This window comes from Equus asinus, chromosome 24 (genome assembly GCF_041296235.1).
Source record: "Equus asinus isolate D_3611 breed Donkey chromosome 24, EquAss-T2T_v2, whole genome shotgun sequence".
In the NCBI taxonomy this organism is placed as follows: Eukaryota; Metazoa; Chordata; class Mammalia; order Perissodactyla; family Equidae; genus Equus; species Equus asinus.
The window spans coordinates 65059205-65131293 of record NC_091813.1 but is presented as its reverse complement, the minus strand read 5'-3'; the positions used below and the strand labels follow the sequence as shown (position 1 = coordinate 65131293).

At 39.5% G+C, this 72089-nt stretch overlaps 1 long non-coding RNA gene across 10 annotated transcripts; it reads left to right on the top strand.

The window, feature by feature from the left end:
• The first annotated feature begins 31107 nt into the window (after window positions 1-31107).
• On the top strand, window positions 31108-56372 carry LOC106840573 (uncharacterized). Of its 10 annotated transcripts, none has more exons than XR_001400426.3 (4): window positions 31108-31241; window positions 37762-37892; window positions 38657-38794; window positions 41528-45081. It is a non-coding gene; the product is annotated as an uncharacterized lncRNA (long non-coding RNA). The 10 variants fall into 10 exon arrangements; XR_011497707.1 differs by having other exon boundaries at window positions 31154-31241; window positions 37627-37892; window positions 41528-45080; XR_011497706.1 differs by having other exon boundaries at window positions 31227-31241; window positions 37550-37892; window positions 41528-45080.
• The last annotated feature ends 15717 nt before the right edge of the window (window positions 56373-72089 follow it).

The following is a 72089-nucleotide window of genomic DNA, read 5'->3' as shown; positions in this document are numbered from 1 at the left end:
TTGATGAACCTACACGGACACATCATCATCACTCGAAGCCCGTACTCTACATTAGGGTCGCTCTTGGTGTTGTACAATCCATGGGTTTGGACAAATATATCCATCATGATAGTATCATACAAAATAGCTTCACTGTCCTCAAAATCCTCTGTGCTCCTCCTTTCCATCCCTGTCTGCCCCCTAATTCCTGAAAACCACTGATCTTTTCATTGGCTCCATAGTGTTGTCGTGTAGTTGGAATCATACAGTATGAAGCCTTTTGAGATTGGCTTCTTTCGCTTAATAGTATGCATTTAAGGTCCCTCATGTCTCTTCATAGCTTGATAGCTCATTTCTCTTTAGCTCTGAAGAATATTCCATTGTCTGGATGGACCACAGTTTATTTATTCATTCGTCTGCTGAAGGATATCTTGGTTGCTTCCAAGTTTTTGGCAATTATGAATAAAGCTGCTATAAACATCCATATGGACGTTCTTTTGTAGACATAAATTTTCAGCTCATTTGGGTAAATACCAAGCAGTGCAATTACTGGATAATATGGTAAGAGTATGTTTAGTTCTGCAGAAACTTCCAAACTGTCTTCCAAAGTGGCTGTAGTTTGCTCCTAATTTTAAGAATAATTTGTTTGTTGTAGTGAAGTTCTTAAGGACAAAATAAAACTAAAGAATATTTAAATTACCTATAACTACACTAGCATAGCACACCTCCGTTCATCTGTTGACTTCCTACCTCCACATGTCTCTCTCACTCAGTCACTCAGTATAGACATTTGCTGAATTTCTGATTGTCTCCTTAGGAAAGTTGTCATCTCTGTGTGGAGATGATTCCAAGATTTAGAAACCAGCCCTGAGTTCCAAACTCACATATGAAACTTCCCCCGTCACAACTTCAGGCATTTCAAAGTCTTAGCCGGCATCTCAAAGTCAGTGGGGCCAGAGTGGTAACTAACTCCGCTTTCCGCTTCCCCTTCACAGCCCCTGCTGAAACCTCCCTGCCAAGTGTTCCCATCTTATAAAATGACCCCCAAATGGGCCCCGTTGCTTAGCTCCATAACCCAAGAGTCATTCTGAGTGTCTCTCCTTGCACCTCGCTACGTCCAGTTCCTGTCAGCACGGCTCCAAAACACGTCCTGCAAAACGGCCTGCCCCTCTCCCTGGGCCGCCACAGCCCTAGTCTGAGCCCCAGCTCCTCTTCTCTACACTGCTTCTAGCCTCTTCTCGAGAATTTCCTACAAACATGCTCCACAACACGAGTCCTTTTGACTCATAATGACTTGAAAATGTCAATCTTCTCACTTAGACTGAGATCTAAAATTTTTAACATGGCATCTAAAGGTGGTGCCCACCCCTTTATCTCTTTCCATTTTTCAGGACTATGCTGGTGAGTGTTTAAAAAGTGGGAGTAGTAAAAGCCCTGTTTGGTAGCATTTGCTGACTTCTCTGCTGATTTCAAGCTACTGGTGTGGTGTCACTGAACGCGGGGTTGCCTTCAGCCGCCGAGAGGCGATCTCAGGGGGCTTCAGCTCACAGCTGGACCCCGCGCACAGGTCTTCTTTTTGTGTCTGAGCACCTCTCACTCTTTCCCACATTAGAGCCTTTGCATCTGCTCTGCCAGGACCGCACGCAGCTGGTTACATCTTGTGGTTAACTTGTCAACTGGAATATCATCTCTGATGACTAATTTGATGTGTCAGCTTGGTGGGACTATAGTGCCCAGGTGTTTGGCCAAATACCAATCTAGATGTTTCTGTGAAGATGTTTTTTAGATGTGATTAACATTTGAATCAATAGACCTTGAGTAAAGCACATTAAATTTGATAATACGGGTGGGCCTCATCTAATTAGTGGAAGGTCTTAAAAGAAAAGACTGAGGTCTCTGGAAGAGGAAGGAATTCTTCTTCCAGACTGCCTTTGGATTCAGGACTGCGACATTTACTCTTCCCTGGGTTTTCAGTCTGCTGAGCTTCCCTGCAGATTTCAGACTGACTGGGCTCACAATTATATCAGCCAATTCCTTAAAAACTCTGTGCGTATGTGTGTGGGGGTGGGTGGGTGTGTATATTCAATATATATATGCAACCCTATTGGCCCTTTTTCTCTGGAGAACACTGACCAATACAGCACCTCTTCAATGAGGATTCCCTGACAACCCCCTGGTCTTTCTCTAACATTTTACTCCAGTTTATTTTCTTCACCCTATGTATCACTTCCTATAATATCTTGTTTATTTATCTATTTATGTACATGCTTATTGTCTGTTCTCCCCCTGGTCCCTCTAGGATGTAAGTCCCCTGAGAGCAAGTACCTGGCCTGCCTTGTTAATTGCTCTACTGCCACCTCCTAGAAAAATGTCTGGGACAAAGTAGGCACTTAAATAGGTTTGTTCAGTGAGTAATTCTTAGAAGTGTAACTAGGGATCAAAGAAGATATTTTTTAAGAATTTAAAAGTCTTAGTTCTTTAAATGCCTTGTAGAAAGCCTGTATCAACTAAAGCTCTGATCCACCTCAGTGTCAGAGTGACTCTCCACATCCCTTCCTTTCCATCGTATATTACTATTTTGGAAAAGCTCTGCTCATGCGACCTACCCCTTCGCCATCCATTATAGCTTACAAGTCCATTACTGAAAACGGAATCTTCAGGTTAGACAAACTAACATACACACGTGGCCCGTGGAGCGATACAAAACACCTCTGTGCTTTTCTTCCAAGCGCCCAGCTGGGCCTACTGGAGCTACTGCACGTGGGGTTCAGGGAGTTCTTCTCCCTCTTCCACTGCCTCAGTTTTATTTTTTTCTCTCCATCCTAGTCCGGGGATCAGGAAAGGGTCTCCTGCAAAGAGACACCATTCTGTTAAAAAAGGTCGGGATCAAGAAAAACGGTCCCTCCAGGTGCCGCCTCGCAGTGAAACATCAACATGGAAGCAGCCTGCCCCGTCGCATCACTCTGCGCTCCGTGTCTTTCTCCTGCTTGACCAATCCTTCTATCGCTCTTAATGACTGGGGTCTCAGAAGGATGGGGGTGTGAGGAGGCGCCACTAGGAAGGGATGGGCTGGGGGCTGGGGTAGGGAATGAGTGAAATCCCATTGTACCTGCCCTTCCCCACCCCACTTCGGAGGGTCAAAGTGCTATGTTATTTTAAGTTGACGCGTCCTTATTTGGTAGTGAGGGCAAACAGGTTTTATTATGTCTGTTAGTCATGTATCTATTCCTTGTCAGTGAACTCTAGTTACAAACCCTTGGCCCATTTTCTGATTGGCAAACCTACTGACTGGTGTGAGCTCTTTTTAATGACATAACCCCTTGCCATTTTTCTGAAAATACTTTTCCACATTTATTGCTGATTCCTTAATTTTGCTTCTGATAGTTTTTGATATATCATGGTTTGGATTTTTTATGCACTCAAATATACTGATTTTTTTTCTCCCTTAGTGATTACTTCCTCTTTATCTAAAATCTGGGCTCAGATTACTATTTATATAAATTATTTCTTTTTTGTAGTTTTGTTTTTTGACATCAATTTTTAATGTTTCTGAACTGATTTGGTTGTAATATCAGGATCCAGTTTATGTAACCTACTGTCACATCACCATGTGTCAAATTTCTTTCTGTGCGATTTAGTAGATTTTTAAATTTTAGTTTTAATAAATGATTTCATTTGCTTTGTTAGATTTTTAATTATCTTTTGCTTATTCTTTTTGTGGTGGTAATTGTGCAATGTAGAAAATGCTTACAATTATTAAAGTTTGTTTCTAGATTTCTTTTTCTGTTTCTTTGATCTGCCTTTTGATTATTGACATTATAGTTATTATTATAGTTATGATTTATGTTTGTAATAACCAATAAGCAAGTCCCCCAGGATTCTTCTTTTTCTAAAATTTCTTTGATTTCTCACCTTTTTATTCCTCTGGATACTCATGAATTTAAGAAAACCTCACTAGGATTTCCACTATTATAATATCTCTATAACTTAATTGGAGAAAAATTACCATCTTTACGTTAAGGCTCTTATCTATCAACATATAAGATTATTATTCTTTATTAAAACTAAAAATAAGGGCAAAGAGATTAAAAGCTAGGGAAGATTAGGTCAAGACTACAGAGGAAATTTTAGGTAAATGCCTGATTTCTGCATCCAAGGCCAAAATGCCCATCTCCCCATCAGCCGCCCCGCACACTGTATGCGTATTCTTCATGATGAAAAGATTTTATCTTCTTTCAACTCCTGGCTCTGCATGCTTTAGATTCAGGCCACTAATGTAAATTTTTGACTTTGCATCTATAACATAGTGTGCCTGGAAAATTCATTTTAACTTTCATTTGAAGGGCGAAGGAAGCATCGTATATCTTATAACGCAGGAGGGAGCTTGCCAAAGGGAAAAGGAAAATGATCAAATTAAGCTAATCTCATAACTCTCTTCTTTAAACAAAAGGGTAAACTAGAGCTAAGAGCATTCAGATTCAGGAGCCGCTTCTCGTTCTGACCCTGGTGGTTAAAGGTCACTGTTCCTCACAGAAGGGCTGATTCGAGAAGGAAACCACAGTGAATCTATGATGTGAGAGCTCCTATTTCAGGATGTTGCTGCGAGAACCCCTTAGAGTGTTTCCTGTCACCGTGAGCAATCCCTGTAGACGTCATTCACCGGTCACACATGACCATCTGTAATCGTGCATTACAAAGCAAGCAAGTTTTCTTTATCTCCAATTAGATTATAAAACAGCATTTTTTCAAAAACATTTTTAGTGATTCCTTTCCCTGCAGTTTATAGTTATTGCTTTTATTTATGATTATTTATGGAACAACTACAATTCTTAAATTAGGAAGAATTTTTAATGAACTCCCGCTCGTGGCCATTCTGTGGAAGGGCTAGCATAAATACTGGGTTGCTGTTTGATTATTTATAAACGGCCGGACTGTGGGCTCTCAGTTTCCCACTGCATTTTTTCTTTTTTATTTGATGTTTTGGAAATATTGTAACAACAAAAGATAGAGCCTGGAAATCTGGAAAAATGTGGTATCTGATGAAAATATGGGAGTTTTAAATCGTACAAGTTCCCAAATATGAATTTATTGTAACCAATTTCCTTCTAACTTAGGAGAAATTACTTCCTGACCCCTGACAAAAGAGTCAATATTAGGAAATGCCTCACAGGGGCATAAATACTGGAATTGAAAAACGATTCTTTCTCAATTGGGATTAAAACTATATTAATTCAATGGATAACGACAATTCTTTTGTTTCCTCTCCTTTTGCGATAGTGCAATAATTTCAACTCTTTCAGTCTAAGAAATGACAGCATCCCTTTGTTTGATCACGTTTTGTGATTATATCATATAATCTCTCTGCCTCCCTGTTGAGTACAGCATTGAATTAAGACAATGATTTTGAGAAAAGTTGTCTACAGTATTGCTAACTTCCTTTTCAAATATTAGAGCATCTTAGAGGTAATTGCTATCAGCAAGGAATTCTTACATTAGCATATATGTATATCTATAACAATAAACTAAGAACTTCATAAAGCTCCCATAAAGTAAACTGAATATGTGAATTGCACTGTAAAGCCTCTGTTAGTGATACAGGGTCAAATCACGACTGCCCAAAGTGAAAATGGATCTGGTGCAGTCCATCACATCTTGGGCCAGCGTGTCATGGAATTCTGTCATCAGGCTCTGTGCTTTGCCTGAAAGGTTTTCTACAGTCTGGGGCCCAGGGACAGAAGTGGAGGGACCTTGCATCAGAACTGATTAAAGCATTTGAAAAGGTGGCATGTAGAGCACACTCACACTCTACCTCTTTCATCACTGGGGCTTTTAGGGCATCCTTAGAAACAATAAATTTTACCTAAAATATTTAGACAATAGAAAGTATTCAGGAAAAGAATGCACTTTCTGGAAAAATAGTTCAAATCATGTTTAAAGCACCTGTGTTTACTCACAAAGAAAAATAAGATTTAAAACATGAGATAATCAACTGACTTTGTGTTAAATGGTTACATGGTACCTGTAGCAAACGGGAAGAAGGTTACTGTGGTATTTTTAATTTATTTTTTTGTGAGGAAGATTGGCCATGCACCAACATCTGTTGCCAATCTTGCTCTTTTTGCTTGAGGAAGATTATTGCTGAGCTAACCTCTGTGCTAGTCTTCCTCTACTTTATGTGGGACACCACCACAGCGTGCTTTGATGAGCGGTGCTAGGTCCATGCCTGGATCTGAACCTGCAAACCCTGGGCCACCAAAAAGGAGTGTGCGAACTTGATCAGTGTGCTGCCAGGCTGGCCTCTACTGTGGCATTTTTCAAATGAGTAACATATTTTTATAAACATGAAAAAATCCTTGTAACCAATAGCAAGGGGATCTGGTGTACACAGCATCAACTTTCATTCATTTGCACGTTTTTATTGCTAATTTAATATATACCAGATCATGGTAAAAAAATTCACTGGTTCCTATTGTCTACTAGATTTGTGGTCCTCAACTGCGGCTGATCCACCCAGAAAGCTTTTTTTTCCTTTTTAAAGATTGGCACCTGAGCTAACAACTGTTGCCAATCTTCTTTTATTTTTTTCTGCTTTTTCTCCCCAAATCCCCCCAGTACGTAGTTGTATATTTTTAGTTGTGGATCCTTCTAGTTGTACTATGTGGGACACCACCTTAGTGTGGCCTGATGAGCAGTGCCATGTCCGTGCCCAGGATCACGAACCAGCGAAACCCTGGGCTGCTGAAGCAGAGCACGCCAACTTAACCACTAGGCTTGCCCCAGAAAGCTTTTTAGAAATGCTTGTGCTTGAGAGACTTTCCTCACTAATTGGATTCCTCTCTCTGGAAGAGGAGCCAGGTACTGCTGCTTTTATAGAAACTCCCCAGGTGAACCTAATGTGCTGCAAGAGTTGAGAGTAAATGTCAGATGTCTGAATCTGGCATTCAAAGCCGTAGCTGTTTAAGCTTTCGCTCCCATTATTTTCCTATATGAACTTAGGTTCTACTCGGAATGACTTGATAAGTATAATTGCCTTGTATTTTCCGATCTCTCCATACATCTTTCCTAATACTCTTCCCTCTGTGGATTTCCCATATCCTACCAAAGTCTAATCACCTTTGAGGTCCTTATATGAAATGAATAATTATTGAGCACTGACATGTTCAGTCTAAGCATTCTATGGTAGTATTTCCGTTCCATGCAATAATATACTTCATAGCCAAGTGGAGAACATGAGTACCTTAAAAGGCAAGAATAAATGAGGCTATGATAAGAAAGACAGAAGGTTCTAGGAAAGCACATGGTCCAGACTTAGGGGTTCCAGAATGCTTCCAAGAGGCTGAGACCTGAGAGATGAATGGAAGTCAGTAGGGAGGGAAACAGGACGTTCAGAAGAAGCAGCATGTGCCATGTCTTAGAGTTAAGAGAGAGCATGAGCTCTTTCAAGACAGGAGCAGCGAGTGCAAGGTGGCTGTGGTGAGTGAGTCTAGACAGAAAATGAGGGGCCAGCTTATTCAGGGCGTGTCAGTCCATGTTAAGATCTTGGACTTTAATTCAAGAACAACGGTGAGCCAGGGACGGGTTTTGAGATAATATATGCAGTTTAGGAAGATCATGTTTTTGGAGGCAAAATGGATTGGGTGGGGCAGACCGGAGACAGGGAAACCAGTTAGGTTGGTGAGGTAACCCAGATGGGAGGGAGATCATGGTGTCCTGAGCTGGGGCAGTGTCTATGGGTTGGGCTGTGACAATGTCTGGCACACAGTTGGACATGCAGGATTGCTCTTTGTAGGGAACTCTCTAGAAAGCGGATAAAGTTTACAGACTCATCTGATAGAGGTGGGGGTTGGAGCTATGGAAGTAGAAGGGTTTTCTAAGGGAAAAAGTTAAAAGAGGGCTAAGAACAGAACCCCAGGGGGCGCTGACCTTAAGGGAAGGGTCAGGAAGAGGCATGGACTCAAGAGATCAAGAGCAGGCAAAGTACAGAAGGGAAGCAGTGTTGACCAAGGAGCCATTAGTGACGTATTGGCTAAGACCAACTTTCTAGAATTCTCCTTGACAAATGCCTGCTGGTAGCATAGGCATCTTTTCCTGCATTATATTACATATCTGTGAATTCTTCATGAAATTTGTGTATAGATTAACTTAATTTTGCATATCTCATCTTAAACAGGCAGATGTTGAGTTGAGTGTAATTATACTATGAGGTATCATTAGGGAAAGAAGAAACTGAAGACTGGAAATTTTAAAAATAATAATTAAAAAGAGGGGATGCAGAAGGAGATAATGGCAGAAAAAAGTGTAGTCAATGATTGAGATGAGGAACAGTAAACTTATTCTCCAGAATTTTTTAAGATGGCAGCTGTAAAGAAAGAGCTTTGCCTTCCTCCCAGCTGAGACATGATACATGCTCTCCGACGCCGCGTGTTCCCCTTTGTAGTCTATTCAAAGTTGTAATTAAATATAATTATGTGATTAGTTAACTAAAGACGGCCCCCTTCCCAGGCTGGAAGAGAAGCATCTAGAGGTCAAGGACTGAATCTATATCTCCAGTTAGTAGAATAATGTCTGATACGTGAAGCATGCTCATTAAATAGTTATTGACTAAATGAGGAAGGAAACAGATCCATATGAAAAGTGCTGAAGGAGAAAATCCAAGATGAGGGGGGCGGGATTCAGAGAGATAGGATGTGTGGCCCACAATGCAGGAGTCAACAACTGTCAAAACTCCAGAGAGCACGAGTTGGATGGTGGCCGTAGGTCCCGGGTTGCCTAGGACGTTCCTAATTGATACCTGTTATCTTAGTGTGATTGTTAAAAGTCCCCCATTTCATGCTCAAAAGGGTCTCAGTTTGTGTGAAAAATAATATGAACACCTTAACTAGACATTTGGGTGGAACATCAGATAAAGAAAAAAGCTATACATGCATATGTATATATATTAAAATAATAAAACTCTATGTCTTTCCTTCAGGGTGAAAGTTTATGGTAAGTAAAATATGACAAATAGAAATTATCGTAGCATACAAACTGTTTATAAAATTTAATAGATTGTATTTCATTGATAATTTCTTTATTTGGCTACTGACCATCACCATTGTTTTATTCCACAAATATAAATTGCCATAAAGTCCTGATTTTACTTTCCCAAATCCATTTTCCCCATGACACAGCGGAATTTTTAGGAGCCTAACTCTGCTCTCGATGGAGGGCAGCGCCACACCAAACGGCTACTTTAAACAGCTGTGTGTAAACTCCATTCTTGAACATCAACCACCTAAACTTGCAAAGCCTTTGGAATCCTTTGGATCAAAGCATCTTTTAACTGTAGATTTCTATTATTAATTTGGACGTGGACTTAAGTTTGCCTGGTGGGTGGAATTGAATTGCATTGCTGTTTTATTAAGCTGATCAAACTTCACTATCTTGTAGCAGGTCTTTTCTGTCTGCTGTTCGGGATAAGCAGATGCTCAGACTAATCCCAGAAAATACCAGGTAATAACTTTGCATTCCAGTGGGGTCGGGACGGTGCAGGTGAGGGGTCTGACCCGTCGCAGGCTGTGCTGCTGCCCGAAGTGGCCGGCAGTCTTTCTGGAATCCTGGCGTCACTGCTACAGCAGGTGCCCCAGCGTGGCGAATCATTAGGATTTTTCCTGGCCTGGAGATGCTATAAATTTGTCTTATTCATTTTGTATCCACAATACCTGGTCCACAGTAGTTGCTCATCATAAAGTATTAAATAATGATAAATGGACTTACTATTTGGCATTGTTTTCAGTTTTGTTTAGCAGGTTTTTTACGCAATTTAGCAAATTTTATATAATGTGGCACACAGAAAGCATTTGAAAATACTCACTGAACTGATGAGATTGTAGTCCATCTATTTCCTCTGAAAAGGATTTGAGAGGCCCTGTAGAGAAAGTCATTCATCAGTTGTTTTAAGAATTCAGTGAGATTGTATTTTTTGTTTTAGAGGCAGATTAGCCCTGAGCTAGCATCTGCCACCAATCCTCCTCCTTTTGCTGAGGAAGATTGGCCCTGAGCTAACATCCATGCCTATCTTCCTCTATTTTATATGTGGGATGCCTGCCACAGCTTGGCTTGCCAAGCGTGCCACATCCACACCTGGGATCCGAACCTGCAAACCCCAGGCTGCCGAAGCGGAATGTGCGAACTTAACTGTTGCGCCACTGGGCCGGCCCCGATGAGGTTGTATTGTTGAAAATTGTTCCTGGTTTGACAGATTTTAATAATTATCACTATTACCATTGTCATCATCATAGTCATCATTCCAACACTTAAAGATGAAAAGTCACGTGATGAAGGAGTTGTGCAGGGGTCATCGACCAACAGAATAAAGAACTAACTCAGTTCTGTCCTCAAACTGCTTGGCCAGACTTCAGCCCCAGTGTTACCTGGGCTGTTGTTTACTGAGGACAATGCCTTAAACTACTGTGGGTCAAGGTTAACTCGTTTCTCTCCTGGGTCCTATTAACTCACTAGTTGTGTGACCACGGAGAAGTCACTTAACTTGCTGAGTATCATTTTTTTAATCACTAAAATGCTACATTGTCTGCTCCTCTGTGCTTCTGTAAGAATGTTAAGTTCCCTCTGTTATCAGAGCCATGTCCGGGGCTGTCTAAATCTTTTACATTTATTAACACATTTAAACTTCATATAAACTGTGTAAATTTTTCCTATTTCTTCCTTTCCTTCTCTCCTTCTTCCCTCTTTCCCTTTCTTCTTTCCAAAATAAATTTATGCCCTTTTCCAAGTCACTAAGAAAGCAAGCTAGGATTTGAACTCAAGCAATTTGGGGCCAGAATCCAAACTCTAACCACTATTTTCTACCTTATTTTATATTTTATTTCATTTTGATTAAATGGGTACATATCTCTTTTCACCTCTAGAATGAGAGCCTCTTATGGCCAAGGATTGTATTTTATTGATCTTTCTTCTTCCTCGTCCTCAAGTATTTTGTTGGTCCCTGGCACATGGTAGATAATGCCATTAGCATTTGTCAAATGAATGGTTGAATAGTCACCCTGTTATCTAAAAGGAATATAACTACTGTGATTAGGTTATGTTAAGCTGCAAAAGTAGGGGAATTTTGCAGATGAGTGAAGTCCCTTAATTGGTGGACTTTGAGTTAATCAAGAGAGGTTACTTTGGGTGGGCCTGACTTAATCAGGTGAGCCCTTTAAAAGAGACTCAGAGTGGCAGCAGACTAGTTGCTGTTGGCCTTGAAGCAGACTAGTTGCTGTTGGCCTTAAACAGTCATGGTGTAGAGGAACCATGTGACAGGGAACAGCAGGAGGCCTCTAGGAGCTGAGGGCTTCAGTCTCCTGCCACAAGGAACTGAATTCTGCCAACAACCAGTGAGATTGGAAGAGAACCCTGAGCCTTAGACAAAATGGTAGCCGTCACTGACACCTTGATTTGGGCCTGGTGAGACCCTGAGTAGGGGGTCCAGTGAAACCCCCAGCCAGGCTCCTGCCCCATGGAAACTGTGTGATAATAAACGTGCGTTGCTGTTAGCCGCTGAATTTGTCATAATTTGTCTGAACAGAAGGAACTAGTTCAGGGCACTCAAGTTTAACGTTGGAGGTTTGGTTCCATTGGATTCCTAGAGTTTGCACACTATAGTGACTGGAAACACGGAGACAGACAGAAGGCGAAGGGCTGACAGCCATCACTGCAATAAAACCTGCGTGTTGAAAGTCTGTTCGGATTTCTCCTGTACCAACGCGGCTTTGGATGTCAAGTGTGGAATGTAGTTACTCCTACTCCCGGGTACATGGTGCCATCATCACTGTTCCGTTCGAGTTTCCCTCTTGTTTTATTTTTTCGCTCTTCTTTCCAGATCCCAACCCCTATACCCCTTCCCCGCCCCGGCACCCTCTTTAGTGTTTTGATGTATGCCTGTGGGTGTATAATGATGCTTATAAAATTCAGCATTATTGAGCTGCTGTATGTGTCTGCTCTTCCTTTATATAAATGGTATTGTGTAAATACTTCTCATTCTATTTCTAATTTTATTCCCTCAAGTTTATGATTTTAAGATCTAGCCACATTGGTACTGTTAACCTGTTGCTTCTTGCTACTGCTGTGTATGGCTGAAAACACACCTGCCGCTTTTCTATCTCCCTCCAGAGAGCTTCCAGCTCTCTTCTCCTGCCCACAGTACTGCGGCAGATGTCTTCCAACGTGCCCGCGTGTGGACACGAGCTGGAGAAAGACCCCGGAGTGCTACTGCCGGATCACAGGGGAATATGGATCCTACTGGACGCGGTCGGCTTACTCTCCAGCAGGACTAGTTTACATTCCAGCCAGCAGTGCACGAGAGTGCCTGCTACCCAGAATCTTCCCAAAACTTAGTGTTACATGATTCTCTAGTTTTCTCTCATTGGTCAGGTGAGTTTCCCCTTCTGTGACGTGCCAATTCGTTTACTTTGTCTATTTTTCTTTCTTCTTTCTTTCTTTTTTTGTCTTTCTCTCTTTCTTTTCTTCTTTCTTTCTTTCTCTTTCTTTCCTTCCTTTCTTCCTCCATTTCTCTTTCTTTCTCTTTTTTTTCCTTATTTGCAGAAGTTTCTTATGCATCCAGATATTAACTTGTTCTTCTAGGTATCATAATTATCTTCTCTAAACCTGTCACCTAACTGTTTCATCCTTAATTTTGATGTACTGATTTTTTTCTTTTGATTTGGGACTTTAAGGTCTTTTTTTGTAAAGTCTTCCCCACCTCAGTACCACAACAATATTTTGCTTTCACATTTAGTTTTTTATTCTATTTTGAATTTATTTTTGTATATGATGTGAGGAAGACACTTGATTTTATTTTTCTCTCTATAATGAATGAATCTCCCCCAACACATTCAATTAGCAAGCTATTCTTTCCCCACTAGTTTGTGGTACCACGTTTTAATCATATATCAACTACAATTAAGCACAGATTAATTTCTGAGCTATCCATTCTGCTTCATTGTTCTGTTTGTTTCTGTGCTAGTGCCACACCGATTTTTCAAAAAAAAATAACGTTAACTATGTAATATATGTTAAGTCTTCGTCCCTAAGAAGCAGATGCCTAAATGGAGGGCTGGGAGCTGGGAGAGCCATCAGACCTTAATGCCAGTCTGACCTGAAGTGTGGAAGAGGGGGAGGGGGAGGAGAGAGGTTGGGAGGAAGGCTCTTCGGCTGCCGAGCAGTTCTAAGGAGAGTTTGGCAAGGCTGTTTGAGAGGCTTGGAGGCAAAGTTGGCCATCAGAAGTACAATGGGCTTGCCCTCGTGGCCCTACTGTCTTAGTCAGTTCGGGCTGCTATAGCGAATATGGCACTGACTGGGCGGCTTAACCAACAAACATTTATTTCTCACAGTTCCGGAGGCTGGGAAGTTCAAGATCAAGGTGCTGGTTGGTCTGGTGTGTGGGGAGGGCCGGCTGCCTGGTTTGCAGGTGGCCATCTTGTCTTATTTCCTCACCTGGTGGAGAGCAGAGAGAGGAAGGGAGCTCTTTCGAGTCTCTTCTTATAAGAGCACTAATCCCATTCATGAGGGCTCCACCTTCCTGACCTCATCACTTCCCAAAGGCCCGCCTCCAAATGCCATCACATGGGGGATTGGGCTTCTGCCTATGAATTTGGGGAGATACAAACTTTCAGTCTGTGGTAACTGCCGTGCTTAATACTTGACTGGAGCACGCATGTCCTTGGGCACAAACAGCAAAGGATGTCAGAGCTCCGCAGCTGGGGGCTTGGGCAATCACACTTGCTGTTGGAGACCTGAGAGGCACAGCCCTTCACTGCCAACGTGGTGAACCCACACTGGGATGCAAGGCTGAATCTTCTTTTTAGGACTGACTTAGCCATTCTCATATCTGTATTTTTTTTCAAGTAAATTTTAGAATCAATCTTTCAAGTTCTTCAAAATAACCTAGTGGAATTTATATTGAAATTGTATTGAAGTTTTGGATTACTTTGGGGAGAATTTATATCTTTAAAATGGTAAGCTTTCTCACTCACAAACGTGTCATACCATTTTATTTATTTAGTTATTCTTTTAGGTAGTTTAGTAGGTTTTAAAATTTTCTCTATAAAGGCCTTGTGCATTCACTGTGGTTAAATTTTACATAATTTAGAAAATTTATTGATATTGCAAAGACTATTCATCACTTATCTGGTTTATTACTTCTCAACTCATAACTGTTATGCTGTTTTTGTGTATAATACATAAGAAACAATCCATTTTTGGGGGTTCAGACTCTTTCCTTATGGTTTCCATCTCAGCCCTTTATATTGGATGTCTTCTCTTTTTAAAAACAGTGTTATTAATAATAACACCTTCTCTACCTACCTCCAAGTGTTTCTGAATGTGTTAAATGAGCTGAAGTATTTCAAATGTTTTGCACATGGAAAAGTGCTAAGCAGACTAGGTTTTCACGGGGGTTGGGAGAAAGAGGATGTTCAGGAAACGCTTGTGGATGGTAGAAGGAATGGGTATTAGTATCTTATATTTCCAGTGTGTGTCACCCAAACTCTCTAGTCTTTCTTTTCAACTGTGTACTGGACACAGCCACTTGAATTTCTCAGAGCTCAGCACCTATCCTGACGTTCCTGTGAGTAGCACCTCTCCTAACTTCTTTGCCATAGGACTTGGCATTTAATAGGAGCTTCTGTCTACATGAATGAGATCTGCCCCATAGGATGTATCTCAGCTTTGCAAACCAAAGGGTGAAAATATCCTTTTTGTGTAGATGCAAATAAATATCTTTGATAGTATCTTCTAATGGGACTCCAAACCTTATGAGGTCTACCTTCACCTACCTGTCAAAGGTTCAAAGATAATAAAGCTGAGAGTAAACAAGAGTGTCAGACAGAGCTCTGGTCAGTGCAAATCATGACTTTGAGGTACCAAAAATAAATATTCCTTCTAGGTGTAACACAGGGAATATTTTTGTTAAAAAAATCACAGAATTCTACCATTTATAATAATTTCATTAATTTATTAATATGGTTTCCAAATTTATACATTTTGATAAAATTACTTTGAAATATACATAATCACTAAATGACAACAGCTTCCCCCTGTAAGTTCTAATGAAAAAATTGACATTTTCTGGTTCTGTGTATCGTTAATTTTGACATAATGTATCTATCTGTTTTTATCATTGACTTTGGTTGTTTTTGTAAGTTCTGGAAATATTGAATTTTCCTTTCCCCCTTAAATATTTCCCCATGATTTTTAGGCCATCTATTGGCCACTTTCCTTTAGCTCAGTAAAGACTCAAGAACAGTGTCTGCCTAATTCCCTATCACCATATAAATAGGCAATAAAGAATTTACAGCAAGCTCAAATCTTACGGGGAAAATATTTAAAAGATCATTAAAGTAATTATTCCCTGGAAGCTTAGGTAATTGCTTTAAAATCAGATTTCTAGACTCATATGGCTATTGAATGAGAGTAAAGTTCAGAGACTTAAGCACCAAGTACGTCTTTGGCACTGCATTTAGCAATCTTTCAAAAAGATGGCTTAGATTTCACTGTGAGTCAGATGGATGAAATGGCATATATCATGTTCTTGGGTTTACTGTTGGGCTGACGATAGAGGTATAACGTTCTCCTCTGGTTTGCTTGACTTGCTCTGAGTCGTTGGTCAAGTCGACTTTCTGGATGGCTCGGTTTTCTGGTTTATACTATTCTTGTCACCCACTTAAGGAAGCTCTAGGTGAGAAGACGGAACCCAACCTGGTTCATTGGGGCTGTTCAGTAACTGTATACTTCCCACCCAGGCTTTATGTATACAAACTTTTCAGACCGCTCACGTGGGTCCTTGTCAGCCAGGACTTCTGTGACACCACAGATGGTCCCACAGCCGCTCCACCACTGTAAAAAAATCTCTGTGCTACAAATGGGAGGATCCTGGCACAGAAGGACACTAAGCAGCAACATGTCAAGCACTCACTATTTTCTTACCAGGGTAAAGACTTAATGAATAAAAAATATTGAATAATGCACTTATGAACTACAGGAGAATATTTCAGTGCCAAATTATCAGAAAGATTACTTATCAACAAAACATAAATGTGAATACACAGTACCCCAGGATATGACAATTTATGTTTTTATTTCTAACAAAAACATGAACAAAGACTAAGTTTCATTGGAAGAGGTATTCATTTTCTAGTGCTCTCATAACAAATAACCACAAATTTGGTGGCTTAAAACAATACAGATTTATTATTATCTTATAGTTTGGTAGATCAAAAGTCTGAGTGAGCTTGACTGCTTTCTGTGCTCTGGGTCTCATGAGGTCAAAATCAAGATGTCCACCGGCCTGGCTCTTACCTGGAGGCTCTGGAGAAGCCTTCTCCAGACTCGCTCAAGTTGTTTGCAGAATTCAGTTGCGTGCAGTTGTGGAGCTGACGTCCTCGTTTCCTTCAGGGCTGTTGGGGGTCATTCTCAGTGTTGAGAGGCTGCCCACATTCCCGGGTTCAAGGCCTCCTTCATTTTCAAAGCCAGCAACCATGGTTATTCTTCTCCCCTTTCTAATCTCTGTGACCTCCCCTCTGCCTCATCTGCTCTGTCTTCTGCTGGAGAAAGTTTGCTGCTTTTAAGGACTCTGTATGATTAGATTGGGCCCACCTGGATAACTCAGGCTAATCTCTCTCTGTAAGTACATCTGAAAGTCCATTTTGCTATATAACATAACATAGTCACAGGCTCCAGGCATTAGGCTGTGGGCATCTTTGGAGGCCTTGGGGCTGACCAAAGAAGGTAAATTACAAGGGCTAAGTCATTCTCCTGCATCTGGTTTGTGTGCATCCATTTTTCTGCAAGCCTAGGAAGAGGCAACATTCCTGAGGAAGAAATTCACGGTATGTTTCCAAGGGACACCTCATCATCGATGAATCACCTTCCAGTTGAGAGCAAAGTTCAGTAGCTTAGAGTCTGTTTACTCCCAGTGGACCTGTCGGGGATCAAGGTCCTTCAGATATGCAAGTGGATTTTGCAGTTTTTAGTCTCTGAAATGCTTCGGTGTTATGATTCAAAACTCGATATCCCAACCTCTGTCTTTGGTGCCCACACTGTTGTGAAATTATCTCCCTAGAATGGATTTTTATTGATGACTTTTTAAAGGAAAGTAAAAGTTGACAGCTACCCAGGCAGAATTTTTAGCTTACTATGTGAGATAGGTTTAAACACTGCTTCTTGGACTAGCTCTCTTGTTCCCTGTGCCTCCTGGACTCAGAGTTACTGAGAAGCTAATAAAAATTTCCATTATTTAAACGAGCTTGAGAAATAGAAGTCAGGAATTCACTAGAAGGTAAGTTTCCTAAGGACAAAGATGGAGGATTTTATTCACTGCTGTATTCTAACCCCCAGCACAGTCCCGGGCACAGTGTAAGCATTCAGGCAATATTTGTTGAATGAATGAATGAATGCAATATCATATACAAATTAACCTAACCTGGACAAGCTACCATGCTTACCTTTCTGCATTTGTTTGTAAAAAAGTTGATCTGATGTCAAAATAAACACGTCAGGAGATCTCTTTAGTGGAGGTCTCTGCATAGTTTTCTTAATCAAGGCTTATTATGGATGTATTATTATGACATGACAACCTCTGTGACCGTATTGTAAACTGAATTATCTCAATGCATGAACGAAAAAGCGTTCAGCGATGCTCACACTCTGAACTATATGTGCTAACAGGATGAATCTACGCTTACATGATGCCAACACGTCACTGTGCTCATTATTTCAAATTTCCATGTTTAATAAGACTTTTCCCCACAATTATTAAATGTACAAAATTTCTATTTTACAAATGCGTGGAAAAGAGGAATAGAAAATGATATGCTAAAATATTAATGGCGGTAAGACCATGGATGATTATTTTTGTCTATAATTATAAGTAAATACTATGAGCACATGAGCACATTTTACTTTCACAGCCAGAACACGATATCCTCCACAAAGGGGCAAACGACTAGTCTTGGCATCTCCCCTGAGCCCACAGGCACTGTTTCCTAATGACCATTTAGGTGGTACAAGAGGCAAAAAGACAATTTCACAGACATCACAGAACTGAGATGGAAACTGTACAAAGGAATAAATCAAGAATCGATATGCCAATAAAATCTTTTAACAGCTTACATATTCCTTTACATTAATGTTTTATATATTCAAAATTGTGAACTGGATGAAAATAAGTGTAAGATGGAAGGCATTAATTAATGACTTTAAGGACTTGTATGTCTTCACTTCTATGAGTTTGACAGACTCCTACAAAATAGGCCAGGAAAACATCCACGAGGCAGGCGACCAGGCGAGTTTCCGTTCCTGTGCTTTCCTCCTTTGCGTCTGGTAAAGCGGAAAAAAAATGCCTAACATTCTTCAGGGGGAATGCCTGCTTCCCTTTGGGGTATTCCACGATGGCAGTCTGTATGAGTAGAGAATCATTATCAGAAAATCAAAGACATGAAAGTTTACCAAATCTTATACTTCTCATCAATACAGATTAACGTTTGTATCCTTCGAGAGCAAAGAGAGTTCAAGGATTTGAACTGTGAATTAGCTGCAGCCTATAAGTTAGAGTATGTGGCTGGGTTGAATGCGGAATAAATTAGCTGAAGCTGAAGAGGAAGGTGAGATAGTGTCGTCTCCTTCCGGGGACTACTCAGCGTGGGACAGTCGTTGTGTCAACAGGGAAAGTGTCAGCCTCTGAAAGTCACAGCCACTGAGAAAGAGTGTAATCCATACCTTCTTATGTGCAACTGCTTGGAGCTTTTAAAATAATGAAGTGGGCAAGTTATAGGTTACAATTCATTCTGTTTTTAAGGAACTATTCTGGAAATTAACAGCCCCATGGAAAAAAGCACTTATAAAACCATCCAAAAATACAACCCGTATACACTTAATTTGTATATTTGCTTTTCTCATAATCTTTAAGGGATTTAAAACAATGTTTACATCCTAGCTTCTGGGCATATATATTTTTTCAGGAGTCTTCAAACAGAAGGAAATATTCTGAAAAACTGTGAATATAATTTGATATGGGACGCGTTTAACAGCTGGAAGGATTTCACACTTAGAGCCCAATTTACACAACTTTGGAGTTGGCATTGTTTCAACTCTAGTCCTGGAAGTCATAATTTCCCCAAGAGTTTTTTTCTGGATTTGGAAATTGTGTAAGGAACATATATCATTTCAAAAGCCAAGTTATAGCTGAACCTGGCGAAGCATAAACAAGTAACTTCAGAAGAAACTTGTGAAAGCATTATCCACTCCCTCGGCCACTGAAATTGGCTAGCCAGATTCATTTATTACTATCGAAATTGTTTCTTTGCAAGCAAGCAATCTATGCTTTCACATTCCATATCTTTAATTAGGAGGAGAAACTGGCTGCTTGGTTAAAAAGTAAAATGCAGAATTCTAAAATGATAAATAGGGATAATAAAAAATAGAAACACACTCAGTTTTGTTCTAATTGTGTGTGTGTGGTGTTGGTGGTCATGTGGGAGATGGTTAGAATAATAAAGAGAGTGAGATGAAGAGACTCTGAGGGGCTGGAGTGGGTTCAACTTGTAAGAACAAGGAAGGAAAAGAACGAGCCTAATAGCAGGGAAGGAAACAAACCCCATGCTGCCATTGCTGCTATCAGCTGATCTGATCTGTGCTCCCAGAACACTGCAACGCAGACGGACGACGGGAAAAGGGGACACTGTATTCTTCTGTTCACAGACTCTCCAAGACGAGGCCTCCAGATCGGTTTCCTTTTGTGCATTCAGATTCCTCTAGACTCAAGAAAATGGATTAAAGCTTGGAGTCCATTTTCAAATTGTAATTTGATGCAGCACCAAAGAAAAATTTTACAAAATTGCCAGTAATACGGCCATCATCATTGGGCATCAAGTTGTCTCGGCCTTGCCTCTTCTCATTAAAACCTCTCACTTTGGCCCCACAAAGCATTTCCGTAACACTTCTCAAAATTCTATTTTGAACCTTGCATTATGACATAAATTTGGCCTGCTGTCACTTGTTCTAGCAACTATATTCGAGTGCTTTCTTTAAGGGAATTGTGAGGGTTTTAATCTTATGAGAAGTACCCCAATGTGGTAGAAACAGCTGGTGCCTAGGAGTCAGAGAGAATGTTCGTATCCTGGTGCTGTAATTTATTAGCTGTGTGATTTGGAGCAAATTACTATACCACACTGAGATTCAGTTCACTCTTGTAATGCATAGTACTAGATTATGGTAAAGATATAATAATGTACATATATTTCACATATGAGATGTATAGACATGAGATAGCACCTGGAATAATACATAAAAAATGAGAGTTCTACAAATCAGTATTTCTGATGCTATGCCGTGTCAAATGCTGCATCAAGCTTTCAAGTGAGTTTTGTAAAAAGTGCCTGCAGAATTGTAAAAATGATTTTAGAATTTATTGTTAACATTAAAAACATTAGCTGTCCATATTAGTGTATCTCTCAGTCCAAAAGAAATGAGGCAACAGAACTAAGGCAAACATTGACATATGCCAATTGTTCAAAGTATCGATTTATAGAAAGAGTTGTCTAAAAGATAAATTTCTCAAGGAAAACTGAAGAAGGGACCACTGAAGCCCTGTTTGATTGTCAGGGTTTTTTATACCTGAAGTCTGGTTCCATTAATAAATGATGTTGAATGTTGACTATCGTGAAGAGTATGATTATTTTCGATCCTGAATCGTCCTGATGCAACCGGTACAAAGCTGAAGACCTAGAATATTTCAAAAGGTTATTTTCTCTCATTCTGCTACTCAGTTTAAACACATCTTAGGCCACAGGTCTAATTAAATAAATAGAAATATGTTGTGTCCCTACTGGCGTTCTACTTAATTCCTGGCTAGCCACTCTGAGCTAGGCCATGAAAACAAGTCGCACAGTTTCTGCTTGGCTCAGAACGCACAAGATTACAAAATCTGCTTATCCCTGTTTTGTTTTAACACCTGTGAAAAAAAATCCAAGCCTGTCATGTGGCACACAAAAGGCTCAGGTGTCTCCCTGTTTAGAAGCTGGCAGTCCTGCACAGCAAGAGGAAATAAGGTTGTAATATTAATAAACACCTGCCAGCGCTATTATACTCATTGGCTCTATCCCAGTGAAATAGTTAATCAACTAAACCTAACAAAACAATCGTCTAAACCCGAAGGCGGTCTATGTTACCACATGGCTCTGAGTCCACCCTGTGATAAAATACGAGAAGCCCATGTACTGTACTGTTCTGTAACGTAGGAGAGCAGAGTGTATCCCTAAGCATGAAGTTAAAAATAACAACAGTCATAACAGCACAGTTTCTGCATGCCAGGCTCTGTGGTAGGCGGATAGAGAGGGTACAGCCGTGAATGAGAAAATAAAGGTCTCTGCTTCTGTGGAGGTCACATTCCAGCGGAAGAGACGGATGACAAATCGTTATACTAGTGGTTCCCTTCCTGAGATTCTCAGATCACTCTGCTCATTTCCCTCAGTGTTTATCCACAAGATGGAGACTCACAGGGATGGGTGGGGACAGAGGGGCCGAGGCAGGACTAATTTAGAGTAGACAGGAGAGATCTGACTGAAGAAGAGACATTGGAACAGACGTCTGAAAGAGGAGAGGGAGCCAGGCCTGGGTAGACCTGGAGAAGACAGACTTCTCCAAGGCAAACACAGATGCTCTGAGAGCTGACATAGGGAAGCTGGGGGAGGCGCGGCCAAACCTATTTCTGACCAACTATGAAGATGCTATTTCCAAGACACCAGGCAGAATTGCTTATTTGGAGGAAAGAAAATTTGGAGGATGCTATGGACATTCACAATATTATATTTCTTAGCAGTGTGAGCATTTTCATTAGACCTTGAATATGCGGGATCGTATCAGGACCCACTTCTCAGGAAGGCTTCAAAGCACCACAGCGAGTCTGCTTTGAAAACATTCTTCACCGAAACATTTTCCCACTTTATGTTTGCAGGACTTATTGCAAGTTAGGTCTCGTTTCTTGAAATATTCAAGTGTTTGGTATTTAAAGTAGCATGTAACATATAAATCCCATCTGCGCACACAGATCAAATAGTTGAGAGGAAACAAAAGACATCCAATTGTGGGGCAGAAAAAGGATCAGAAAATCCTATTACCAACAAATATATTTTACCAATTCTATTTTAAATTAAATAGAATAGAAAGGAGATATGCATATTATTAGGTATAAGCTGCTTGAGGACAGGCTCTGTGGTCATTTGATTTCTGTTTCCTACTATGTCTTGCACAGTGGAAGACTTCCACCAACATTTGTCTAAAAAGAATGAAAAATGAGTGATAACCAAACAATTGGCCAGCAAATGGATTCTAAGGAAAGAAAACTGTAATAAAATATTTCTACCAAATGGACAAAAAGTACACAAAGAAATGCATTAATATCAAGTAAAGGCACAGAACAATTAAACAAGAGCCTTGCTTTCCCTTAGGAGAAAAAATAGCAAATACTAAATGAAAAAGGCAGATAATAATATCTTGTGCATCAAATAGTTGGGATGTACATTAATTTTGCCTTATTATATGGAATATTTAAGCTCCCCAGTAAAGAGCCCCATCACTTTTGCCCATACGAAGATAGTGGGGATAAAAATAAGATTTTAAAATGTCATTATGTGCCTACCCAAGGCTTTTAGCTAGGAGCAGCTGAAGAGTTAGAAGCTAAGGAAACAGAAAAGAGAGGCTGGAGACCCAAAGTGCAAATCTGGTTTCTCTTCCATTTCCCCACTGGACCATTACAACTGAATGAAGGAACTTTGCTGGATTATTCTGTTGGTCTACGTGAGTCTGACCAGAGGTTCAGAAACAGAAACATGTGCTGGAGGGCATGGGGAACCTCAGAGAGAGGACCCTGGCTTCGCTCACCCGCACCCACACACGCTCACACAGAAACCCACAGACAACTTTCCCATTGGTGAGTAAGAGAGCAACCTCTTCAGACTTCTAAAATTAGGTGAGACACGCATGAGCACGCTGAATCAGAACTACTTCAAGAACACCATAAGAATAAATGAGCCATTTGTCTATTTCAATGATTATTTAAAGGCATCCTTATTTACCATTGTGTAAAGATTAAATAACCTGAACTGGTTATCATGACGACTAATTTATTATTGATGACACTAGTAGTGCACAATTCTATTATCTTAACACACAGTAAAATAGTATCAAAGGAGAGTTATCACTTACTCAAATAACTACTTGAAACACCCAGATCTTAGAAAACTAAATCAGAGTTCTAGGGACCACCTAATCATTGTTAATAAAATGTGCAATCATGCATATGTTAGAAAACTACTAAAAACTGAAGAAGAGAAACTGAGAAGGTATGATTCGTGGTGATAATAAAATGATAACCTGATCAGACGAGTATAGTAAATGTTGATGATAGAATCTAGATGGGGGGACACAGCTGTTCACCATAAAAAGATTTCAACTTTGCTGTAGGTTTGAAAATTTTCTTAATGACATGGGAAAATAAAATTCAGGAAAACATTAAAAAGTGATGACTAAGAGAAATGAGTTAGGATCGCAAAGCCTTTGAATGGTGAGATGTTATGGCCAGCACCGCGGCCCAGGAGGGAGGCAGTACACACGGTAGTCACGAGAACAATCTCTGAAGTTAAATGTTTACATCGAGAATCCAATCTCAGCGCCATTATTTACCAGCTGTGTGACCTTGATGTAATTACTCTGTAAGCCTCTCTTTTGGCATCGGTAAAATGGAAATGATACTGCCTACCTTATAAAAGTATAAACACAGAAAAGTCTTAGAATATCGAACATTATTCACAGTTGCCGTTACTAACAATTATGAAAACAAACAAAACGCCACCAATAGGGGCATAAATTATAAATCAAAAAATATATTAATGAATTAATTGCGTAAATATTAGCCCCTTAAATATAAAGTGTTCATGGTATATCAGTTAAGATTTTTTTGGGTGTAAATAATGAAATACTCAAATAAGGGTCAAGAGAAGTTTTTGTATATCTCACAGAACACGCAGTCAAGTAGATGGTTTCAGGGCTGGTTAAGTCAGCAGCTTAAGAGCAGAGTGCTGGGGGAGAATTTGGTTTCTTCTCATGGTCATAAGTTGGCCATAGCAGCTTCAGTCATAACTTCCTCTCAGTGTAACATCCAAAGGCAAAAATAAGAAGAAAGCTATTCCTTGCACATCCCTCTGGTTATCAGGGAGGAAGTATTTTCCCAGAAATCCTATGACATATTTATTCTCGTGTCTCATTAGCCAGAAATGGGTCACATGTCCGCCCGCAAACGTTCACTGACAAAGCGGAATGAATTGCAACGACTGGCTTCAAGTAGTCGTGGTTTATCCCCTGGATTTGGACAAGGGGCCCATCTGCCCTGAGTGCAGTATTGCCAAATATCTGAAAAAAAAATCAAGGTAGCATTGGTAAGAAAGATGAGGAAAATGGCTAGTGAGTTGGCAACCAACAGTGACATGCTACCTATGGAAAAATAGTAATCGTGTTAATAAAAACAGAAATTATGTGCTGATCACAATAACTATGTGACATAAAGTAACAAGAACCTCTGTGACAAGAAAAATTTTAAAGCTGCTAGGACTATTTCTGCAGATAGTTTCTAGGAAAGTATTCCCTACTGAAGTTGATTACTTGGTGAATCTATGCTGCGTCACCTTTGACTAAAAAGGATGAAAGATTTTCAGGACACAAGAGATCCACTTCTAAACAACAAATTACTCCTCTGTCAACATGTCTCTCTGATAAACCAGAACATACATGAAAGTGCTTTTGCTTTACATTTGTTTCTTCAGGGTGAATGTTAAAATAAATTAATGGGTTGGTCCCTATTATAGAATCAAAGCTTACAAATGCCTGGTGTTATCAAAATATTTTTATTTCAGTGGATGCCTTTATTAGTCATGAATAGTTACATCAAGAAACTGGACAGAAATGGCACAGTTCAGATGAAGCTTTTACCATCAAGATATTCCATATATGGAATGTGATATTCTGGACTGTGTCTGGTTAAAGCAAAAACACCGTTTGCTAATGTTTAAGGGGTTGTTGGAATTGTGTTAGCTGAACCCGAAATTGAGGTAGATGGCTCTGTCACTAGATGCTAGCAAAGTGGGGAGAGGAGAGCAATGTACATATGAAGCTTTTGGATAAACAAAGTTTTACATGAATAGGGGACCAGGCAGCCCCTTGGAAAACATGCCCCAGACTCCCAGCTAATAGTGTTTTGTGAGCCTTGTATTCAGGCCAAAACTCTTTGAAAGTCCTTGGGGAGCTACAGTACCTAAGTTTCAGCTAATTTAGCATCATTTAAATGGGGCCATGCTACATATCTTAGGGTCTGGATTTTTTTATTTCCAATTATTTGATGGATTTATTGAAAAAGAGTTTTATTTTTAAAATCTTATTAAAAAGGCTCATGTGATTTTCTTCTTTTTTACACTGAAAATACATGTTACTGCTTTGCATTAAATTCATTCCAAATCAACAAATATTTACTGATTTCTTACGGTTTGTAAGTCCTGTGTTAAGTGATCTGGAAGAGCAGTGGAGCTAAAACATAACCCTGGACTTCTCAGATTTCAAGTAACCAAGAACTGAGTTGAGTATCCTCAGAAAATCTTTCTCTGACATGTGCTGTCTGTTGTAGACTCTGGCGGGTAATATGCCTCTGGATGAAAGGAAATAAAACAGGTGAAGGCAGGTAGAATAAAAGAGGGGCATTGCAAGGAGACCTCCACTGTTTTTATACACATCTATATGACTCAAAAACTTTAACGATGAGCATGTGTTTCTTTGTAATAAAGTAATAAACATTTGTTTTCACCTGGTGATATTAATCTGTATTTGTCAACATCATAGAAATTATAATATGTGTGTTGTAGGTAGCCTCCCAGATGGCCCCCGATGATCCTCGCCTCCTCGTCCTATTCTTACACCCGTATATTCCCCTCCCACATTGTACCAGACTTGGTCCATATGGCCAACAGAACATGGCAGAAGAGAAGTATGTCCCTTCTGAGATTAGGATATGAAAGACTGAGGCTTCCTATCCACCTATCTATACTCTATCTATCTCTATCTCTCCCTCTCTCTTATTACTTGCTATAGGGGAAGCCAGCTGCCATATCATGAGGACACTTAGGCAGTCCTACAGAGAGGTAGATGTGTATGTGATAAGGCCTGCCAGGCACCATGGAGCTTGAAAGCAGATCCTTCAGCCCCAGCTGAGCATGCAGATGACCCAGTCAACATCTTGTCTGCAAACTCATGGAAGAGCCACCTGAGCCTAAACCACCAGTAAAGCTCAGTGTGTGAGATAATAAATGTTTGTTGTTTCAAGATGCTTAGATTTGGGTAATTTCTTATGCAGCAATAGATAACTAATACAATGTACAATGTCATCCCATAACTGATAACCCATAAAAGGGTCTAGTCCAGTTACTGGAGAGCTAATTCAACAGTTACGCAGCATCTGCTATTTCCTAGGTTAATTTGCTCAAATTTTCTACCTTAAAATTTTTTTCTAAGAAGCCCATTATTCCTCAAAGCCAAAGAAGGATCTTTTGTGTATATCTTTTATCTCAGCTATTAACAAGACCCAAGAGATTATTGAAATAAGTTATTTTAAATACGCAACTTGTAATTTGCTATCCTTCAAATGACTTTTTCTGATTGCTAGATATATGGGTTTGGGATACTTATTTTAACCTATTTTTATCTGTTATATAATTTTGGGTAATACAACAAACTCCCAAATCTCGGTGGCTTAAATCCATCAAACTACCTCTTACTCAGGTAGGTCCGAAGTGGATATCCTGGTAAGTGGGAAGCTTGCTGTTTCTTCAGGTACTCTGGATTCTTCCATTTCGTGGATCCTTGGCTGGTCATTTTCATCGGGCCAGTAGATCTGAGAAGAGAGAATATGGAGGATCAAGTAGGATGTTTTTATGCACCAGACCTCAAGTGGGAGATCACATCAATCACATTCTATTGGTTGGATTTCTTCTCTTTCCAATCCTAGGAATTTTGATCAGGCCTAAGGCTAAGAAAATGGATTCTTTCCTAATCTTTAAGACCAGACTGTTGAGACTTGAACAATACCTTTTCTCATTCACTTGCCAGTTTTAAAAATCAAAAGCAGGCTACCAATTTTTGTCCCTTGTTTTTCTGCTGTAACAAATTGAATCTCTTCATTTTGTTGGTGCTGCTGTTTGTTTATTTTTAAATCCAAATAGCACCCTAAGAGTTTAGCAGAAGAGATGGAAATACTATATTTTTGACACAATTTTAAAATAAATAGGTAAGACCAATACAGTAATAATAAATCCTTTGAAATTTAATTTTCATTCGGTTTCTCTTGGTTTGTATTTAAAGTACAAATGAACTCAGAATACCTAGGTTGAATAGTATAAACAAAAATGAATAATTTTCCTCCATATAGCCATTTACACATAAAGTCAATCACTTCATATGTAAATCTATTCATTTTAAGAACATTTATGTGATTTACACTGATATGTAAGCCATAATTGTATTGTTAGCAGTTACTCACTTATGAGCATTCACGTATATGTCCCTACTGTATGTATTTTCATACTGCTCCCACTCTTACACTGATTCGTGGACCACATGTTTCATGTAGTTCCAACATTATTCTGCTATTCAGTGAAGGGCTACCAGAGTAAAGACCATAGATTATAAAATTTTCATAATTTTTGGCATAAATATTACTGCTACCCAGGAGTATATTAAATTAGTCATTCTACTATAGAAAACCTTCTAAACTTTCCCCCCTTGAAATGAAATATATTTTTTGATGTAAAAGAGGCAGGAAATAATCAAACTTCCCATTTCTGGGCCAACTTTGTAGTTTCATAGTCTTATTTCAAATATACCACAGAGGAAAGGAAAATTGATAAATCATGAAATAGAAAATTACACAGAACCATGAATCTTACCTGTTTTTTCCTTCTCAAGAAATAATTCAAGTGATTTAGAGTGATTATGGTTTACATGAGAAAGGAGGCAGAACAGCCCCCAAATCTGGAGAAGCGTTTAGTAATAATATGAAAGGTGACCTAATTCAGAACTGTAAGATGACACCCAACAGAATATTTATATTAATACAATGAACAAACATATGGCACTGAGAATTTTGTGTTGAAGTAGAACTTTTCAAATCACCCTGAAAAATAACTAGATGAGTTTATTTCTTTCACTGTGAGGACTAGGCTTCATGAAATTCTGAGCAAATTCTTACTCTGGAGGTAATTTATTCTTTTTTCTTTTTGTCCTGGAGATTCGATGGCTGTAATGATCTCCATAATCTAGTAGCCCAAGGGCCAGATAGAAAAGTGTGCAAGAACCCGAGACTCAGTGCTTCCTAGTTTTATGTGTTTTGCTTAAGGTCCTACTGGAAGCAAGTTTATGCCTTTTTTATCCACAAGAAACAAATAGCAGCAACAGCCTGGAAACTCTTCCACCCCAGACACCTAGAAATTCAAGGTAAAATGCAACTTTTCTTTTACATATAGCTGAAATGCATCAAAAAGTAGATTTTCCTGAGTGCTGGGGATAAAATGAGCACTGGCCACCACAGCGGTCAGCTCACGAGCTGATGAAGCTGCTGTAGTCTGGCATTTATAGTTCAAAGTTTCAAAACATCCAGAGATGTAATCCCCCACGACCAAGATTTAAAAGGCATAGTAAACAGCAGATTTAGAAAACCCAATGACGTGAATAAAGCAATCTGACAAAGCATATAAGATAAGTATTTTTAAAATGATTAAAAACATAAAAGGGGGACCAGCCCAGTGGCTTAGTAGTTAAGCTTGTGCTCTCTGCTTTGGCCACCCAGGATTCATGGGTTCAGATCCTGGGCACGGACCCAGCGTGGCTTGTTGAGCCATGCTGTGGCAGCATCCCACCTAAAATAGAATAAGACTGGGGGCCAGCCCAGTGGCGCAGTGGTAGAGTGTACACTTTCTGCTTCAGCAGCCCGGGGTTTGCCAGTTTGGATCCCGGGTGCAGACATGGCACCGATATGGATGCCATGCTGTGGTAGTCTTCCTACATATAAAGTAGAGGAAGATGGTCATGGATGTTAGCTCAGGGCCAGCCTTCCTCAACAAAAAAGAGGAGGATTGGCAGCAGTTAGCTCAGGGCTAATCTTCCTTGAAAAGGAAAAAAATAAAAACAAAATAAAATAGAATAGAATAAGATTGGCACAGATGTTGGCTCAGGGCCAATCTTCCTCACAAAAATAAAAAATAAAAATCAATCAATCAATCAATAAATAAAAGGAAGAGTTAAAACTATACAAGAACCAAAAGACATCACAAAAGAAACCTTGGGAGATTTGAAAAAGAATCAAATAATAGACACTGATAAAATGAAATTCAATAAATGGGAAAAAAGATATATTTATTTTAAAAAAGAGAGAAATAAGAAACTGATCCAAAGATAGCAGAGACAAAGAGTTGGAAAATGTGAATGAGACAAAGAGATGTGGTACATAGAGTGAAAAGATATGACATATTCATAAGTTCCAGACGAAGAGAAAAAAAAGGAGACAGGCAATATTTAAAGATGTAATTTCTGACAATTTTCCTAAATTGGTGAAGACTTGAATTCTCAAATTAAAGAAATATTATGAGTTCCAAGCATGATAAATAAAAATAACTCCAAACCTAAACAAATAGTAGCAAAATTACAGAATATCACAAAGAAAATATCTTTAAGAAAAAAATTCATCACCTACAAAGGACCTAGGATTAGATTAGCAGCGGGTTCCCAGAGCAACGATGGTCAGAAGAAAACAAAATAGCAAGTTCTTTGTAAAAACAATGGGAAACAAATATAAAAAAACTGTTTTCCAAGACAGAGCGTTTAAAGGCATACTGAGACAAAGACTATGAGGGGGTTTATCATTTACAAGATCATCACTGAATAAAACTCCTTAAAAATGCATTTTAAGAAGAAAATTGAACCCAGAAGGAATACATAGAATGCAAGAAGCAACTGTGTGAAATGAAATTGGTCAGCACGTGAATAATTCTAAATAGTACTTGGCTGTGTATTTTTAAAATGTTTAATTTTGGAGTATAAAAATGAGATGGAAGTAAAGTACTGGAAATCTGTTAAATATGAGACGCACTGCAGTAAACGTGTTCTAACAATTTAGTGGCTGGAGGGAAGTTAGATTCTAAGAACCTAAGATTGTGTTAAGAATACTGTTTCTGTTAAATTTTAAGATCCATCTTTAATAAAATAGGAATAGCATAAGTCTTCCAAACTATAATGGGGATAAAAAGGAATAAAGAAAACCTAATCAATGTATTAGAAGGCAGGCAAGGAAGAAAATAGAGAAAAGTAGGTTGAAGAAAATAAGATTTTCTGTAGTTGACTATTTCCAAGAATTAAGTTCAAAATGCTTATCATGGAATAGAAAAAATATGTATATGAGACTATTTAACAATATTTTCTCAAGGTATCATCAAATGGAGAACTAAGCTATATTACTATATTATATTTACAATAATTTAGCTAAGTTTAAAGTATAAGCTTGGAAGAATATTAAATACATAATGTTATTATCACCCAACAATCTAAAAATTAAAATTAAGACGGATTAGGCTCTGAGAGAGTTAGATGGCATTTTGAGAGGTGCTTTGCTGACTTCTTCTCTAACGGAGAATATCTGGCATGATTAAACAAGCACAAAAGGATTTTGGAATGCCCAGTTGCACTTGAACAGATGTGGTGGCTGAGTAAAATAGTTCCTTCTGATGTGGTTTCTACTTCCATCTCCTGACCTGAAAAAGGCTGCTAAAGTGAAGAGTCATCCCGTTACATATTAACAATACAAGAAAATAAGAAGTCAAAGAAAGATATGTTCATGTCATATTCTACAGTTGCTCCAGTTCACTTAGATACCCACACAGACTGGTTCCAGTCAAATTGTGACGTGTGTGTTTTGGTCCCCGTCATCTTGACATCTCATACCCAATTACTCAAGGGCTCTTTCAGTCCCTCCCTTCAGCTGTCCAGAGTGTGACCTAACTCTGCGCTTCTGAGCCAGTGCTATAAACGGCAAGAATCTCCAACAGTCCTCTTACAACAAACGTACCTGTGCTGTGTTCTGTTCCATAGGCAGCCCTCTCTTTCCAGCTTTCCAAGGGAATAGCAATAATGCCATCAAAAATGTAAGTGGGATTGGATTTCTCTGACCCTCTTCTACTTAGGTAATGTGTGAATTTTAACTGTAGCCTTATCATGGAATCTAAGATTGTGTTCAGGGTCAGGGCAGCTCTCTACCCAACTGTGAGACTCATGGGAAACAAATAGCTTGTTGAGCCTTAGTTTCTTCATTTGTAAAATGGGAAGATAGTACCTGAACTGCCTGCCTCAGAGGATTATTGTGAACAGCAAAGGAGATAAAACATGTCAAAGTAATCTGAAATGTGTAAACCTCTATAAGTTACTTTTTTAAAAATCTTATTCCAATGGTTTGGCTTTACTAGAGCCTGTTTCGCCTATGGCGACTGCTCGAGCTCTGAATATTTTCGAGTGGGTACTCCACTCGAGACACGTTAGCTACATAGTCATCTACACTTTCTTTGAATGTTTTGAAAGTCAACTTGAAATTAGATAGTTCTCATTGAGAAATCCAATTACCTCCAAATAACAACATCAATATATACTTCCTGATTTCTAATCACCCAGGTTCAATAAGGCCAAAAAACAAAAGAAATAAAAGGCATCTAGTGAAAATGGGAAATTTAGCCACATTCATTTATTCTGTTCAAGAACTAGTAAGGTCATCCTTTCAACAAGGTTTAGGATACGAAATAGCCTGCAGAACTATTTTATGAACTGACTAAATGATAAGATAATTGAAAACTTAAAAGAATTTTTATTAGCCATTCTGCAAGTCCAGCAAGGGAACCAACTATAGAGGTAAATATAAAGAATTTGGGTCTAATGTAGGAAATGTTCCTCATTTAAAAAAGGAATGAGGGTTGGTCTGGTGGCATAGCCCTTAAGTTTTCACCTTCCACTTCGGTGGCCCCGGCTTTGCCAGTTTGGATCCCGGGTGTGGATCTACACACTGTTTGTCAAGCCATGCTGTGGCAGGTGTCCCACATCTAAAGCAGAGGAAGATGGGCACAAATGTTAGCTCAGGGCCAGTCTTCCTCAGCAAAAAGAGGAGGATTGGCAGCAGATGTTAGCTCAGGGCTAATCTTCCTCAAAAAAAAAAAAAAAAAAGGAATGATTCCCACTTGTTAATTGTAGTGCACTGTAGAGTCAATGACAGATTCTTTTAATGAAAGTGATATTGCTTAACCAGCAAATGTTCTCAGTGCAACTCAAAATGTACCTAAGAAGATTCAATAGATTGAATAACTTGTAGGAGAAAAATAGAGGCAAGGGCAGCCTCAGAATGAGGCTATGCACAAACACACACACATACAGGCTGTTATTCCCTATTACTATCTATTTTTCTCAAATAATGGTAGTTAAAATCTAAGTGGTTTTCATACACATTTAAAAAAATATTCTTTAAGAAGTAATAGAAAAGAAACATGTCAACATCACCTACTAGGACTGGTCAACATAATCAAGAAAGGGAAGCAGTGCAACATTTTCTAGGTATCACACAAGTAGAAACACCTCTCTGTGTGTGCCCTCTCTTCATAAGAAATCCCTGTGCATTCCGTTGGCCAATCGGTAAAATCCACCCTGCAAGTCCTGACCGTACCCACCATGAAAGTACAGAATGGATAGAGCTTCAAGGAGCTCCAGATGGCAGCTCTATTTGCTATAAATTCAATGCAATCAGTGCTTTCTTACTACCTCGTGTGGTCCATGCGCAGGTCTCAGGACAGAGAAAGAGTCTTGCATCCGTGTGCCAATATTTAGTCAAAAAGAACATATATCCAGTCATAGTATTTCTATAAGTCTTTATAACGCACTTAGCTAGTCCACCGGTGGTCTTTTCCATAAAATGGTTTTGAAAATAAATATTTCAAAACATCAGAGGAAGGGCAAAATGTCCTCTTAACAGATGAAAAGTCTCAACGTTGAAACGTATCCTCATTACGTGGGAGACAAATCTTTCAAGCTACGCCTGTGTAATTGAACACTGTATCAACACTGTAGGTAAGTTGCAACATCCCGGTGACTTATATGAGGGACATCGGGTGATTAGTGGCATACCAATGGAAAAAGCAGAAAATTCACCGCCACCGAGCCTTCAGTTGAGATTTATGGAAACAATGCAGAGTGAGAATGAAGTTGGTTCTGTTGGCTTAAGCTGAGCCTCTGATATTTGCACCCAATCCATTGCATTGGTGCTCTCCCATTGTATGTTCCACCTTCCCGTTTTGAAACGCAGCAAACATTTCTAAGTCAGATTTTTCTAGTTGTTTTCTAAAAAGGTTTATGATCACAGCTGCAGTAGTTATGGCTCGGTTTATAGTACATTGCCCACCGATGGTCCCATATGTCCAACAGAGTTTGTTTGGTACCATACCTTCCACAGACCTGGGCCCGTGCTTGAGGTGTGCCCATAACCCTGCCGTTAAATGGGCCAGCTGTGCTCGTAAACTCACGTTCGCAGCCTCAATCCACCCGCCTTACAAAAGTCAGAGGCAATAAATCTATGCTCAGTCTATATATGCACTTTTAAGTATTTTTTTACACTTCTGAAAAGAAAATATAAAATATATCCATGTCTTCTGTGATCCTGGCTGAAATTAGAGCTGGTTTCTTTGGCGTGTATAAACAATGACATTAAAGTCCTCGCTTTCCATTTCTTTGCAAGATGTCCATTCTTCTCCTGGACAGTCTTTTCTCCTCACCTTAAAAAAAGAGGAGCAAATGATAAGCTTTGTTCTTTTTTTCCCCCTGAAATCCTTTGATAAGGACACTGAGGCCTGGGCATGATTCCATCTATAGCAACAGCTTCTTCACTCGGTGTGAACCAGGAGCGAGCAAGTGTGAACACACGGCCTCCAACGATTCAGCTGTGACAGTGTGCTTCTTCAGTGTGGCCACCCTGGACCACAGCCCTAGCACAGAGGGACTTTCATCACTCTCTTCATTTGCCATCAAAGGCTAGTGCTGATTTCCTAGTCCCCTACAGGGAGGGCATATATTTAAATTTTTTTCCTCAAATTATGACACATTTCTGCCAATTTTAATGAGTCAAAGATAAATATTACATTAAAACCAAGTTTGGAAAGAGTTTTAAATTACTCTGAGGTTGTAAATTGACTTTCCAACTGAAGAAAATTTAGAAAGCCTTATGAACATTTTCTTTGCTTGAAAGTTCTCATCTTGAAATGGCTGTGCATCTGAGAAACAGCAGATTTTCAATCAGTTTTGCAAATATAATTAACAATAATTTATTTTAGACAGCATGAATGATCCTTGGTTGAATATATTAGATGCTGTATTACTAAGGTAAGCACTATCTGTGTGGGACAATCCAGTGGTAACTAAATTGGGAATAGCGGTGGAAGCAATAAGTAAAATAGCTCTTAAGATTGAGTAACAGTTATTCAGAAATGGGCTAGGTTCTCTTTCTCTGTCTCTCTCTCTCTTCCCCTAATTTTTTTAAGTAATAAGTAAAGAGGAATTTTTATGTCCACCTCAATTCTTTGTGGCAGGAGGGTAGGCAGTCAGAAACATTTTTCCCTTCCTTCTCTGGCTCAGCGTGAAATATTTCAGTGACCTTGTGAAAGCATTTAACACGATGGTGCCACTCCTTTCTTGTAATATTATTTTCCTTGGTTTCCAGATATACTACTCTCTTACTTTCTGTCTCTTGTGTCTCCTCAAGAAGCCCGTTTTCTTCTACTTGGCCATTAAATGTTGTTTGTGCTCAGTGTTCGGTCACCTGCCCGTTCCTTCTTTCACACTGTATCTCACCCGAGGTAATTTCATTTATACTCACAACTTCAATCATCACCTAAACTCAGATTATCTCCCTAGCTGAGACCTTTCCTTGAGTTACAGGTGGGCATATCCAAGAGCTGACTTTGCGTGTTTACCAACCAGTCTCAAATGTACTACAAATTCAGTAAGTCGAAAACCAAAATCACGATCTTCCCCTCCAGACCTTGACTGTTTCTGTCACAGTGGATGGAACTAACGTGTATTATGTGATGTAAGCCAAGAACCTGAATTCATCCTTGAAATCTATCTTTTCTTCTACAGCCTCCTCGCCATATACAATCTATCACCAAGTTATGCTAATTTATCTCCTAAATAAGCTCTGAAATCTGTTCCTTTCTCTGTATCTTTATTGCCAACTCTGTAGTCCAAGCTACACTGTCTCTTGGCCGGCCTACAAAAAGCCTTCTCTCTGGCCCACCCAGATTCACTTCGGACCCCTCCAAGCCAACTCCACATTCTGTCCAGATGCTCTCTCCCCTTGCCCCTCACCGTCTCTGCTCCCCAGTTAAGATTCTTCCTGGGCTTACGATTGCTCTCAGAATAAAGACAAAATACCCAGTGTGGCTTATAACTTCCTGAAGGGTCTTGTGCCTACCTGCTTTCTCAGCTCCACCTTGCGCTGTGATCCCTTTTGCTCTCTCAGCTTTAGCTTTGCTGGCCATCCCTAGTCCTTCTTAATCATCGTTTTTTCGCTCTTGTTCCAAGTCCTTTGGATCTTGAATATTCTTTGTTTTCAAATTTGCAAAGTTTAAACCTACTTACCTTTCGGTTTTTCGGATCCTGGTATTCTGACTAGAATTCTGACTAGCTCTCTAGCACTGTCTGTATCTTCTTCTCGGTACTATTAGAATCTTAATTTTGCATTTATTTTGTGGCTTTTTTATTGCTATCTTCTGAATAGACTTTAAACTTCATGAGGACATTGTCCAGTCTTACTCAGTGTGTGGCACAGAGTGAGTGGTCAATAGCATTTGCTGCAAGAATGGCTTGATGAATAAGCGTGTCTACAAGGGCAAATTTCAAAGTGGTCATAATGAAAGAGTTCTCTCTGCAAGAAGCAGCGGAGTGCGGGAGGGGAATCACGGATCTTGGAGTCCCACAGACATGGATCTGAAACTACTGTTGTACCACTTAGAAAGCGTATCGCTGGAGCCTCCTGACCATCAGTTTTCTCTTCATCAAAAGTGGTGCTAATGATTCCTTCTTTTAGGGCTGTTATGAGGTAAGGGACACAGAGTAAGCACGTAATGGCTAAATAATTTAACAAATATGTTCGTTCCAGCAGCAATTTTTAAGCATGTCATATGTGTCGGCGTCTCTATCATCATGGTTGCCCCACAGCGTGGATACGCATTTGGTTTAAGTGAGTCTCAGCTGTGTCACCGATTTGACCTCAAGTGCTGTCTTACAGCTAATCTTCTCTGTGTGTACAAACAGATGAGCAGTCAGATATAAGGCACTAAACTTGTTTTTCTCTTAAATGACTCACTTCTTCTTATTGAATATCGCACATAATAAGTGGGCAATAAATATGAGTTGGTTGATTTTTTTAGCAACTTCTTTACACCAAGAGCACAGCTGATCACCAGAAAGGAATGTTTAAAAAAAAAACAACAAAAAAGTCCATATTCTTTGCTCTTATAGAATTTAAAATAAAATTATATGGAGTAAATAAATACCAGCTCACATGAGAAATATTTTAAAGTATAAGTATTACAGTGTATGTCAAGAACTTTATCATCATAATAGGGTTCCAATATATGAAATGTAAACTGAGAACAAATTAGTAGTTCCCATAAACACCTTTAAAAAATTTATGGCTCTAGCTCTTTTTCCTGTCCAAACCGACTTCAAGGAGACACTCTGAAAATTAGAAACATTTCCTCAAATATCATTTACGTGTTTTGTGGGAAGCATAATGGTAGTCAATATGGAAAATATTCTGTTTTATTTTGAAAAAGTCCTCAAAGGAATTTATCCAATGCCAGGGTCAAGCTGGGAGTTTGTACTCAACAGTCTTAGCCGTAATTTAAATGCAGAAAGTTAGGATGGCTTAACACAACTAGAGGCATTTAAAAACGAACTAAAGTCATAATTTCAATTTTTTGTTTATTTAATTTAAAATATCTGTAAATGTCGCTTATCCTTCCGGGAATGAAGTAAAACGCAGACCTTGGTCTTTGGCTCAAGGAAATGGTCTTGCTGAGGAGTCAACATCCTGGGCTATGAATTCATAAAATAAAACTTCTATTTTCCATACATACAATGTCTACTCTTTAAAAATACATCATAAAATTATAGAAATGATGCCAGCTCACGGTAGAAATTTAGGAAACTTTTAAAAACATAGAGAAGGAAAAAAACCCAAGTCTACTTTACGAGTTTATGAAACAACAAAGAGAGTTGTCTGAGCTCAACTCTGAGGGTTATACCAGGCTGGAGTCTCGGGGATTCACCTCAGCTTATTTGCAAGAAGCCTGAGAGAAGATTCCAGCAAAGTGAGCCTGACGTCTAAAAAGACTTAGTCATTGAAGGGGAGTTGCTCTTCCAGATTCTGAAGGCTGCATGGAATCTGATGACAGGATTTGTCTCTCGGGCCAGTTTTTTATTAAAATCATAAGCCTTTAGTGCAGCAGAGAGCCGGGGATCCAGGAAAGCTGTTCCGATAGACCCAGCCCTGGGGAATAAAAGAGGCTGATGCACGACCTCCTCCAGCACGAGGGATCGCAAAGGGAAACAAGCCCCATCTCCCTTTCATCCAAGAATCTCTGAGAAGGTATCCGGGATCTGGTGGTTCTCAGTGTCTCGGCTGAAGCGGGAGACAGTGGTGTCCCGTAAATCCTGAGTGAGAGACAGCTCTGCCAGCCCGACCTACTGCAACAGCAGAAGGGGAGGTGAGTTCTACAACAAACTTGCAAATGCGAGAAAGATATCTTCTGGCATATGAATTTGGCAAGAAATGATGTCTTGTTTTAATTAGCATATCTTTGATTACTAAGGAATTTAAAAACCGATTTATAAATTTGTTGCTGATATAGTTCTTGTGACTTGCCTATTCCTGTCCTTCTTTCCACTGTAATGTTCATTCTTCTCATTTAAAATGAAGTCTTTATAAATTGGAAGATATTCATAATTTCTCTGCAATGCGTTGCACCTGTATTTTATGGTTTGTAATTTGTTCTTTGATTTTATTTATGATGTTTTCCACCCAAAGCTATCTATATTTTCTTTTACGTTTTCAGCCTTTGCACTCCACTCCAAGATCAGCTAGATATTCATCTTTAAGTTGTTATATTTAACTCTATAAACCATACAAATAAAATTTTCTAATATAATAGCTTCTAATTCATTTTTGCATTTTTTAACCAATTACCTGATTACTGTACTTGCCCAGTACATGATTTCCTTGCTGGTTTGAAATCCTGTCTGTATCATTTTCATCTGTATTTGTATTTGATTCATTTGTATCTTATATATGATGTGCAATTATCATCTGTCTAATCTCTTTATGTTTCTAACCATTGTTGTAAATTCTAACGGCATTAGCACACTGTACTAAGGAATATGATTTATAATTTAATACCTCGTAATGTAAGTGGGGCTTATTATTCTTCTTTTAAAATATATCTTGCCTGCTTTTTTCTGTTTATTTTTCCAGGTGAATTTTAGAGTTAATGGTCAAACATCTAAGTAAGAAATTGTGGACGTTGGATTAGAATTTCACTAAATGTAAACATTAATATGTGGGAGAAGTGACAATTGCACGTTGTTGAAAATTCCCATCCTAGAACAAAAGGTACCTCTCCATTTATTATCTTCTATTTTCTTTTTCGGTAAAGCTTTGTAGTTTTGTTTTCATTAGTTTCTGCATTTTTCTTACTAAGTTTATTCCAAATTAGTATATATTTTTGTATATTTTGTATCCCTTGAGAAGGATCTTTTTAATCCATTATATTTTGCTAAATTATCTTCCCCATTGTATAGAAAGATAAATAATCTCTATTTATTTTAACATAAAATTCTTGAAGAATGTCTCCTTATACACAGTGTCTACTCCAAATGCTTCACAGCTGATTGCATTTTAAGTTTCAGGTGAAGAGAAAAACCCACTGACTGTAGCATCAAAGATACCCCCAGTTGCATCTTGCTTGACGCAACTGTTTCCTCATTATGCAAAACTGGAAAGTGACATATTCTCTGAACCTCAGTATCCTCATCTACAAAAAAGGATTGTTTTTTCCCTTGACATGGTCAACATGAGACAAAGTGAAAGAATTTTTGTAAAGCACAGATCCTAAAAATATAGCATACAGTAGGAATGGAAGAAAAATATTAGTTCCTTCCTCCTCATCCTGTTCCTTATAGAAAATGTGACTTGGGAATTTCATCCTTTAGATATATGAACTAGAAAAAAATAAATGTATATAAACACATACATATATCTCCTTTAAATGTATTATTAGATAATTTTTCTCCTGGTCTGGTTACTTGCTGGCAAAATGCACATCTATGCATGTATGCACGTATTTTATGATCAATAGTATTACTTTATTGATGAAATACCATTGACTGTAGTTTCAAAGTTAATGAGTTGAATCATAGAATTGATGGATAGAAGCACAGCCTGTCACACCTGCAAGATTAATGAGCCCTCTGCCACTAATGACAGCCTGCAGTCATGGGCTTCATTCAAAAATTGCCCAAATATTCACTCACTAAACACCAACTGCCAGGCCCAGTGTGAGGACTGAGCATGTGAGGGTGGCAACCTCTGCCCACTGAGATGTGTGATGTTCCTGACTACATCTTAGGAAATCTGTCAGTTGACTCTTGTAAAGCGGTGGTTTCCTCATCTGGATCTTCAGACAATGTATCCGACAACCTAGTTCTTTATCCTGTGCAACTGCTCTCCCTTATCTGACTTTCCTGTCTTTACTAGTTTCATAAAAGGTTTGCAGCCTGAAGCAAACTGTTGGGCATTCCATTTTTATTTCTGAGGTTACTGCCCAAATCTTTATTCCATTTTATGTTGATGCTTCAGGAGCTGACCTAGGATAAATGGAAGCTACCAACTGCCAACTGTGCTGTCAGCTGCGTGGTGGGGTCAGAGGTGCTGGCTGAGCCTGCAGATTCTGACGGTTTGCCAGCAGTGAAGGCATTTGCCTTAGAGGGAAACGGTGCCCCGTACAGACCTCACTGCATGGGGCTGCTGAACGCGCCAATTTCAGGCAATGCCCAATTTGGAGAAAAGAAGTACAAAGAAAGATGTTTCCTTGACCCCCTCAAAATATGTAAAACTGCCTACACCTGCACAGCCCCGGTAGTCGTTGCCCCAGGCACACCCTCATGCATTAACGGTAGAGAAGAAGCCAGTTTCTGTTTCTTCCCAGTGCTGGGACGGGCACGACAGCTGGTCTCCAAGAGCCGAGCGCACATCCAACCCCGCAAAGAACAAGAGCCCGCAACACTCTCTTTATCTGTTAAACTAAAGAGGGTTTTATTACAGGCTTTGTGCGTTCAATGCATTTTCCGCACATTGACTTCTTGTCAACGAAAGGCCGTTCTTGCATTTTTAAAAATTTACCTTTAATCAAATGTGATTTAAATGCCGAATTCCTGATTTTAAAAAAGAAGAGTGGGTAACATGTAGAAAAAGAAAAATCTATTGAGAAAATCGTTCGACAAATGAAGTCAAGCCCGAATCTAGCTGTAGGAATCACTGGCATACCTATGTGAAAGGAGAAATCGTATGAAAAGGATGTTCTTTTTCTCTTGGGAGATGCACCCTCTGACCCACATTGTGACATATGGTGAGGAACTCAGTAACTATAAATGTGAGAGATGACGCTCATCCCTGGTTTAACCCTGGGTTTTTCTAAAATCTTATGTAGCGTCCAAATTATCTGCTGAAGTGTAGCCAAGGGTGCCAAGTGGGCAGTGCAGGAGACGTCAGAAGAGAGTGAAATTTGGAAATGAAATGGCAGCCTTTAAATAGCCTGACTGCGTACATCATATGACTTCAGTAGGTCTCCAGTCATGACAGGCGGCAAGGGAGCACCCCTGGGGAGGGTTTAATCCAGAAGCAAATGCCCTTCTGTTCAGCTACCATCCTATTACCACATATGATTACTATACCATCATTCAAGATTTATTCTTTCTCCCTTTCTTTTCTTCATTTTCTATCTTCCCTCCCTCTAGAAAATTGTCAAAAATTCAGGTTCTGAATGATTTCCCATTTGAATCAGTTTGATCACTGCACTCATTAATTTAGGCATAATTTAGAAATTATCAGTGGAAAAAAAGGACATAAGCATTTTTAGAGATTTTAAGGGTTGAAGATCTCATAAACCAGTTTTCATAGTATTTTTGCTAATAAAATTTTGAGGCACTGGATGAATTAGGATCCATTCGTATGAAAGAATGTGCGTGTAACCGTGGAAAAGGAATGCGCATGTATTATCTTCCTAACATGTGTCAAGCACAATGCTAAGCATTTTACATATGCTTTCTCACTTATTCTCTTTAACAGCCTGAAGAAATATGGATCATTGTCCCCAGTCTACACGGCAGGAAACTGGAAACTCTCAAAGATGAGCTATTCAAGCTTAGAGAGAAACGGCTTTCAAGTGGCAGAACCTGGATTAAAATTCAGCTCTCCTGCATTAAAGTCTAGGTCTGCTGGCCCCGAGCTCTCCCTCTCTTTCATCCCACAGCATCCCCTATATAATAAAAAATTGAAAAGGTAAAAATCACGATTTAAATATGCTTTCCCTCAGCAACAAAAACAATGAAAAAAACCTAAAAAGAATAATCACAATTAGGTACTATTGACATCAGTTTATAAAAATATTTGTTTCATGCAAATATTTAATGAAAACTTGTCATTTGTAATAGTAAATGATCTAAGTGGGAAGTTTGTCTTCATTATTATTAAAACATAGTTTAAATGACGTTAATAATTCTAGCAAAAGTAGATTTATATTAGGCTTATAGCATAAAGACAAAATACATGCAGATTTGCCACATTTAATGTAGAATATACCTTCTTTTGATTTATTTTTCAGTTCTTAGCGGTCAAGAGAAAACAAATATTCTTTCCTCTGTTCTCTCTCAATCTAGTCCCTTGTAATTGATTTAACATCCCCAACTTTCAAATACATTTTGTACTCTTGGTTATGTCTATACTTGAAAAGGAAATACAAAACCATAGTAAAATTCTTTTAAAAAAATGTTTGTTAATGTCTGAATAGTGGGAACACTGGTACAAGTCTGTGAGGGTGGGGCGTCAGAGCATCTACACCTCTCTCCCTCCCTTCACTTGTGGTTGGTGGCACTGATGTTTCCTTCCAAGGAGGAACTGCCTCTGGATAAGGCACGTGGACCCCCTCCATCCCCCCCATTAAGCTATAGTCTGAGCAGTGTTGGAGATGGCCCCTCTAAGAACACAAACCCATTGGAAAGTCCCATCAGAGGATATTCCCATGCCAACCAATGGTGTTCAGCCCTCTGGTAAATCAGAGGAATAGAGCCAATGTTTATTTTTCCTTCTGCCATGGAAATGTGCCGGGAGTAATAGGGAAAACAAAATTTCATGTGTTTAATTCTCCTTAATTTTATTCTCTGGAGTTATTTCCGAGAAATATATATCTATGGAAAGCTCACTCTTCATTGCTGTGCTGTCCAACATGGTAGCCACAAGCCACATGTAGCTAATGACCACTTGAAATTTGGCTAGTGCTACGGAGGAACTGAATGTTTTATCTTATCTAATTTAAATTAATTTAAATTTTAAAGCAGAAGCGGTGTAAAACATAGTTCTGTTAAACACAACTGTATTGTTTTAATAAGTTCTATATTTCATTTTAGCTGTTGCATCATATAAGATATTATCTAAGTTAATTTTTTTTAACTTTTTTAGCATGGCTACTAGGAAACATAAAATTACATATTTGGCTGACATTATACTTCTATTGGATGGTGCTATTCTAGAGGAAGTAGGGCAAGGATTCTGTCAGACTGCACGAGATCAAAGCTTCCCCACTTACTACCTGTTTGGCTATGGCAATTCACTCAGCTTCTCCGGGCCTTGGTTTTCATATCTACTAAATGGGCATGAAAATCCAAGAGCCTACTGTGTAGGGTTATGAGGATTAAATACTTTGAGATATGCAAAGTGTTTAAAATAATGCCTGGCATAAAGTAAGGATTATGTATGCACTTGTAGGTTAAAAATAAAAGCAAATTATTCCTCCCTAGAAGACGTAGATAACATTCTTCTAGTAGATGATCAATGAGAGTAGATGATTGACTATTATTAATCTAATGCTCTAAACTGACTATCCGTAATAGATGAGGAATTAAGTCCCATAAAAAGGATGCTCACAACAGAGATGAACCAAAACATACATTCTTACAAAAGTTTAGTACCACCTTGAGATATATGTTTAAACTCTTTGCCCGAGGCAAAGAAAGACCCAGAGAGAGTGTTCTCGTCCCTGTGGCTCCTGTGCTCCCCTCTCCTCCAGGACTGCTGGGGCTGGCAGAGCACAGACCAGCTCTCCTTAGCTAGCACTTGCTGTGGATGACAACCAACCACGACCACGTCAGAGATTTAAACATTAGCATGTACCTATATTACTGTAATAACCAGCTGTGTCATTTAGACATATAAGTAAACTATCTGAAAAATAGTCACTAAAATGTATGTAAAAGCTTAATCAAAGAAATAAAGTTTAATGAAAGATTTTATTAAAATTTTATCCAGGCAGAGGAATCGATAGATGAATCTTCTCATCTATAAAATTGCATACTCTTTAATGTCTTTAATTCGTTAGTCAGACATTCATTGAATACCTTCTGTGTGCATGGCCCTGGAAAACATGGCACAGTCTCTATGCTCAAAAAACTTTACCTTCTTATAGAGTCAAAATTAAGGCAAAAGTGAGCAATTTATGATTGTAGATTTTTTAGAAAACAAAAGGTCCATTTTGAGTGGTCCATCATTTAAAATATATTCATGTTTTTGAGTTTTCCTTGGGCAACAGTTCAAAAATGTAATTTCTAATTTGAGAGGGTACTTATCTCCATGTTTCATCAAACTTTCTTTTTTTGGTGTGGCTGCAGGCAAATAACTAAGGTCAATATTCTCTGAAATGCTATTCTGTCTCCCTAGAAGATCAAAACACACACGTCCACACACGCGCACGCCCACACACACACACACTGGTACTCTTGAACGTGAAAATAAACCTCCCAAATCATGTTTGGGAAACTGAAAAAGTAATATGTTGAGCAAAATTAGGACTAGATCGTGCTTGTCATGCTATTTTCAGAATGTAGCACTCCCCTCGCCTCCCTTGTCTGTGAAACACATCTGTGATTTACTAACCATTTTCCAGCCTCTTTCATAAAATAACGGTTGTGTTCTGGTGTTTCTCATTTTGAATACTGAGAGCATGTCTCCCATCTCATCCGCCGCCACATTGTTAAATCTGAAGTAGAAAGAGAGAGGGATTGCTCTGGTGTCTCCAGTTGGCAGCAGAAAACGTGTTGTTTTCAATTACTGTGTGTCAAAGCTCAGCCAAAGGGAAAGCGACTTTTCAGGACAATGTGCCTAGACAAAGAGCCACCACAAATGTGGACTGAGAATGACAACTCCCACCTTGACCCTCAATAGGGATTCTCACAACTGACACTCGCTGAGACTGAAGACTCTTCCCCTTGGGTTTGCCAAGTCGCATAAAGGAAAATTATTTGTTGTCTAGGCTGAATGACACAGACAGACATGGCCTGGATCCCTCCGGAGTGATGTTTGACAAAGGAAGTTCATTTACCCAGGCTTTTGCTCCAATGGATGTCTGCTCCCCACAATAGTAAAAGTTAACACAATACAGAAGTCTTGCTAATACAAAGGATTTGTGATTAACACTCTACATCAATTCTGATTTTCCATATTTTTTTTAGTAGAACCAGGTTTGCTAATAAATTGCCAGCTGTTAAAGTCACTAAGCCTATTTTCATCACAACCACCACATAACAGGACCCCTGCAATTACCTGAGGCCTGCCTTTCTCTCATTGTATACTTTATATTGTTTCAGATGAAACGTACCCTCCTCTTACAATTCTGGGGCTTCGTTGTTAATGACTTAAATTCAGTTACAAGTTTCAAGTAAGTCAGCGAGCTGCGGGAGAGTGGCATCTGAGCCAATTCCTCTGCCTCCTAAGGCCTGGAGATGATTTGAAAAGACAAGGAAGGAGAAAAAGAAGGAAAGAGAAATAACCAGAAGTCAGGGGAGCCACCAAGAACTTTGACCAATCACTGTCTTGCGAAACAATATAGATGATCAAAATAGTGCTTCATCAGAAGGTGGGTTGGAAAAAATAGCAACAAGGAGGAATTGATTAGAAACAAAAAATTGAAGAGAAAAAAACTAGTGCTCTCTCAGTTGAATTATGCGCAACTCTGTCAGAATGAAGAAAAATGTCGTTTAGTTCTTGAATTATGATCAATAATGTCTATTCTTCATAAGAATCACAGACTTTCTGTCTTCTCCTCGCCAACCTCCTCCAAGAGAAAGTAAACAATTTATGATAGAAGGAGTTTTGAAAAAAAAAATACTACGTAAAGATTTTTAATAGGGAGGAGATTTCATGAAAATCACATGCTAACAGCTCTGACTTCTCAAGAGCAGTGAGCTTTGCCCCTGAGAAAACACTATTTTCATCACGGCTGCGCTCCAGCTAAAATGCTGGTTTTGACAAGCTGTGTTCCTGGTAAAATGTTATTGTTGGCAAACGTGCATGGTGTGGAGACAGCTCGGGGAGGCTGCCTCCACAGTGGAGATGGGCAAATTGACTACAGCACCTGTGGGAGGGTTCGCTGCCTCTGAGCCAGATTCCCTCTGTTTTCCAGCACCCTGTCCCTTTGTTCTGTAATGAGAGCCAAATGTTCCCTTTGCCGTCCCTCTGGCCCTGTAATGTGACTCCCCATCAGCCTCGGACAGGCCCCTTCGCCCTTCCCCACTCCTGGGCCCTGTGGCTACCACTGGCCTGAAATTGAAGGGGGTTTAAAAGCCCGCGGTTCTCCCAGTGGTCGCACGGACCCTCGTGGCTCCCTGTCTTCTGAGACAGACATGCCCTGCTCACTTTTTTCACGGTGAACCACAGTGTTAGCAGGTCAGCTATGGAAGCTCAACTTTTATTTGTTTGTTTATGTATTTATGTATTTATTTATTTTGGCGGGAGAGCCATCAATCATATTTTTCAGGCAGGAGAGACTCATCTCCCAAATGAGAAGTCTGGTGAATTTTATTGTGCTACACAGGACTCATAGCAGGAAGGTCTTCTGCTTCACGGAACTTGTTGATGCTGAAGTCTAAGCCCAGGCTTTTCTGGCTGTTTCCCCCCCATCTCAGTAAAGATGCGGCAGGTGAAGTTCCAGTGATGTGCCTGGGCAGGGTGTGCTGTGCTCCGAATTACAGCTGAAAATGTCAGGACGTGGCCTGGTTTGATTCAGAGAGTTCATCCTTTACCCAAATCCGTTCCCCATCTGACCAAAATCTGATGTTCACACAGAGATCAATCACCCACGCCGGTGCTCAGGGGACAGACAAGGATCTGCCCCAAATCAAAGCCAATCTTGGGAAGGTTTCAAAAAGCACGAGGGGAGTCATAGATGCTGGGTACAGAGCACCCTTGTTAAGGGCTCCTAACACTGCCCCCACCTCCCTTCAACTCGCCTTGGGTCTGATGAGTCGAAACGGCCTGAAAGGTTCAAGAAGACCTTTCCCTTTGTCACTTTTAAACAAGACCACAAGAAATTTGGTCTCAGATTTGTCAAATCAGTCCTGGCTTTTCTAGGCATCCCCAGCTTCCACTTCTGTGGACCCCCGTACAAATTGTATGATTGTTGCTGTAATGCCATGTGTTTTTCAAAGATTCTCTCTCTGCCAGGGCAAAGAGTTAGGCTAGAGCTGGAGAAAACAATTTGGTTTCAGTATTCCATGTGAAAAGGAAGCGTCAAATTCAAGAGCTACTTGGAAGGGAGACTTATAATACAGCTACACAGATTTATTACACATTAGGCGTTGCGCCGAGCACTTACGTGCATTATCTCATTCAATCCACGCCACAGTCCTATGACATAAATACTATTGTTGCCCCAACATCTAAATGAAGAAACCGAAGTGTAGAGAAAGTTAAAGAACTTCCCTCTGCTAATGCACGACTGAGCTGGGATTTGCATCAAAGTTTCTCTTATTCTGAAGCTCGGATTCTTAACAGAAATGTGGGACAGAATCTGGTGATTGATCAGAAGCTAGGAAGAGAGACAGGCCTTGCGGTCAGAGTGATAGATGCTATATTGAGCCTAGAAATATGAATTAATGTTCACAATGATACACAGTTAGACCTAAAAGTGATTTTGGCCATCTAGATCAACTCTGCCATTTTACAGATGAGGAAGCTGAGGGTCAGAGATGACCTGAGGAATGCAAGGTCACTTAGTGTAACACTGGCAGAACTCAAGCTGGAAGTCAGCTCCTCCAAGTCCTAGGTTGTGTTTTTTTACTTTATTAACTTATTTGTCTAGTCCTCTCGAGCATCTCTATTTTCAGTGTGTAGTCTGCTAATTTCTTTCAAAAATTTTGACTAAAAACAGGACGTCGTATCCCTAACCAAGTCTTTAAGCACAGGAGTTTCTATACCTGCTATTGGCAGGTACTAGTGATCGTCACGTTCTGCTTCCACGTCATTTTCAAGTGCCAGCTATAAGGCCAGAGGAGGGGAATATGAAAGTGTTAGACACTGAGATCCTGAAACAAAGGAGCCAGCTGGCCAGACTGCTTAGAACATTTTGTCCAGAGTCTTCAGAAAATTAGGGGAAACAAAAGAGAATTTAAAAATCTGCCGTTCTGTTTTCCAATGTAAGCTTCTGGTGTTTTCCTTTCTGCACATAGTGAAAGTTCTCTCTGCTTTCCGGACTCGTTGGGGGGTAAGTGCACTACCCCTCGGCCTGCATTTGCCTGACTCATGTGGGACAAACTAGCCAGCCGTGCCCCGCCCCGACTACAGTGCCTGGATTCCTAGGGTGAGGGAGAGTAAGCACCATTTGTGCGCGTTTGTTTTGGACAAACGCTGATTGGCCTCGCCTGTTAGGGTGTCATGTTCTGGCCAGGGTGCTGTCCTGGGCGCGTTTATTTAATCCTCACCGCGACTGTTATATTCCTTTGTCGGATCAGCAAACTCAAGATGCAAACAGTTTTTTGTTCAAGTTCACACAGCTGAGTAGACCAGGCGGAGGTCATCTCGACGGCTCCCTCTGAGCTCTCAGTCCTTCTGCCTCGACGTGCCTCCTTCCACCTGCAGTTGTTCAGCGGTTCCTCAGCGCCCTCAACTCAGGGGCCAAACTGAGAAGGGAGACCGAGGACTCTCCCAGGACTGGCCTCTGTACCTCCTGCCTCCTCTCTCCTGCATCTTCTGGAAACAAAGACCCTCCCTGCAGCCCCAAGGGACTGTGATTTCCCTCCTCTTCCAAGTGGTGTCAGGCTTCTAGCTACTGATCACGTGACCCTCCTTCCTGGAAGTCTCTGTCCCCACCAGACTTATACAGCGACTTCACAGATGACTAAGGAAATGGAAAACATAATGTCTGTTTAATCTACATCAGTCTCGTTTACTTTCAGAAGACACTGGTTTTTCTCCACTATCTTATTTTTCTTGGTTTTAGAGTCACTAGAAAACTATGTGATTGTGAGTGGAGGGAGTTTTCAATGCTTGCTTAAAAAAAAAAGACAGCAGCGTTTGGGACAGAGTGAGCCCTGGGGTCTGCTGCCACTTCAGCCCTGCTTCTCTGGCCTGCCCCTTGATGATGGCGTCATTCAGGCACCCTGCCCAGCAGGGTGCAGAGAAAACCACTGCTGGTTGGCAAACTCCACCCATCTTGTCCTGCCAAAGCCCACAGCGGGGCCCAAGGTACATACACCTGATCTGGGAGGGATGTGTAAGTCCAGACAGGACAAAAGTATAAAATCATATGCGGTAGCTTGGTGTCCCCAAGAGTGTGCCAAATGGCTGTTCAGGCTGAAGAAGAATGTGTCTTGCCCCAAGAGTAGCGCAGATGACAGGAAATAAAAAGAAATATCTAAAAACTGGAATTTCAAGAGATGTCTCCTTGAAACTTGGAAAAAAAAAATTAAAGAAAGCAAATAATATAAAGCCTCAAATACAACAGTGGACCTCGCACAGAAAGTCACAAGTCTACATAAGGTTTTATCATCTCTTCCTTCTCCCCGACATGGAGAAGCTTTCCATCCTTCCTGTCATCCTCATTTTCAACTCCATTAAGAATAATGTAGGTTTCTACCTCATATCTGTCAACACAAATAATTCATAATCAATCTGTAAATCAAAATTGGGGTGAGTTTATTATGAGCCAGATTTGAGGATCCTGCAGCCTGGGAGAGCCCTTCCACAGCAGATGGGGCACTCCAAAGAGGTGGAGTGTACAGGGTGGTTTTATACAGTCAAAGAGCACATATCACATATGATTGGAATGTCCTGTTTACAACAGTCACAAGATTGTCCTGTTGGCACAGCAATCGATGAACACAGCAATTGATGGACACAGCAAATAGTAGGTCTGCTCTCTTGATGGGCACAGCAGGAAGCAGGTCTGTTGTCTTGAGCTGGGTTGTCACAGGTGAGTGTAGCAATCAGTTCCTAGCCTAGAGAGATGCCTGTCCTTAAGGAAATGCCAATGTAGGGGAATTTGCATGTTTATCTTAAGGGCATTTGTTCTTGTCTTTGGGACATAGTGAATGCTTAAAGCCGATATACAATGCATGCTCAATAGCCAAGTCAGGCCCTTTTGGGAAAAATAGTGTTAGGCCAAATCAGCTTTACACCAAATGGCTTCCTCATATACTCCAGTATATCCTATTGCTTGCCATTTGTTTATTGTATCCATCCTCAAGGAAGCAGAGCAGCTCATAGCGGGTGGAGATAGGAGCAGTGTCCTTTTCACAGGCATGATGTTGGCCCATAATACATAGGTGTCCACCTATTTTAAGAAAGGCAACTTGTGAAAAATCCAGAACATTGCACAGCTTTTCTGGGCTACAGATACCACTGTGGAGCTAAATCTTATTACATTTCATGACTGAAAAGTTTCCTTTTCAGTGAAGATATTTTTGGGGAATTTAATTATATATATATATCAGTTGGCCTCCATGAACTAGCCATAAAAGGAGCCCTGCTGAGAACAATTTTGGAGGAGGAGGTAATTTTTTGACACACGGAGTATGACCCCTACTTCATTTGTTTCTAAGTTCTGTTTTTACTCATATTTTCCTTTGTTCACAGCAGAAACCTTCTGTTCCAAACAGACCAGAGAGTTGAGAAGCTCATACACCTTCCAGAGTTCCAAAGTGTCTTCTCCACTTGAGAGGTCTCTCCTGTTTCTTCTAGGTGGCACAGAAAGTAAAGTGGAATTTGAAATAAATAGTCTCTCACAACGTGTCAAGTGTAGACATGTACAAAGAGAATGTTTAAACCCAAAGGGCAAGTGAAGAAAGCAGGAACTGGAAGGCGAAGGCAGGGGAAATTTGAGGAACTCAAGTTTCATGCGGATGTTAGAAAAAATAGTATATGTGGACAGACACCAGTGCCAAGACACGACATAAAATAAATACTAAAAAGTTCAACACAGACCTTCAGCTATCAAACAACATATGGAATTTCCTTTAAAGTCTACTGGAATTTTCACCAAAAGCAGATCAATTGTCATAAGCAGCAGTTTATTAAAGGTGGCACAGACTTAATGATTCACATTTATTCACCAATTCAGGATATTATTCAGCCTATAATATGCCAAGCCAAATGAAAGGCTAAAAGTAGAGACCTTCTTCACAAAAGGTTCACATTCCAATAGGGAAAACATTTAAACAAATGATAAGGGAGTTACCAAGAAGGTAACATTCACGATAATCAAAGCACGCACAAAGCACAAAGCGCAGTTGGGCACAGAGAGGGGGTGGTTCATCGTCTGGGGAGTGGTGAGAGGACGCTTCCCAGCGGAGGTGATTGGTAAGTTGATCTTGATGGATAAGTAGGAAGACCAACATTTCAAAATGGCGACAAAGACGTCACGTACCACAGCGAGACCTATTCATTGGGGGGCAGTTTCAGGTAGGAAAATGGAAGGAGCCATTCAATTTCATTGGACGAGCATGTGTCAGGGCTTACTGCTGCCCTTAGCACTATATTGAGTTTCTTTGGGTATTAAGAAAAGAAAAAGAAATAAAAGATGGGACGCTGCCTGCAATGATTTGTAATCGCAACTGGAAACACAAGGCATACACACATGAACTAATAAGAAAATAATATAAAATGGTACAATCAAGAGCTAAAGTTTGTGTATAGATAGTAAATACTGTAAGAGATCAACGTTTGAAATCTTATTGTTTACAGTCTTGCTAGGCAAGACAGTGGAGGGTCTGTTTTTAAGAAATATAATGGGTGAGAAACTGGTAATTATTGCTCATCTAATTAACATTTATTCCAGAGAGTTCATCTGAATCAATCATTAGAAATGAAGTGCTTGATTGTTCAGAGAAAAATTGGCAATGAAGCAAATCTTACCAAGAGATTATTTGCCAAACAAAATCCAGTGTTCTTCCTTTTAACTTCTAATAGAATAGATTGTGAAGCGTCTTTTGCATTTTCCCACGATCTAGCTGAACTTCAAGAAAGATTTTGAGATCACATGGTCAGCTTCTTGTTAAACCTGACTGAGTATACTTAAGCAATTACGGAGGTTGAGCATTGGGTATCATGTGGCAAATTAAGAATAGGATTTCATTGAACCAAAACAACCAGGTATGAGGCTATTTCTCTGACCCCTGAGTCGGGGCCAGGCCTTGTCAAGACATGAGACTCTCTGGAAATAAGTGACCACGACAAAGGAGCAAGTCAGCAGAGACGAGGGCCACATAACTGGCCATCTGTAGTCCACTGGTGACCAGGAGAGGAATGGAGGTAATGGAGAGGAGGAAAAGAGCCTCCCTATAGGACAGCCAACAAATTGCTGCTTAATTGCATAAATGACCAAGCACTCCAGCTGGAGTCCTCTGAATATAAGAATCATCTTAACAGCTGGCAGACCTTCCTTTTAAGGGACTAGCCCTAAGAAATAGCTATAAATGTCTTTAATTAATCTTCTAAAATGGATAGACTAATTATTACTTTCTAAAAAAAAAGGTTTATTTAGTATGTAAATATGTTGAAACATTGGCTCCTTGGCTAGAGGGGGTGGAAGATAATAACAGTTTTTGGTGGTATTTGGGTACATAATCACTACTTGGTGCCCTCAATGACACAGTGAGGCTGTGATGCCAAACATAGCTGGTTGCGAACACTTCTTCATCCTTTTGAAATAAAAATTAAGGCCAAAATATAGGCTGTACCCTCAAGGAGACCTGAACACGTAAGTCCAGTGCATGCATTCAGAATTTCTCTGTATATATTCGTCGTCTAATTTTGCTGTTCTCAAATTGCTCTAGGCTGTGGTGCTCTCTCCCTCTCCCCTTCCCCCTTCCTCACGTTCCTCCCCCACCCTTCAGGCTGGAGCTTGGATCTCTTTGTGCTCTTCTTCAAATGTGATGCCTTCCAAGAATAATTTATTTGCATTATCTCCCTAGGGATCAGCTCTCGTGGTTGTATTTAACTCCATCACCCTGCCTATAAAGAGATCTTGGTAGACACCCTTCCTTAGGTTCAACCTTACTCAGCTTCCTGGGAGCAGTCAATCTCTTTTCCATGACTACATCTTTCTAGTGACTTCCCAGGTGCTGGGACCTTTCTCTCTCTCCCACTTCCACACGATGAATACCTGCCCTCAGAATTCAAGCCTAAGGTGTAAATAACTAAGGCAATTTCCACCCATTCCCACCCCACTCCCCATGCTGCAGGTGAGGACAGTAGTTATAGTTCGAAAGGAAGGAAAGCCCTTAGCCGCAGAAATGAAGCAGTAGTGGTCACATTTCAGTCACTAGTCGGCAAATAAGAAAAGAATTTGGGCAAACTGAAGAGCCTTTCCTAATATGCTGAAACTACCCCACACTGTGACTGTCTTTTTCTCACAGAGCCACTGACCTTGCCCTCACCTCCAGAAAGATGATTTTCCTACCAAGAGACAAGAAACAACACTTAATAGCAGACAGAGGAGAGAAAAACAGTGTCTAGAGGTTTCTATGACTTACTCATCTGTCCTAATACAAACATATACCTAGCTTCTACCCGACAATTCTTACACCAGCACTAAATATACCATCTTCACACTTTATTACTAAACAGAACATAGATTCAGAAGCCAGTTTAGTTATCATATATATATACAAATATTATATATTTATCTTGTTATAAATCATAATTATTTAAATAATTCTATTATAAATATATTGATTATGATATATATTTATTTATTACATATTATATAAATACATATATTTTAATATCTCAAATCTATAAATACATATATTTTAATATCTCAAATCTATTAATGTCCCTACTACCTGAGGACCCAATTACCAGTCCCTTCTCTCCCAAACAGACAGGGACCAAATTTGACATCCTGCTGACTTAAACCCTCCTGAGATTCCTTAGCCTCTTTTAGTGCAGCTTATAGTTTAGACCACACAGGAAATTAGAATCATACATGGCAGACCATATTGGCTTGAGCAGTCAATCTTGCAGACTCTTGTGTGCTTCAAAAGCATGGAGATTTTCACTCTCATTCTTCTCTTCCTCCCTTTTCAAATTGGCATTTACCAAAATAAAAGAGGAAATGAAATGATATAAGCCACTTTCATGAAATATTGTTGGTCTGGCTTACATTCCCAGTAATCTATATACATATTCATTTTTATGGCTTAAAATATTATGATTATACTTCACATCTTTAAGATAAAATGGATCTTAAAAATAGGAGAAACCAGAGGAAAAGAAGGAAATATTGGGATTCTGGGTCAACCTTCAATTCAAAAGGTTTTTCACTATATCTGTTCTCAAGGATTGCAAATCAGACACCCAGTCTCACACGGAGTTGTGGGATGTCATTGGGTTGCAGAAAGGGTGAAAATTCTCTCAGGCTCTGCCTTTCTGAGATTTTGTGGGTTTGAACAAGACCTTTACTGCTGTTTGGACTTGGCTTTTGTGGTTAATATATGATAAAGGGGTTATTACACAGTGATCCTTGAACGTTTGGGTCAGCTGTGGCAATCAATCAAGAGACACTTCTTTTTTGGCAGCACACGCTTCCATAAAAAATGCTCGGGCAGACTCAGCTAGTTAGTAATGGCAGAGTAACCTCTATGTCAAATAATATATTTGATCAGTTTTGTATGTGCTATTGACTGACAGAGCTCCGGCGTTCTGGTGAGAGCAACAGGGCTTCAAAGAGCATAGAAACCTCCTTCTTCTCTCCAAAATTAAGTTGCTTAAATTAACACATTACGCCCATGAAAGTTGAAAGAGACACTTCAGGAGTAGGTTCACATTTTGGGGCCTGTTCTCTTTTAGTTCCTTTTCTTTATCCTATGACAAGTAATCTCCCTGAAACATCTTTTTCATTAAAATAATTGATATTTCTGAATGACTTGGTTCCAATCAACAAAAGTTTCCTGAACTCTTAATGTATAGTTGGTGTGGTACTTGGGGTAGTGGAAAGATAAAGATGAACAAGATACTGTTCATGACCCCATAATATCATACATCTCATTCATACTCAATTATATGGTTGTTTTCTTTTTTTAGGACCAACAAGTTCAAAGGGATGGCCAAAGGAGGGGACACTTTTTGTTTGGTTCTAGGTTTATCTTGATTTGTTTGTATTTCCCACTAATAAGAGACTAGCATACAGTGATTTTGTTTCTCCACCTTGTGAAAAAAATAAGCTATGTATGGAGCAGCTAGACTGCAGCTAAATAATCCTTACACTTGCCTTTCTCAGCCACTTCAAGTAAGGCAATGAAGATCCTAATTTTGACAAGAATGGGAGAATCTATTATGACCTACAGTGGTATGTTTCGCCAATTTTGTCCTTGGAAAAAATGGAGAGAAAAAGTTATCTAATTTGACCAAAAATAAATTCTCATGGATTAAGAAAAATTTTTTAAAAGGTAAGATTAACTAAACAACCACCAATGTTGGCTTCTGAATTAACTCCATGATTCTTCTGTTGATAACAGAACCGGTTAAGAAGAGAAAACTCCACTCTTGAGTACGGATCGAGTGCCCACTGAGTTCTCTGTGATGCCCGTGCATCCTTCAGGATCCCGAAGGTCTTTGAAGTCCAGTGTGTCTTTTTCACTCACAGCATAGCTCAATTTGAACTGGCCACATTCCAAGTATTCACCAGTCACCTATGACTAGGGGCTGTCTTATTGGACAACACAGATCTACAGAATTCTTAACACAGCAAGAGATGCTAAATCAAACTACAGAAGACTATTAGTGTCCATCTTCTGGGTCAAAGAACCAATTGATAATGAGTAATTTTATATCATTTAAATAAGCTTCAAAAAGTAAAAACAAAGTCAAAAACCCACTTTTTGAGATAATGGATAAGACAATCTGATTTAAGTCTTGTATTATACTATGTTCTGGTCAAAAACTTCAATTAAACTTTGGCAAGTAATTAAATAACATTCAACAGAATTTTCCCACCAGTTACCTAATAATCTGATATGACTGTTGTAGAAGTATTTTTCAACTCCAGATAATATTCGCCACTGCACAAAACCCAAAAGTTCCGCCAACTGGTTCTCTGGGTGAAATGTGGTCACTCCTATCAATCCACATGAACATGTCCATAAAGAAAAGAAGGAACTTCAAACCAATGTTTATATGGTGGTGGTCAAGCCAAACTGGTCATTAGCAATAACAGCAGGTCCTGGTGGTGTTTGGCAGGAGGGGAACGTGCAGTGCAATTCACCATGGACTTCCAAAGATCAAAACCAGCCAGATCTATAATCGTGTGTTCAAACATTCTCATTTCGAAAAGAAGAGTTCATTTGTTTCTGAAACAGCTAATTTTGTATTCACATAAATACGTCCTTAACTTCCCTTCTAACACAAGTATGAATTCCTCAGAGACCACAAGAGCCAAGTTTATACTTAACTATAGTGGAAAGGTTTGTCAAAATGATATTTTTCTATTATTGAAATTTTATTTTTGTTTGTTTAAAGACTTTTGTATTTTTAAGAAAAATGTAAAATGATTATCCAGGCAACTCTGTAGTAAATGTGCATCCACCCTTTATGTAGGCTGTTGACAAAGCCTTTTGTATGAAAAATAAAACCTCTTCCAAAAGAATTTTCCATCATAATTTTCATGTTCTAGGATGCTATTTTATCTTGTGCTACATGGTTTTAATGACAAATGCTAAGCGATTATTGAAAGGAAGGCAGTGGACAGAGATGGACATCAGTGAAGAAAGCTGAGAACTGGTTTCAAGAACTGTTCCTGGCCCGCCACTGACTAGCTGCAGGACCAAAATTCATTTCACATCTCTGGGTCTCGATTTCTTCATCTATAAAATTTTGAAATAAGATTTCCTATATTCTGTGAATTACTAGTGAAAGTATGGTGAAGTTTTAAAAGACTAATCACTTGTTAAACTGAGCAAAGAAGCTTTGAATTGTCAAAGGGCCTGTGGGAAAGTAGCCTGTGTCAAGTTCCCTTTCAGTCAGCTTTGTCCATACAGAGGCTAACAACTGCTTGATTCTGTCACTTCCATCAAGTGTCTAGTGATTTCAATTTTGATTTTGTCTCACTTCTTCCAAAACTAACATGCAAAAAGGAAGAACACCAAGATTGGTTATTTAAATGCATAAGTTGTCGCTCATTGTCTAGTACGTCCATCCTGTCATCTAACATAGCCATCATAGAAGCCACGGGTGCTGGTAGTGAACGTATATTTTGGCTACGCTCTCTCGGAAGACAAGAGTAAACTGCTGAGTTAAATGGCCTGAAAGAGTTAATACTCCTCCAACAGTTGACTACTGCACTCCTTGCCAAAACATAAAATTACGTGTGTCACATTCTAAGGGCTGAAATGACAATCTTTTTTTGATTGTGCTTACTTGTGAGTTAAATTTGAGAAAAAGAGTCAAAAATTAATAACTTTTGCTATGTATATTTATGAAGAAATTTCCATTTTCCCATGGCATAAAATTTTAATGTGGATAGTCATTCTGCTTTAATATTCTAAAAACAACTACTTTCCAAAAATGATAGAAAGATAGATAGATGGATAGATAGATAGATAGAGTGTATGTACACACATATACATATAACATTTTTAACTTCCTTAGAGTTTTGTCTATAGTTTCATAGACATAAGATTTGATGAGAAACTGGCCAAATGACCAGCTTAAAATGGAGTAGAGACACAAATGGAAATCCCTTGCTCCTTCTTCTAGTGAAAGTACTACCTTTAATTATGACTTGTTTACAAACAATGGTTTATGTAAAATTCAATCCTTTGTTTATATATAAAACATCTAGTTTGTTTGGATGACATATGGATCCATTGATTTTCCTTTCCTGTTTCTTCTCATTTGATGATTTTTATATAGTAATTAATATTTTAACTACAGGTTAATGGCACTGACTCTAAAAACAGATTTTTAATTTTTTATCTTGGTGTGCCTGGATATATAGCCACATATTTATATGTCTGTCATTCATCAGTTTTCTATTTTTTCTTTTTAATACAAGTTTTAAATTTAAGCTAATGTGTTCTACTTGACAACAAAATCATTTTGCAATATGTACTATATATTTTTGTATATATGTATTTAAACTATTCTTTCCCATCTTTATAATAAAAATGTGGTAGGAATATAATTTTAAACAGAGGGAAAGATTAAGCAAACCAAAAATAATGAAAAGTCAAAATATGCACACTGTGCAAAAACATGGTCACATAGATTTTGCCTTGTATAAACTTCATCCTGCCTATGTGGGTTTTAACATATTTCCATGGCTTTAAATAGGAAAACATCTTAAAGCTCAGCCCATGGGAAACCCAAGCTTGATTAGTTTTCCCTTTTACTACAGCCTGCAGAGTGTAAAACACAGCACATCAGAATTGAATTTGTCATCTCCAGACCTCACAGGAATTTTAGGAACTAAATAGTTAGGAAGCCATCCTGGTACTTCTCTTTGCTTTAATCAAAGTCGAAGTTTCAATTTAAACATTCAGGAAATCTCCCTTATTTAAAGCAATCAGCTCGTTGCTGACAGGGTCTGGCCTTACTGTGTTTAATTTCTTGGCATCAAGCAAAACTTGATTGGTCACAGCGAGTGCATGAGGAGCCCTCCGCTTCCCTCAAAAAAGAGAGAAGGATTCCAGATCTTTGCTGCGTCCAGCACGAGTCTAGAGACATTGATGCATGTTCAAACCAGCAATGCATTGGCATAAACCTCAACTGGAAAGTGGAGCTAATGTTTAATGGAGATATGAGGGGTTTCAGAGTCAAATGATAGTCCCAACTGCAAACTGCTCAGCTGTAAAAGAACATTCTGAGACAATATTGGTCAACCTCTTTATTCCTTTGATATTCCTTCTTTATTCCTTTGTCTCATTTTTTGGAATAATCAGCAAGTCACTGATCTGCATTTTATTTTCAAGATTTCGATTTCCCGTAGGTCAAGTAGAAAACAGAGTCAGTGGGGCACTGCGGGGAAGAGAGGTTGTGGTTTTTTAAAAACTAGGCACTAGAATCTCCCAGGAAAATGCATGTAAGGAACAGTCCATGTGATGCAAGCAGAGAAGTAGAGGTGGATGCAGACGGAGGGCTTGAAGTAGAAGCTGAGACAGAGATAGAGATAGACACGCCCTACTACACTTAGGAAATCTAGAGGGGAGAAATAGCTCAAAAATAAAACTAAATCAATTGCATTAAGAATGAAGAGCATTATTAAAGTTCTAGAAATAAATCATGCAGTTAAGAGTTTGGAATGGTTGCATCTATTCTTGCCGCTCTCAATGGCTCATCTCCTTGCATTAAATGCTCAAAGACGGGAAAAATGACGCTCAGGCTCTTTAGTTTGGTTACCCCACAAAGATACAGCCAAGGCATTACTAAAATTATTCCACACTAGATTCACCTCTGACCTTTGCAACACTCTGTTATAGCTCTCTAAGGATCTCTCTTTCCTGATAAAAAGCTAAGAGATGTGACAAATTATGTAGAATTTACTAGTTCTCGCGATTGTCTAGAAGATACTATATTTAAACACTTTGAAATTTTAAGAAGGAAATTTTTAAAATAAAAACTAAATGGTGAAAATATTTCTTGTCAAAATGTTTAAAATGCACAAAATTTTAGGGGGCCTCTAAAGTTAGATGCTATATAGGATTCTCTTGGTCCCCAGAACACTGATTTGGCCTATGTATTAGTCTGCTCAGGCTGCCGTAACAAAATATCACAGACTGGGGGGCTTAAACATCAGACATGTATTCTCACAGTTCTGGAAGCTACAAGTCCCAGATTAAGGTTCAGAAGGGGCCTGATTCTGGGGAGAGCTCTCTTCCTGGCATGTAGACAGCTATGCGTACACTGGCCTTTCCTCTGTGCTCTGGTGGAAAGAGGGAGAGAAAGAGAAAGAGTGAGATCTCCAATGGCTCTTCTTATAAGCATATGAATCCTATCGTATCAGGACCACGTGCTCATGACCTCTTTTAGTCCTAATTACCAGCCTACAGGCCCCATCTCCAAATGCAGTCACGTTGGGGGTTAGGGCTTCAAAATATGAATTTTGGGAGGACACAATTCATTCCACAGCAGCATATTCACAAGATCTTAGATACTTATGTTGTTTACCTACCAGCAAAAGAATAATTCTCCTTTCCATTATGAACTCACAAATTCACATATACATTCTTCCTCCAAATACACACATGTCTATCATCAAAAATAAACTACATTCTTGGAAATTAATTTGTCCATTTGTGAGTTGCAGTGTGGACATCTGATATGTTTCACTAGAATATTTAATGTTTCATTGCTGCTACCAATGAAAAAAGACCAATTTAGCAAATAATTCCATTCATGTTCTAGTCAAAATCAGATGCAATAGAACAAAAATGTTGGGAGATTCAGACTCTCTAAAAATAAGATGATTATTTACCAAATGGCCTAGGATAATTGTACTAAACAATTTCACAGTTTTTATAGAAATGACTTTTCTCTTGACCAGCAGGAAAGAAAATTGTATGGCAATTGCCCCCACAAAATCTGAGAAAAGGTGTTACACATTTCTAGGTACAATGACATGCCTATTACACTTTCATTTTTCAACCACGGCATGCCACAGCTCAAAACCCAAGGGCAAAGAACCCACTTAACTAAGATACATCCCATACATCACAAAAATGTGGCTGCCTTTAGTGAAAGATGATGTAATATTGAAGGCGACTATATTGTGTTACTGGGGTTTCTGTATTTTTTCCTTGTAACTGTCACACTTTGGATATGATAAGTGAGGACAACTATTTGATATACTGTATTTTATTTCCTAGTCATGCATCATTTGAGCCAGAGTTTCTCCCAAGCGTGGTGCAGAGAGCCCTGGGGGCGCTCTGGTTAGTCTATAATGCTTCGCGGGGAGGAAGAACTTGACTGGAGCGGGGGGGATTGAGTAGAGAGTGATTCCTGCGGAAAACAACTCACGCCGTGGCGATTCTTACCCACAAAAGGAGGCCAAAGAGCAGAAGCCTGACAGGTCTAAAACCTAAAGATTTATCACCCAGGCCTCATGGATAGAGGGCAAACATGAGACAATGCAACCCACGGACCACTTCTTTGTCCCGGGGCCTTTGTTTTCCTCCTTTAACAAGCCCCAGGACCCCAACTTGCTCTGCTTTTCTCCAACTCCACCCATCGTCTCCTTGTGTGTGCTCCACCATCACCACTCTCACCCAAGACGTGCTCCAGAGCAGGCAAGGTCCTCCGAGCCTTCTCCTTCCATGTGGCCCCCAAGGACAAGCCATTTTCTCTTTCACCTGGTTTGCTGCCTATGACTGGGGGGAAAGGAGGGAATACAATAGCAGCAAACGTGGAAAGTTAGAGCTATCCCAGAATGAGTATATCCCTCTGAGATGATAACTGGACTTCTTTTATTCTCCTTCTGGGAGACAGAGCCCTCCGCTCGCCTCCTTCTTCCTGCCAGGACGGCAGATCTCTTCCTCCAAGGCAGACCCTTTTAGCTGAGAGGGCATTTGGTGTAGCTCGTTGGTGTGCCCATCTCACAAGCGAGTACTTCGCATTTTTGACATGCTGGTGCTGGGTGAAACCGTATTCAAGGGCCTCTGTCTTGTACGCAAAAGTTCCTCTCAAATCATTTCTTCACACAGCATTTTTCTTCTTCTTCTTCTTTTACAAAATATCATAGCAGTTCTATGGTATTTTAAATGCAAGGTAAAAAAATTCAAACACTGAAATAGGGTATTTACTAAAAAGTTTACGCATCCCCTTTACTTCAGTCCCATAATCTGCCCTACTCCCACTCTGGGACAGCCGGTTTAGGTTGTCACTATGCACGAGGCAGCTTACACACTTACATCAGCCCGTCCACGCGTGAAGATTTATGTGTGTGTGTGTGTGTGTGTCTACATCTATTTATCCACCTCTCTACCTATCTATCTTCTTGTTTCTTAAAATATTAAAGCACACTATGCATTGCCCCAAAAGTCTTGGTGCAATTTTAAGCTTTAGTAATCTTAGAAGTAAATGCTACATTCGCAAAAAACATTTAAAATTTAATCATTTAAGTTTCATTTATACTTGCTTAGTCTTCTAAATTTTGAACACTGTAGTACGTTTTTAATTTTAATCTTTTGTTTTCGTTAACATTCGCCACTTTTCAATTTGAGGGATCGAACTGTAATATACTACCCTGCCTCTTGCTTTTTCTGCTTACTGTGTCTTGGTGATTGTCCCATCGCAACATGTACAGTGTCTATCGTTCGTTTTCAGAGCCACACTGTAGTCCATTGTATGAATGGATCATAAGCTATTTAACCAGCCTTCTCTGGATGTACATTTAAGTTGCTGATAACAACACTCTAAAGACTATTATTATACGTATGCTTTTGCTCATTTAAGAACAAATCAGTTAAGAATTATTTTCAGTTATAAGTAAAAGAAATGTTGACTATGGGTGGTAATCCTGACAGTTCTTCTCCGAATTCCTCTCCCCGTTTTGTCCTACCATCCCGTTTACCACTTAATAGGCTTTCTAACTGTTGCATTGATTTTAGTCTTCTCTCTACTTTGAGCTTGTAAACGCTTTAAAGCGAGGACCTTGTAGTTCTTTGTTTCTCACAGCAACTAGCAGAGTGGTTCCTCTCTAAACAGGTACATTAGCTAAAGAAAAATGTAGACAGCTACTTACTAATATTATTTGAACTCTGAATTTTTGAAGTGTTGACGATTGTTTCACCCAGACTACTAGGTCAGAAAATATTTTGCCTCACATCGTCAAGTGAAAAAGGTAAGTTCAATGTACTATGTATGACTCTATTTCATAAGTAAAAACAAACATACTGCGTATCTGTACACAGTATACTGTCCACATACATATGTACACAGTGTGTTGTTTACACAAACATAGTGTGTGGTGTGCATGAGAAAGAAGGATGTGGAGAGGTGTGCACCAGGCTTCCACTCTTGCATAACTGAGTTGGGAGGCAGGGGGAAGAGAAGAATGCAAAGGAGAAAGAAGGGGTTATTTTACTTTACTTTAGCTGATAATACAGGCATACAGTACTTTAGTAATTTGTAAATAATCAAATAAGAATTTTAAAGAAAAAAGAGAAGTCTCAGTTTTAAAAATGGAGCAATGCATTTTAGAATAAAATTCTGCAGATCCATAAATGGAGTTTCAGATGAATAACATTACAGGGATCTGAAGCAAGCAGAGCAAATTAATCCCCTGCATTTGTATTAGCTCTTCCAATGTCTCTCCCCTTCCAAAGAAAGAGGATAGTGTAACTAGACGGTGTACAAACGTCAGTATTTCAGACACAAGCCCCCTGTACTCCGTAGTCTTTTAAATAAGTCAAAAATTAGTTTAAAATTATTACTGATATTCTGAATACCAAATCAAAGGCAGAGGGAAACAAAAACCACATTACTGTCAGTAGACTGGGTAGATTGAGACAGCCACTCAAACGCACAATCTGCACTCACCTTGCAGACTTGCAGGATAACGGGCTCTATGTCACAAGCAGCAGGCCAGGAATATATGAAAGAGTTTCCCACTCTTTCCTGTTGCTGCATTTATTAGGTTTTCACGGGAATTTTCACTTATGCAAAAACTCAATATACTTGCTGCAGGTCTGTAGAGATGTTCCTTGGTGCCTCTATAGCAGCTCATAGGGTCCTTAATCTGTTTCTTTCACCTGCCAATCAAAAATGCATTTTACAAGCAGTCATCACACTCCACAAAGCAAATCCTGTGTTTATGGCTAATCCTTACCCTCCTTTTTCTTCTCTGCTTTCTCCTCCTGCTCCCTTTTCCTCCAGGCTGAAATGCAAACATCCAGGGTAATAAACAAAGCTGCAAGTAATGCAGATACGGAGAAAGACTGGAGGGGCACTGGTCATTGGACTGAGACAGTGACTAGCTGAGTCTTTATTGAACATTGATTAAATGTCAGGCCATGTCAGCAATTTACCTATAGTAACAAATTTAATCCTCACAACAATTTTGTCTAGTTGGAGAGATCTATATTTTAAGAACCATCAACAGAAAACTAGGCAGCAAAAGCAATAACATCTTGACAAATGCGGACAGCTTCGCAGGTTCTGGTCTCAGGCCACATCAGAAGTGAGACAGAGGGAGAGTCACAATTACTTCTTCTCCCTGCTCTACCTTCGTCCCTTAGAGCTCATCCTCTGGTTGGCTTAGAGGTCTCAGCCTCAGCATGAAAGCGATCAGTCCATCCTGACACCAAAAAAAGTCCTGAAATTGCTCCCTTCAGCCCTGATCTTAGCAATACTATAGAATTTTCCAGTCCGATTTATTCCTTTAATGTCTCTTCATCTTCATAATTAAGGAAAGTCTTAAAATAGTTTTTCAAAGTTCGAATACATACTTAATATCTTACATAAATGATAAATTAAATAAACTTTAGCTTGGCTTTTTCTGGTGGATCAAAAGAATAAGATTGAGCTTATTGGCCAATTGTTATATCATTTCATTTGATGCTGAGCCAGAGAGCTTGAAAAGTCACAGCTGACTTTTAGAGTAAAACCTTCTTGTTCCTGGGAAGAGTTTCAGGATCCCAGTGCCAACAGCTCTCTCAAGTCCTGATGGGATCTGTCACTGTGGGTCTTTCTTGGCGTTTATGAACATGTAGTGAGCAGGAAATTCTACCAGAGACTAGTCCTCAAGTGCCTTTGTCATTGTATCTCCAGCAGGGTCTCTTTCAAAAGGGACACAGTAGCTAACCGAGACCCGTGATGCCCATCCTTAGAGGAAGAGTTTGCAGAGCTCAAATAGCAGGAGTCTAGCCTGCTCGCTTCCACAAATTGTGCTCTGATATCCGGTTGGTGACCTTTCCAAGTGGGGGCGAACGCACAGGAGTGGGAGATCTGCTTCCCCCTAGAAGCTTTCCACTCAGCTGAACGCCACACCCCCACACCTCGCTGACGTCTGCACGGGCTCGACCCTCCTCGGCCTTGACTTCCTGTCACATCACAGAAGAGGGAGCACTGAACTGAGTCTCTACCACCCTCTAGGTTTTCCCTCCTTGACCCACCCTGGGACATAGAGTTTTGGACATTTCCAACTTAAGAAAGGAAAGCAAAAATCACATGTTAATTTTGGTGTTATGAATCTGCTAGAAAATAGGGGGCCTGGAATAGCTGGATGCTAAAAAATACTGGTCAAAACCACGATGAGACTTTTTTAAAAAAATAAGAGGTTAAGCAAAGTTCTGGCTCGTCTCGTGTCCCAGCTGCTGTCTCACAGACCCCGGCACTATTCTGAGGGCCGGAAAGGCTTCTATACACGGGCTCATTTGTGGTGAACGTAAAGTAGACTGTAGCCTTGCACCCACTCCCTTTGCTTTGTTAAAAATAACATTAATACGCATTCATTGCAGAAAATTTGGAAAATACAGAAAAGCATAAAAAAATGAAAATTGCCCGTGGGCCCACCCCTCCACTTACTTCCTTAACTGCCAATCTAAAAGCAAACACAAGGATCAAAGGAGCAGATAAACGCCCCCAAAGTTTTTTTGGCTCCTTTTTACTTAGTTCGTGCTCAAATATTTATTTAGCTGAGGAACTGGCAGCAAAATGACTAAGCAACAGAACTGCCCTTGAATCACAGCATCTTCGAGGCAGCGTGGACAACCCGAAACCCACCCGGGAATCTCGTCCCTGCTGCCTCGGGGAGCATGTGAGCCAGGTTCAACCCAATGCTTCCAGGGATGCTTTTCTGGATCGCTGGCTCGGCTCTATGAAGTTCTGTCTGCCAAGTTCTACCTGCCTGATGCACTTCTACCTAATCAGTCCTAGTCAGTACTCTGGAGCCACATAGACTAAGTTTAACTTCCTCTTGTGTCATCTTAACAATCAACTACTGAGTCCTCCTAAATCTTCTTATTTCAAGAGTAGACTATTCTGGACATTCTACTCTGAATGAACTCTACTTTGATCAAATCATCGTGTCCAGAACTGAATAAAGAACTCTAATTTTGCTGAATAACATGGGGGATGTCATGTCAACTTCCGTGACATTGACACTGAATATCTGTTAACATCAACCTAACAGTCAAAAGGTAGTTAAAAAACATTTCCTAATTATATCAATAATCCATTCGACCTCATTAACCCCACTCTGCACTGTAGATATTAGCAGCAACATTGGTTATAATCATCCTATTCCACCGGCTCTGAAAGGACACCTTAGACAATTTTAGTGCCTCCACATATGCTGGGATGGTTAATTTTATGTGTCAGCTTGACTATATTATGGTACCCAGTTGTTTGGTCAAACACCAGTCTAGATGTTTTTGTGAAGGGTTTTTTTTAATATGAAATTAACATTTAAATCAGTAGACTTTGAGTAAAGTATTTACCCTTCATAGAGTGGGTGGGCTTCATCCAATCATTTGAAGGCCTTAAGAAAAAAGACTGAGATTCCCAGAAGAGGAAGGAATTCTGCCTCCAGACTGCCTTTGTGCTCAAGACTGCAACATCAGCTCTTGCCATAATTTCTGGTCTGCTGGCCTGCCCTACAAATTCAGGACTTGCCAACCCCATAATTGCATGAGCCAATTCTTTACAATAAATCTCTCTAGATAGATAGGTATACATCCTATTGGTTCTGTTTCTCTGGAGAACTCAAACCAAACATAAGCATACAGCATTCTTCTTTCTTCCTTTCCTTTCCTTCCTCACTATCCGTACTTTCTTTTACTATGCTTGACACACTCAGACAAACATGGGCACTCAACTGAGTCTGACCTCAAGTCATTCTTTGTTCTCTGGATAAATATCTTCAGTTCTATATGTGAATCATGGTTTTCTTGACCTCATCTCCAAGTAACTATTTTTGCTGTTTCCACTTAATGAAATGCCTTGGTGTTTGCTACCTTATCAATCACAGTTCTTCTTCCCTCAAAACACTGACTAGAATCACCTTTGCAGGAAGACTTATGATCTAACCTTGAGTAGCTCTGGTCACTGATACCTCTAGCAACTACCATAAAACACATACCTCTGTCATATGGCTACCTCTATTCTAGATCCTTCTTTATGTGCTTCTTTGTTGTTTTTTTTTCCATGTTCTTTTCTTTTGGTTTCATTTGTTTTGTTTTGTTTTTGTCCATTTATATTAAAAGCACCTTAAGGATGTGAAACACATCTTATTTTTCAGTCTTGCCTAAAGGTATGTTCAGCGCACAGGGGCTTCTTAATAAATATCCTTCACTATAACTTATTCAAATAACTTGAAGTTTTCTGGCATGGATGATGGAAAGAGGTAGACACAAAATTAGCCAGAATTTCCATAAAGCTAAGCCCCATTTGGATCTTGTTTTAAGGCCACTGAGAGATTTAAGCTATTGCTATTTATCAAGCTTCTTTTAAGACCAATTTCCTGAGGGTCCGTTGTTAAACTTGCCTAAGTTCTGCCAGTACGCATGTGCTGAGAACATTATACGCAATGATGCAGTGTTTCTCCAACTTCAATGTACACAAGAGTCACCTGGAGAGCTGGTTAAAATGCAGATTCTGATTCAGAAGGTCTAGGTTGGGCCTAAAAGCTGCATCTCTAACGACTTGTCAGGCGATGCTGGTGGTGCTGGCCCGTGGACCACACTTTGATTAGCATGATCTAGTAGAGAGGACACAGGCATTGAAGTCAGAGCTGAGCTCACATCATGACTTTCTCACTTACTGGGCCTGGGAAATGCCTAGAACAATAGAGCATTGGCAAGAGTAAATAAGCAGATGCAAATGAACTAGTGTCTGGAACTTAATAGAATAGTGTGTGGAATTTACTGGATGCTCAGTAATCTTAATTTTTTTCCTACCATGGGCATGACAATCCTATCTACCTGTCTTATGTTTTTCATAATGTCTGTTTCTTTGAACCTCGCCAGCTTCTAATGGTGGCTTTTTTTTCTCAAAACATCTATAATTTTAAAAAATTAATTTAAATTATTTTTGGTTTTTAATAATCTTTGTAAAAGAGAAACTCTTTCTGCACTCCATTCATTTTCATGTCCATGGTCATACCACATATCATTGTCTGGGCTTTGAAGTCAAACAGACCTGATTGTTGAGGTTGTGGTTCTGCCATCTATTGACTGATTTTGTACGAGTCATTTCATCTCTGTAAATTTTACTTCTCTCATTTTAAAAATGAGGATAAAAGTAATCCAGGCTGCAGACATACTGAAAGGATTACATGAAAGCATGTAATAAAATTAATCAGGGCCTAGTTCATAGGAAGCACTGATGTCAGACACTTCTGGTACTTCGATTCATATCTTAATGATAAGCACGGCAAAACTACAAAGGAGACTTAAAGCAGAGCCTTGACAGTTCTCCTCTGTCAAAGTCCGGAATAGGAAAAGAGTGGGACTCAGAGACCTATGATGGGGACATTTGGGTGGATGAACCTGAGAATCTTGAACACCTGGAATCCCTGAATGTACTGATCAGCAGAAGTCGCTTCCCCCTTGCTAAAGGAGAGCAACCTTCCCTTTCCTGCAAAGGTCTTACCTGAGGCAGGTGCCTTGCAAGATGATGCCTATCTTCCTCGAGATCTACCCCTGCATCACTTATTGTTTATAGGCCAAACAATAGAGGCAAGTCTCAGCATAGGCTAAATGGGGAAATACAGTCCTTGCTTTGAGAGAAAATAGCTTACACATAAAAAAATTGCTAAACCTGGAAAAGTTACAAGGGCAGGAACCAGGAGACTATGTATGAGAGTGGTTTTTAAGGGTATAGGCATGGAAGGGGCAGAATATAAAGGGAAGTAGACTGTAAGGTTAGTTGGAAACATTCATTGACATGGGCTCACTCTCCCATGACTAAGGGCGCAATGTTGTATCAGCCTGCTGGTGCCACAACAACCACACAATCTCAGTGACGAGCCACAGTAAACATTTATTTCTCACTTTGCCAAGGTTTGGATGATATAGTCTGGGCTCGGCTAGGTTTGCTCCAAGTTGTGGGTTGAATCCAGATCTGCAACTCATGTCTTTCATCTTCTTTGGAAAAATGGTTATTCAAGGCATGGTCTTCTCAGGATTAAAGATAGGAGTTGAGAAGACCAGCCCAACTGTGCATCCATATTTTAAGCCTCTGTTCCTATCATGTTCAAAAACATCTCAATGGCTAAAACAAGTCATGTGGCCAAGTTTAAGGTTCTAAGTATCTGAAAGAAAGAAAATATTTTCATTATTTGCATATGACATGATTGTCTACCTAGAAAACAGGGAATATATGTTAAAATAACAGAATAGTAACAGACTACAGCAAGGTGACTAGATACAAGATCAGTATACAAAGAGGATTGTGTTATTATTTGCTAGAAAATAATATTATAGAACATAATCTATAAGAAGGTACCATTTATAGTTGAAACAAGAGGAAAAATAGACAAATATACAAACCTAACAAAAAAGATGCACAGGACACGTATGGAGAAAACGTTGAAACTTTTTGAAAGACAATAAATAAGACCTAAATACTTAAAAATGTATCTCATATTTAAGGTTAGGAGGGCTGAAAATCATAAAGATATAAATTATCTCCAACAAAATTCTAAATTCAATTTAAAAACCCTAAATGGTTTTTTCCAATGATTTGACATATAATTCTAAAATTTATATGGAAGGTCAAATATCCAGGAAGAGCAAAGACATAGAAGAAACTAAACAAAAAGAATGAGGGGAGAGATATTCCTTCCAAATATCAAGATTTATTATAAAACTAAATTAATTAACACATTGTAGTATTAGAACAGAGATAGGTAAATACCTTTTGATCAGAATGAAGAGCCTAGATTAAGCCCAAGACGAAGTTTCCCAGTTGTAGCATTAATGTAGGCATGCACCTTTAAGGCAAAGTCACTTTTGAGTTTATGATTCTATTTTCAGTACATATTTTTGTATTTTTGTTTCCAGGTGGCAGCTTCTTAGATCTTTCCTTTACTTCCTGCAAGCTCAGAAATCCAATTAAAATATGTTTCATGCAGATTTTTTTTTTTCCTAGGAGGGCCCTTCACAGTGTCTGGTCTCCATACTGATAGAAGCCAAAGCCCTGGGTACATAATTTTGGACAGAGCCTGGTAGCCTGGTAGTTGGCTGCTCTCAAACTATAACAATACCCAGTTTCCTTTCTACAAAATATGCAACACTTGCTGCCAACCACACGTTTTTCTCCTTTTTATCACTTTAGTCACTTTAATCCCTTACATGTAGATTTTTTAAAGATTCTTACAAAGGCTCCAAGATAACAAAGTAGGAAAGATTGCCAGCCAGTGGTTTTCTAATGCTTCTCCTGAAGCTTCAGCTCTTTCTCTGCTGCTTTGGTTCTAAAAGTGAAAAGCAAATGGGCCCAGTCATCATAACTTGTCCCTCGATCTAATTAAATCATATCACAAGATAAGAACAGAGAAAGCTGACGACAGTGCTAATGTGAAACAATTGAGAATTTAGTTAGCAAGTTCTAAAATAGTTTACAATTCTGTTTCCATTTTGCAGTTCTGGCCTATAGCCAGGGAGAAAAATGAAAGCTGTTTTGTTATTCAAATACAGCATAGCTCATATCAACTTTAAATCACATACTGAAGGACTCCGTTAGACTACTGTGATTTTCCTGCCTTGCTCTGTTTCTGGAAAATATTCTCTCTTTCTCTCTTCTCTTACATCTGGCCCACAATTAATAAAGCCTTGGAATTTATAGTCAGAAAAACATAGCCTACCAGATACCATTTATGTTTCCCTTCCCATGTAAACCAAATTGTGCATTTAAAATTCTGGCTCCATTTAGGATCCTAAAGGCACATTAGCTACAATCCAACACTTTCTTTCCTTCTGTTGCCAGTTGAAAGCACACCTTCCAAGCTCTTATTCCTTCAGCTAGCAGTGACTTCCCATTGCAGAGTTTCCAGCTATGTTTTGTTAGCAGCTTTAGTACAACAAAGAAAAGAATTCAGTGAATAATATGATCAGATCAGAATGAAAAATTCATAGTCTCTCCCAAAAACGTCTACACCACTTTCCCAGCTTTGAGTTAAGTTATTAAGTTCTCATAATTTTGTCCCAATATATTTGTTTTTCTTGAGAAGATGAAGCACTTAGTAAAACCTAGTAAAAACAATCTACTCCAAACAGAGGTAATTCTTGCCAGCCCTCCAACATAAAGAAAACTAGGAAATTGGACAAAGTGTTTTTAGGGATATGCTTAAAAGAAAGGGAAATCTACCAAGATGGTGAGGAATTATTGGGATGGAATGTGGAAAGCATGGGAGACTGGAAAGGTGAGTCTGAGATTTGAGGCTATTTTCTCCCAGGAAACATTTCCTGATTCTGGATATGGCAGCTGTGAGGCTGAGCTGTACTTTGAGCAACTAGCAGAATCAGGGATCAGGAACTGGGGTCAGAGCTTGTCAAAAAGGTGAGGTCCTGCTGATTCTCCTTGCTTTTGCTTGGCTGTACCTTAAGGGTGAGCTAGAAGTAAACAGAGCTCCAAAGTGGCTGAAATGTAGCTGTAAGTCATGAAATCCTTAAAGTTGGAATCAGTGAAACCCAGATTGCCAGAACTGCCTGAGCACCTGGGAAAAACAAATGTAAATCTTCTCTGAAGAAAGATGACACAACCTCAGACCTCAGATTGTTTCTGTATTTAATTTTGTAAAATCAATTTCTGGCACACAATGAAAAATAACCGGTTATACTAGGAGAAAATGACACATTCAAGGAAATCAGCAAAAACAAAGGCAAGAAACAGACCCAGAACGTCTCCAGATATTGGTGCTACCTGGAGATAGAAGACTCATACTGTAAAATAACTACGTTTTCTATGTGCAGAGAAATAGCAGACAAGGGGCCGGCCCAGTGGCGGAGTGGTTAAATTCGAACGCTCTGCTTTGGTAGCCCAGGGATTTGCCGGTTGGAATCCTGGGTGCAGACATGGCACCCATCAGGCCATGCTGAGGCAGCATCCCACGTGCCACAACTAGAAGGACCCACAACTGAAAATATACAACTGTGTACCGGCGTGCTTTGGGGAGATAAAAGGAAAAATAAAATAAAATCTTTAAAAAAAAAAAATAGCACACAAGACTGAGAATTGGAACTGAAAGTTAAAGAATGAACCAAATGGAATTTTTGAATTTAAATAACAGGAAATAAACACATAGACACAACAGTAGATATGACCAGGCTAAAGACAGAATTAGTAGCTATAAAATAAGAAAAAGAAAATATCTAGAATAAAGTACAGACCATGCGCGCATGAGACAGAAGGAAAATAGAGAATAGTGGATACA